Source organism: Glycine soja, chromosome 11 (assembly GCF_004193775.1).
Source record: "Glycine soja cultivar W05 chromosome 11, ASM419377v2, whole genome shotgun sequence".
Lineage (NCBI taxonomy): Eukaryota > Viridiplantae > Streptophyta > Magnoliopsida > Fabales > Fabaceae > Glycine > Glycine soja.
In genome coordinates, this window is record NC_041012.1 from 41,265,596 (window position 1) to 41,318,727 (window position 53,132).

At 32.9% G+C, this 53,132-nt stretch overlaps 7 protein-coding genes across 7 annotated transcripts; 4 read left to right on the forward strand and 3 right to left on the reverse strand.

Annotated features, from left to right (window-relative positions):
- Window positions 1-1,636: 1,636 nt before the first annotated feature.
- Window positions 1,637-3,164, reverse strand: LOC114375287 (oil body-associated protein 2B). The gene is made up of 4 exons (XM_028333066.1): window positions 2,845-3,164; window positions 2,664-2,746; window positions 2,438-2,552; window positions 1,637-2,082 (listed from the first exon to the last, which is right to left on the reverse strand). The coding sequence occupies exons 1-4, from the start codon at window positions 3,125-3,127 to the stop codon at window positions 1,826-1,828; spliced, it is 738 nt and encodes a 245-aa protein (XP_028188867.1). The 5' UTR covers window positions 3,128-3,164; the 3' UTR covers window positions 1,637-1,825.
- Window positions 3,165-4,178: 1,014 nt separating this feature from the next.
- Window positions 4,179-11,049, reverse strand: LOC114375862 (protein NRT1/ PTR FAMILY 4.6-like). The gene is made up of 6 exons (XM_028333728.1): window positions 10,932-11,049; window positions 10,715-10,847; window positions 10,062-10,279; window positions 8,300-8,743; window positions 5,552-5,679; window positions 4,179-5,204 (listed from the first exon to the last, which is right to left on the reverse strand). Exons 1-6 carry the CDS (start codon window positions 10,932-10,934, stop codon window positions 4,343-4,345), a joined length of 1,788 nt encoding a protein of 595 aa, XP_028189529.1. The 5' UTR covers window positions 10,935-11,049; the 3' UTR covers window positions 4,179-4,342.
- A 1,717-nt stretch (window positions 11,050-12,766) lies between these two features.
- LOC114376815 (MACPF domain-containing protein CAD1-like) lies at window positions 12,767-19,755 on the reverse strand. Its single transcript, XM_028335101.1, has 6 exons — window positions 19,310-19,755; window positions 18,006-18,244; window positions 16,287-16,482; window positions 15,877-16,060; window positions 14,344-14,498; window positions 12,767-13,662 (listed from the first exon to the last, which is right to left on the reverse strand). Exons 1-6 carry the CDS (start codon window positions 19,571-19,573, stop codon window positions 13,021-13,023), a joined length of 1,680 nt encoding a protein of 559 aa, XP_028190902.1. The 5' UTR covers window positions 19,574-19,755; the 3' UTR covers window positions 12,767-13,020.
- A 5,564-nt stretch (window positions 19,756-25,319) lies between these two features.
- Window positions 25,320-27,509, forward strand: LOC114376293 (heat shock 70 kDa protein-like). The gene has a single exon (XM_028334349.1). The coding sequence runs from the start codon at window positions 25,431-25,433 to the stop codon at window positions 27,234-27,236; it is 1,806 nt and encodes a 601-aa protein (XP_028190150.1). The 5' UTR covers window positions 25,320-25,430; the 3' UTR covers window positions 27,237-27,509.
- Window positions 27,510-31,008: 3,499 nt separating this feature from the next.
- On the forward strand, window positions 31,009-33,824 carry LOC114376160 (heat shock 70 kDa protein-like). Its single transcript, XM_028334128.1, has one exon. It carries the CDS (start codon window positions 31,292-31,294, stop codon window positions 33,671-33,673), a length of 2,382 nt encoding a protein of 793 aa, XP_028189929.1. The 5' UTR covers window positions 31,009-31,291; the 3' UTR covers window positions 33,674-33,824.
- Window positions 33,825-38,987: 5,163 nt separating this feature from the next.
- Window positions 38,988-41,407, forward strand: LOC114374927 (putative F-box protein At1g58310). Its single transcript, XM_028332652.1, has 7 exons — window positions 38,988-39,202; window positions 39,328-39,408; window positions 39,504-39,551; window positions 39,645-39,707; window positions 39,791-39,853; window positions 39,935-40,872; window positions 41,018-41,407. The coding sequence occupies exons 1-7, from the start codon at window positions 39,175-39,177 to the stop codon at window positions 41,201-41,203; spliced, it is 1,407 nt and encodes a 468-aa protein (XP_028188453.1). The 5' UTR covers window positions 38,988-39,174; the 3' UTR covers window positions 41,204-41,407.
- Window positions 41,408-47,687: 6,280 nt separating this feature from the next.
- Window positions 47,688-51,039, forward strand: LOC114373619 (dynamin-related protein 4C-like). The gene is made up of 2 exons (XM_028331121.1): window positions 47,688-48,199; window positions 49,009-51,039. The coding sequence occupies exons 1-2, from the start codon at window positions 47,982-47,984 to the stop codon at window positions 50,786-50,788; spliced, it is 1,998 nt and encodes a 665-aa protein (XP_028186922.1). The 5' UTR covers window positions 47,688-47,981; the 3' UTR covers window positions 50,789-51,039.
- The last annotated feature ends 2,093 nt before the right edge of the window (window positions 51,040-53,132 follow it).

The following is a 53,132-nucleotide window of genomic DNA, read 5'->3' on the forward strand; positions in this document are numbered from 1 at the left end:
TGGATAAATTATTAGAAATCGAGAACAAGACAACTACTGAATATGTTAAAATAATATTTGTAATATTGATTTTTAGAGTGGAAATGGAAATCATGTTAAATAAAGTATAATGCAAAATAATAACAATTTTGCATGTTGAACTTTCTCACGCTATCTCATATATAGTTTTTCTACTGTCATGTTTCAATCATATTTGTTCATTTGTATACAAAAAAGAAGAAGAAAAATGCAAATATGAACAATAACCAAGAGAATTAATAGAATGATTTTTGGATGACCATGTTATAGACACAAAATATATTAATTATTTTTTTGGATTATTGTTTTTGGAATTTTGGGAAGAAATCTAGTTGATAACCTTTAATAAAAAAAAATTCAATTATTTTTTTTATCAGATCATAACCCAAACATACTAGAAGGATTCAGAATCATTCCTTTTCAAAAATAACTTTTCTGGTAAATTTTCAAAATAACTATACGTACAGTGCGCATATGTCCTCCGAAAAGAAAGGCGCATAACCAGACATTAATTAGTTTAACATGTGCATAAGAAAAAAAAATGTGAGAAATAAAGAGAGAGAGAGAGAGAGAGAGAAACAAAATGAATCGTCCATTTAAGCACTCACACCGACTTTTTTTCTAATATAAATTGTTACTAGGATATGAGCTCAATCGATCGAACAAGAGAGGTACTCAAGGTCGGGTAAAAATTAAAGAGGGATTGTGCCCTTCAACTGGTTGAATTTGAGGAAGAGAAGTTTAATTTTTTGGAAGGTATCCACTTATTTTGTTGTGAGAAAGAACAAGTTGTAAAGCCCACTGGGCATCTCCCCGGAAATTCCAGCATTTTCTAACATTACAACACCCAAGAGAGTTTGGTTTCTGAGCCAGCTAGGAAACGTAGGGCCAATTGATTTTATCTCAAATCTAAAAACTGCAGACTTTGGTTGCTACAGCATGACAATTTCTCCAACAATTTGAGTTACAGATTCTGAAGCTTGCAGAGATTCCCTCTCCGAAGTACAGGAAGGGGACCTCTCAGAGACATAAAGATGTGTGAGGTTACTTAAATTGAACAGCCATGAAGGTATTGAGGAATTAATGGGATTCCCAGTGATGTGATATATTCAAATGGAATAGATGGAGGGAGAGTACGAAGATTGCAAAAATCTCACCCAAAGTGATGTAAGTACGCCAGAGATATCAGGATAATGCAAATTTGACAAATTCCCAATTTCATCATGGATCATTCCAGAAAAATTTGCATTGGATAGGTCAAGGTAATGTAACATATGGAGAGAACCTGTGAATTTTGGAATGGGGATTCCTTCAAAGTTATTGAAACGTAGGTCCAAGTGACTCAGATGTTTCAAGTCTGTCAATGAAGGATTTATCTCGCCGTCTATAATATTGCCCCATTTTGAAAGTGGTGTAAAATAAGTCAAAGTCATGAAGTGTTTGTAGGGTATTTCTTTACACGCTTTCTAACATTAAAATGCCATAACTAACATTAAACAAGCAACCCATGTAAACACTCTCATGAAAACATCCTCATTGAAATGGTCTAATGTGTTTGGAGTAAATGAAAAACCATTGGAGTATTGTATTGATTTTAATTAATACATAGTCGCAAATCTTAAGTACAGTTGAAAAACATTATCATTAATTAAAAACACTTAAATATAAGCCATTAACATTTTTATGTAAAGGCACACGGCCAAACATTTCATATATTTAATTTATTTAACTTATCCACTTAATTGCATACATATTTATATATAATTCTGATTTATTCACTCAAAATCAGACAAAGAGTTATATATATTCAAGGAAAAGGTGGCCTCAACTTCATCTCAGTCTCCTCGATGTCAATGACAAATCCTTTGCCATGTTGCTTCCAATAATCAGCCAAGGGGTTGATCATCTCTGGCTCAGGAATCTCCAATCTTGAGCTTTTCAGGCTCTTTGAGGAAAAATTGTACTTGGCATCCCTCTCAAGCACCAGTTCTGCCCTCACCAAACCAGGACTCGCTGCTTGTGGAGACATCATCAGGGCAGGTGCACCCATAGGAAGCCTATCCCCTGCATTTCCATTTTTCACAAATACTTTCCCTCTTGAGAACACATGTAATTCTGAATTTCAAGTAAATAAATTTAATACAGTTGTACGATAAACATATATATATATGAGGAAACATTTTTTTAAAAAAAATTAAATCTGAATCCTTAATGTATAATTATTCGGTCCAGATTTAATTATCATTATTTCACTCACTCTCATGCAAGAGATACATTCCTCTTAGTCTCATATGTCCTCTGGATGTATATATATATATATATATATATATAACAAATGTTGGATAAATCTTTTGCTACACGGGTTTAGCTCCAATAAATTTTAATTAAACGAGTGAGAGTGAGACACAGTTCAAGATACCTCTGTCAACCTGCCATGTACACCAGAATTTGCCGTAAGTTTGGGCAAGGTTTTCGAGCTCTGGCATGGCAACAACCTCAGGAACTCTAGGATTCACCAACAGGCCTGATTTAATCTGCAGCATCCAAATCATCCTTCAACACATTTTTCTTTAATAACTTCACAAAGAATTAAAAACACAAGCATGGCATAGATCATCACAGAATAATAATAATATATACGAAACCTCATAAGCATGAGAATGCCAAAGTTTCTGCTCCTCCGGAGGAAAGGCTTCAAAGACATCAGCAGGAACGATGTACTCCACCCCTATCACACACCCACAACACAACTAAAATAATATTTAGAAGCAAAACAATTGAGACTAGTGAAAGCAATTGAAACAGAAAGAGAGAAAAAAAGAAGACCGAGGAGACGAGCTTTGGATTCATCGGAATCATAGACAGCACATTGTATGAAGTTCTGGTGGAGTCTGGAGCAGTAGTGATGTGTCTCTATCTGGCGAGACATGTCATGGCTGTAGATAGCGAAGGAGCACACGTGCTGACTCATCTGCTTAATGGGGTCCAGCGACTGCACCATCATTGCACTCTTGTCGATCACGTGCTGACCAACACTCATCGGCTTCCCCGGAGTTGGATCCTGACCCTTCGCCGGCGTTGGGTCCGGTGACTTGTCGGTTGAAGCCATTGTTAATCGTTGCAAGATTGACTCAGTTATCTTCTCTGAAGCGTGTGAGTCATATATATAAGCCGAAGATGGAGAACGTGGGTTGAGGTTTTGGTTCCACGTAGACATGCATGGATGCTTACGTGGCTGATTGTAGAGAGACTGTGTTGTCATTTGGTAGGACTAGGTGTAAGTAGTTCGATCATAAACAACTAAGACATGCAGTAGAAGTCAACAGATTCAATCTGCTATTTTCCTCCAGAGGTCTGTTTAAGCTTTTGTGTGTGATTAAAGGAGGAGAGTGCCTATAAATAATGTTATTTTTATTAATTTATAATTTCACAACGTATACACTTGTATATCATTTTTTTTATCTTATAAATTACAGTATTTATTTTATCTCATATTTTTGTTTCTTCTTTTCTTATTATATAAAAAGTTATTATGAGGATTGTTATAAGAATAATTAATATTAGCCTTCTTTTTTTATTAAGAGAAGAAATATCTTAGATGAGATTTTTCAAATTGATAACATGATATATGATGCATATAATAAGACTAGTTAAAAAAATTACAAAAAATCTAGACCAGCCTTATTTAAAAGAAATCCCCTCTAATTAGTGTTCTTCTATTTCATTGGAGCTTGTCAAAGAGTCCTCTGTACAGCACAGAAATGTTAGATAAAAGAGTGACTTTTATTTATGACCTTAATGTATATTTTATAAGATATATAAACGGGTCTTTTTGATTATTTTTTTTGAAAAAAAATTGAGTCTTAAGGTTAATTAACATTTAATTTGCAGTAAATACTTGTTTGAGTGTTGTTAAACTATATTAATTATTTTGGATTAAGTAGTAGTATATTAATTTAATTCATGAAAAGATGCAAGGTATACTAAGATTTTTTTATGATTATGAATTTTTCCGTGTGGTATATGGGAACAATAATGCAGTTAGTCTCGTGTACCAAAAAACAGAAGCGTTTCTCATTCATATCATTTATAATTGTTATGGTGCCTAAAGGCAAAATAGGAAGGGTGAGCCATGAAAAGAAAAAGAAAAAAAGCAAAATAGGAATCAATGATGCCTAAAGGCATGGGAAAGATAATTTAGTACACATGGATTATGAATGTCTTTGTCTCTTTGAGACTATGTTCTCCAAATTAAATGAAGAAAATTAAGAAACGACCAGTTCTCTATTTTGTCTCTTTAGACTCTCTTTTTTCTTCCCCACATTCACTTCTTCGAATTGCCACCAGGTTGAGATCTGTACTTGTACCTCATTGAAACGATTAAATAGATAAAGAAGTTGATCAAGCTCACTATGGAAAGGAACAAGTAGAACAAATTGAGATGGTTTCTATTAATATTGTTCCCTGCTAACCAGCCACCACTACTAGTGATATGCTTGGTGGCTCCATTCACGCATTTTACCACTATGGTACTAGCAAAATACCCAAGTGCCATAGAGCTCCAAAGGAAGCAGGTTGATGTAGACTTAAGCCCTTTTGGTGCCTCTGAATAGAAAAACTGAAGCAGCCCCACATAGGTAAACATGTCAGCTATGCCAAATATGAAGTACTGAAAAGAAAGCCAAAATGTACTTATGGGCAATGGTGGCATAAGTATTGGCACCGCATCAAGCATGTTGTTGTCTCTGGCCACTCTTTTCCTTTTCACCTCTATAATTGAAGCCACAGCCATTGATATGCAAGAGAGTACTAGACCAACTCCTATGCGCTGCAAGTGTGTGACACCGGTTGGAATGCCGGTGATTTTGCGCATAACAGGCACAAAAATGAAATCATAGATGGGCATAATAATGATTAGGAAAGAAATTGGGATGATTGGGAGGGATGCGGGTGGGATGTGAAAATGCTTGGTGAAAGTGGTGTCCATGGTGTAGCCTTGTTGGATTGAAAAGGTTTGCAGCTGAGCTAGGCAAAGGGTCATTATAATTGTGCAGCAGAATATTGGGGTCATGCCAAGAACAATTTTGGCATTTTCTACTTGGGTGACCCTACAGAGTTTCCATGGGCTTGGTGGTTTCTCAGATTGCACACCTTGTTTTATTTGGATGGCTGCTCTGTCTAAGAACCTGTTAAAAAGGGAACTTCAGTTTAGAACTAAATACATTGGAATTCCAATGATATTTCATAAAATGATAGCAGAGTTACATTTTATATTTACAAAAGATCGACCTAAGACCTTTTAAACTATCCTTGTATCACTTTTACTACTGAGTTATGGACTTATGAGTTGTGATCCAGTGACATACAATTATGTGGGTGTTTAGTAACATGTTAGGGATCCACATTCAGTGTAAAATCGCGTTGAAGAAACACAAAAGCAATTATTTTTTACTTCAAGTATCCAAGATTGAGTGCAATTCAAATGGTTAATAAACACGCTGTGTGTTACTTAGACACAAGAGTGGAATTAAACCTTAAAGTGTCTCTATGAGGTAGGAACTCTATTTCCTCAGCAGCTTCCTTGTCCTGTTCAATCTCGTACAGTTCTATTGGATCTTCAGGAAGAGGAAGATTTCTATTGCGGATTGCAGCAACGTAGACCTGGAAAATGCATAGCAAAGACTAGAACAAACAGCTTGACCAAAGCAATATGATCCTCCAAAACCTTCCTACTTTAAACTTCAATTTACTTAATTCATTTCAAATTCAAATTGAAAATGTTGGGTGAATCTAGAGGTTTTGGACCTAGGGGTAAAGAATCGTGGTGGTGGAATGAAAATGTTCAGAGCAAAGTTAGAGTAAAAAATGAGTGTTTCAAGGAGTGGTCTAGGTGTAGAAATTCTGAAACTTGAGATAAGTATAAGATAGCTAGAAATGAAACCAAAAAGGCGGTGAGTGAGGCAAGAGCCCAAGCTTTTGACGGACTATACCAAGCTCTAGGAACCAGGGACGGAGAAAGATCTATATATAGGCTTGCTAAGGGTAGAGAGAGGAAGACTAGAGATTTGGATCAAGTAAAGTGTGTTAAGGATGAAGAAGGCAAAGTCTTAGTGCATGAAAAAGATATCAAGGAAAGGTGGAAGGCGTATTTCCACAACTTATTTAATGATGGATATGGATATGACTCTAGCAGTCTAGACACAAGAGAAGAGGACCAGAACTATAAGTACTATCGTCGGATTCAGAAACAGGAAGTAAAGGAAGCGTTGAAAAGAATGAGTAATGGTAAGGCGGTGGGGCCAGACAACATACCTATTGAAGTGTGGAAAACTCTTGGAGATAGAGGTCTTGAGTGGCTCACCGAACTCTTTAACGAAATTATGAGGTCAAAACGCATGCCGGAGGAATGGAGGAGAAGCACGTTAGTGCCAATCTATAAGAACAAGGGGGATATACAAAATTGTGCAAATTATAGGGGAATCAAGCTCATGAGTCATACCATGAAATTATGGGAAAGAGTGATCGAACGGAGATTAAGAAAGGAGACTCAAGTTACTGAGAATCAATTTGGTTTCATGCCGGGAAGGTCGACCATGGAAGCGATTTATTTATTACGGCGGGTGATGGAGCAATATCGCATGGCCCAACAAGACTTGCACTTGATTTTTATTGACTTGGAGAAAGCGTATGATAGAGTGCCTAGAGAGATTTTGTGGAAAGCTCTAGAGAAGAAAGGGGTTAGGGTTGCATATATTCGAGCTATCCAAGATATGTATGATAGGGTATCGACTAGTGTTAGGACACAGGGTGGAGAGTCAGACGATTTTCCCATCACAATTGGTTTACATCAAGGGTCAACCCTTAGCCCCTACCTTTTTACCTTAATTCTGAATGTCCTCACGGAACAAATCCAAGAGATAGCGCCGAGATGCATGCTTTTTGCAGATGACATAGTCCTCCTTGGAGAGTCGAGGGAGGAGTTGAATGAGAGGTTGGAAACTTGGAGACGAGCTCTAGAAACACATGGCTTTCGCCTAAGCAGAAGCAAATCGGAGTATATGGAATGTAAGTTCAACAAAAGAAGGAGGGTTTCTAACTCAGAGGTGAAAATAGGAGACCATATTATCCCTCAAGTCACACGGTTTAAATATCTTGGGTCTGTAATACAGGATGATGGGGAAATTGAAGGGGATGTGAATCATCGCATTCAAGCAGGATGGATGAAATGGAGAAAAGCATCGGGGGTGTTATGTGATGCAAAGGTACCGATCAAGCTAAAGGGAAAGTTTTATCGGACTGCGGTAAGACCGGCGATTTTGTACGGAACAGAATGTTGGGCGGTCAAGAGCCAACATGAGAATAAAGTAGGTGTAGCGGAGATGAGGATGTTGCGGTGGATGTGTGGTAAGACTCGACAGGATAAAATTTGAAACGAAGCTATTAGAGAGAGGGTTGGAGTAGCGCCTATTGTAAAGAAGATGGTGGAAAATAGACTTAGGTGGTTTGGGCATGTAGAGAGAAGACCGGTAGACTCTGTAGTGAGGAGAGTAGACCAGATGGAGAGAAGACAAACAATTCGAGACAGAGGAAGACCCAAAAAGACTATAAGAGAGGTTATCAAAAAGGATCTCGAAATTAATGGTTTGGATCGAAGTATGGTACTTGATAGAACATTATGGCGGAAGTTGATCCATGTAGCCGACCCCACCTAGTGGGATAAGGCGTTGTTGTTGTTGTTGTATTTCAAATTCAAATTGAAACACGTCCTGTTGTTCTTCCCGATTATAAAAATTAAAAAGATGTTGAATCCATCTAGAAGTTGTTTCCATTATAAGTCTGTATTATTCAAAGATTTTAATGGCACTAACACCATATTGAAATGTGATGTGAAGGGTAGGCCCAATATATAGAAAAGTGTGGACTGAGTTGTATCATAATCAAACATGGGAGATATATGGTCCAAAAGATTCGAACCAATAAATCTCAATCCCTCTGTGTTTACATACACTTTTGCTTGCTTTTAGTGCCTTGTCATGGTGATAAGAAATGGTTGTATAAGCACTAGAATTTATTTTATGAAAAAAACAGCCTATCGAGTATCGAGTATAAGCCCAAGAGCTTCTTATTGTTTTTATACGTAGTTGTGTTGAATATTCAGAATGAGAGTTTTTCGCATATAATAGTCTTATTTAGTTCGAATAAGATTGTCTCCACTAATGAATACACAAAAAGAATGTTTTTTATATTCAGAATAAACAACGGGTTTTATAAAGGCATATACCTGAATGATCTCAATGAAAGCATTTGTTCCTTGACCAACACGAAATCTATATAGTGGCAATCCAGCTGCAAAGAGAACAATACCTAAAAATATAGCAATGGTGCCAATACCAAAGCCCCAATCCCATCCCTTGTTGATTTGTATCCACACAATGAACGTTAAGCTGAATGCACCACCCAAGCAAATGGCCAACAAGAGGGTGTTGAAGAAGGTGGACATTAGCCTCGCTTCTCGAGGGTCCTTTTCATCAAACTGATCTGCACCATGTGATGGTAGTGCAGCTTTCACTCCTGCACTGCCAAAAGCCAACAGGTATAGCCCAATGAACAGAAGAGCTTCTTGGCCACCACTAGGTGTTTCACAGTGAGCAGTTATATCATAAATGTTGCAAAGGGGTGGCTTGAGGCTGGGATAGTGTGCTTGTGCTGTAAGCAATGCAAGTCCCTACAACATCATCAACCACTATGTTTGTTCAAATTTTCATAATAAAATTTCCAAACATACATTTTGAATATTATTCCATGTAAAATTTTGTATAAACATTTGATAAGATTTGATGTTATATCACATCATTCTATTCATCATTACGATGTGATCAGTAAGTAAATTTTTATTGAATGTTAGTGTAACACACTATTATTTTTAATTCATTTTGTAAAATATGAGTATAATTATTCTGATTAAAACACATAATATATTGTTGGTATAAGATTTTTATGTGTTAATTACGTAATAAGAAAGTATTTTAGAGATGATTTTTAAAATTATTATTTCAAAAGTTAACAATTTTATGATGCTGATAGATATAAAGTTAACTTGGTGGAAAAGAGAAAAAGAAAGGAAGAAGATGTGTTTTTTAAGTTTATTATTTTAAAAGTTAATAATCTTATAATAATTTAAAATTAAATGATAATTAAAAAATATTTACCCAGTTAGTTAGTGTATTTAAATTAGATTCTTTCTTTAATTACTCGTCAAAATAAAAACAAACAATTATTCTTGCCTATGACAATGTATTTATATTTATTTATTTTTTTGTCCTAGTACGATTAGGTTAATCCTTGAGCTAAAACTTAAAATAATTTGAAAGTTATTTTATTAAAATGACGTAATAAAAGATTAATCCTTATGCATAACTAATTTTCATTGGCTATTATATTTGGGTGATCTGCTCGATGGACTCGACTTAAACATCTATAGCCGAGAGCGTTATGATCCCCATTAAAATTGTCAATATTCTTTTCTGTAAGCAAACGATTGTCTATGTTTAAAAAAAATTATCATTCAAGGATATGTTATTTAAGGATTACTTAAAATTATATTATTAGAACAAAGTATGTATAAGTTGCTTAATTATAATGTAGTATTGTAAAACTCATTAATAGAACATAAATAGCTCAATGAATTACTTAAATTACATCCATTATAATTAATGTAATATTGTAAAACTCATTAATAGAATATAAATAACTCAAAAATGAATTACTTAAATTACATCCATTTTGATTCATTTCAGTATTAAAAATGTTATTTATGGCTGATTCAATAGGATGTACATGGGTCACTTAGATATGATTTTAGAGAAAATAAAGTTGAACCAATTAAAATCAAAGTTTAAGCTGGATTTTTTATTAAAAAAAAAAAATCCATAAATCACAAACGAGGACCTATGCAGTCGGTTTTGATTTGAGTGTTGTCGTGAATAGGACTAGTTGGATGTTGAACATAATTAGGAGGGAATTAGTTGAAGTTTGGAGCTTACCAAAAACTCGAATACCCCAGAAATTAAAACAGATCTGTATCTGCCAATCCATGTGTCAGCAAGAACAGCCACTGGAATGGCGAGTATGTAACCGGTTCCCATGTAGTTGGTGAGCATGTTAGCTGCATCTGGTATACTATAATGCATTATCCCACTGAAGTATGGCACCGAGTTCACAGCTAGTGAAAATGTTCCCAAATTCTCAAAACCAATCATAGCTGCATACAAATTCAAATTAGTAAATGCATCTCACTGCACCATTCACCATCAAAAAATCTGCTAAGAGAATCTTAATACAAAATCGAGTAGTACACAGTAAAAAAAAAAATGATACTTTCTGTATATATATGTTAGAAGTCATCATCAAAAGGTTGATGCCTTTTCTAGGAATCTTCAATTCAAGGGTATGGTGTCTCTGGATTAGTTTCCATGAATAAACAAATAACCCCCCAACTTCAAAACTATTAACTCCTGAAAGAAATATACAAGAGAATGTAGAAGAAAACATTTTTGTTGCTTTTGAGTTGTAAAATAACACAAACCACCTTAATTTTATTTTGGTTAGTGACCCTTCTTGACAATAAAAAGGAAAAATGTTCATAATCTAAGCAGTACCGGATTAATTAGTCAATGTCATTATTGTTGATCTTTACCTAGTATGAGCACAGAAGCAGACATCCCCCCATATTTGAATTTAAGAGCTTGTCTTCCTTTCCAATCCACTTTATTTTCATCAACCAGCTCAATCTCTGCTTCCTCTTTCACATCAACAACCTCAGACTTCTCCTGCATGATCAAAAATGAAAAAACATATAACGAGAGAGCCGAATGGATAGTAGTAAGTGTATGAAAAACAGAAAAAATAAATACCATGGCTATATATGCAGAGCACTTTTTAGTAGCCGATTCAAAAGAAAGAGCAGAACTGGCGAAATTACAATGGCAGTAGGGAAGACCAACTCTGTCTATATATACATTCAATTCTACTATTCGAGACTTATTACTCCAAATAAAACAAAACAAAAACTTTGTCAATGTATAAAAGTTAAATGAAAATATGCTACTTGACACCTATACACTTATTAGATAAATAAAGAAAAGAAAAAGATTTTTGGATACTTTTTAGATGTCTATATCATTTTTAGTTAACAAAAAAAAATAAGTGATTGATATGATTAGTGATAATAGATAATAAAGATATATGATTTTAAATGTGTCGTTGATTGTTACATTTCATTTAACAATGAAAAGTATTAGTAAGAGATATAAAAAATGATTTTTATATTCTTTTAGTAATCCTATTATGTTTTTTTATTTTTTACAATTTGAAGATATGTAGAAAAAGAGAAATACAGTATAACATAAGACGTGTGATAAAAGGCAGAAAAGGTTTAAAGAGAATATCCGAGAAATATGTTATAAAAGAAAATAACTCTTAAAAAAATATTTTAAGAAAATGTGATGAAAATGGATGGCTGATAAAGGGATTTATAGACAGAATCCTATGTATGCCTTTGGTTGATAGCAAAATGCTTTGGACAACATTCGCCGATTTTAGAAGCGGAAAATCCCAAGTGTATCTGTCAACAAAGAATCATAATGGCGGGTCGTCCTACGTTGTTATCTCCGAAAAATATCCAATATCGTATTATAGTTGAGAAATAACTCGCACATCCTAATACATAGTTTTAATGCTATGTCTATCTCGTTTAGATGGTTTCTAAAAATTTGTAGTGGAAATAATCCACAGCCTCTTTGGCATATGTCCATACATATATAATATAACTAGTAATCAGTAATTACCCAACCACACATCAAATAAGCATCTTCATTGTTACTCCGTTTCCTATGTGTTCATTTTTTTTTTATTCCTCCACAAGGTAAATCTGAGAGATGGATGCAGAAGGTCCAAGGGAGTATTAATTAGCATTTGAAGAGTTTTTCCACTTCGGTGAATATATGTTTACATTTTACAAACTAGTATTCGTAATATATGACTAGTATAATTAAAAGGTGTCTGACGTGTACCTCCATGCATCTCATCTGCTATTCTGAATGAAAGTACCAAAGTTTCTGATTGTAAAAAAACAAACCTAAACTGCATCAACGCCACACTTTATTCGCTTTGAATCTTAATGATGCCAACAAATTTTAATCTTTTTCTTTTTTTTAAATTCAAAATAACCAACATGAAAATCACTTTTTTCCGTAGCTAGAGTTTTGACTGACTTTTACATAATTTGCCCGCTGTTTTTAACGTACAATTCCATTCATTTATTTAAAACAAGAGATTGGAAAAGGACACAGTCTATTGTGATGCAATAACTTCTAGTGAGAAGCATAGCTACATTTTGAGATGAAAAATATACATCCTGTTTGGAGATCATTGAGATGTAACAATACTTAAAGCACAACTATAAATCCATTACTGTACTGTTATTATTGTCACAGAAAAGAGCATTGTGTTGCCACGTTTTTTTATAAAATCTAAGAGATGACAACTGATATAGACATGCCAAGCGCTCACGATAGACCATACTAATAGAATCAAACAAAGTTGCATGATTGGTGATTATTTTGTTTGGGGAAAGGAAGGGTGAGTGAAGAGCCTCACGTGTTGTTTCTACTACTATTTCAACTAGCTCACCAAATATCTCCAATCAATTAAAAATTTCAAATGTGAGCTATCTTCAAGCGAAATGGTATAGTATAAAAAAAGGTCATTATCTGTCTGTCTACTAAAGTCATTATATTCATTGTCCAGTAGATAAACAAAATTGAATTTAAAATTGTAGAAATGTAATCAACATCTAAATGACCATTAACTAAATAACTAAAGCAAAATCTACAACACAAAAAACTCCGAGATTCCCTGTGCAAAGAATGCTTGACTACTGTTTCTAATATGAAGGGGAAAAAATAACAAATAACAAATAGAGAAAAAGAAGAAGAATATCAATCAATAGTTAAGCAAAGAGTATTTTATCCGCAGCACAATTTTTCCTTTTTCAACTCCAAGCTTAGCCCCGGTAACCAACCAATGACCAGGAATATCTTGGGGGCCTTTGGACATTTCTGTCATGTCCACAATTTTTGCCAGTTTTCCAATGTGGATTGAACTATCTTCCTTTTTATCTTCGGAGGTTTTCTTCATCAATGATGATGAAGCACCATCTGGTCTCTGAGCAACAGGAGCGGAGGGATTGTGATCCCACACGGACCGCCGTATTGTACATCCCGGTACCTTAGAGAAAAGGAGCTTGAGGTGTAACACATTTTTGGCACCAAAGTCCCAAACACCAAGCTGGGCACCTGTGACAATGTGAACACCGGACAGGTCCCCAATGCTAGTTTCGGTGTACTCAATTGGTGCAGTGCTTACATGGGAGAAGTTCTTCCACTTGATTGGTTCAAACCAACGGCTGTCTTGCTCCTCGGGACCATGCCACTTGGGAGCACCTATGGCCATGTGTGTGTCCCAGTGAGGTTGAAGGTTCTTCGGGAGGGAGACTAAATGCTGCAAATGAATAGCAAGTCGATTCTGTTTGCTGCCCTCTAGGCTAAGCCTAAGTCCAGTGACAGGCTTGCGTCCAACTGTTACCTGCAACACCAAGTCATGGTGTTACTTGGCTAGGGAGGAAATTTCAAACATGCTTGTAGAGTTACAGGCTTACAAATGAAAATACATGATGTATTTTCAAAAACTCAAGAAACCACGAGTGATAATTGTGGAATCATGAACTTGCTCCACAAATTTTATAATCAAGTTATAATAAATGAAGGATTAATGCTTGACCTCTATCCAGATGGACACAAATAAGCCAGTTAGCAAACCAAAACATGTCCCTATCAAAGAGGACAACTTTTGGTTTCTTATTGCAACATGAATATCATAATCCATGTCATAAAGATTCAACAAAGTTTTACCTTTGTTGTTGATGACCTGAAAACAACCCTCGTCTTCTATCAAGACTTGGGACCAACTATTTAATTATTTTCAGCAATAACAACATAGGTAGAACTCTTGTTGAAATTCAAATAAACCTTGCATTTCTCACTTTTACAGGTTACCTGGCTTTGTTTTACTCTCTCAAAGTTAACAGTAAATTGACGGAGAAAGTATCTGAAACATCTTGATAGTTATCTTCAATTCAATCAAATAGGTGATATAATAATGATAGTTTTAGCACTCATTTTATGTTCTGGGTTGTGAATTGTCCTTTTTTATTTGGCATAATATGATGATGCCCTATTCAGTCAAGTAGAATATAGTAAAGATTACCTGATCTGGACTGACAAAAAGCTTAGGTCCCATCAAGCTGAACTGAAGAGACTGACAGACAGGTTCCTTTCTTTGTAGATTATTTTGCTCTGGTGCCCAAACTTGAGTTATTTGGAAATCCAAGAAATACTGTAGGTCTTCGATAGGTGGTTTGTCTGGTAAATATAACAGATAGGTAAATTCTAGGTTATATATTATATAAATCTACAGTATCAGTTGTCATACTTATCTAGAAGTCATCATGTCTAGGGTTAATGTCCCAGCTTTCTACCTCAATTTCCTTTAATTTTGGTAATTTCATAGTTAGTTTTCTGGCTCACCAAAAGGGCTTGCTTAGTGGAGTCTGCAGAGGGTAAATATACGCAACTTACCCCCACAAGCAGAGAGACTGTTTTCAGGATTTTAACCCATAACCTTCAAGTCACAAGGCAACAACCTTACCATTGCGCCAAGACTTGCCCTCAGTTTTCTGGTTCATTGAGCCTCAAAAAAAAAAAACTTCAAATTTATACTGTCACTAGGAACACCAGCATCTATGCACTCAAAAAAGTAAACTAACAGAAAAAACAGATATTCTTCAAATCTCCAACAAATCCCAGGGGCAGACATGTATACAGGCAAAAGAAGAAACCACCAAAAAATTATTGTGGTGTCAAGCTCTCTCTTCTTGCAGCTACATAGACACATAATCTGAATAGATTAATGCAATTTAAATCAAGAAAATTTGTTACAAAGTTAACTACAAAAAGTAAGAACACATAACAATGCACAGGGTCGTAAACCAAAGGAGTTACTACCTACACTCATTACATGTATCAAACAAATCATATCAATTCTTACAACTTTCACAAAATCCTTTCCATGCAAATCAGCATTTTCCATCCGAATATCACAAAATTGTCACCATGATCCTGTGCTGATTTGGGTAAGTGCATGTTTGATTAAAGTTTACAAACATAAGTTTGGGTTAAACTTGAGTTTACAAAGCATCCCAGGTCTTGCTTCTCTAAAACTGAATTTTCAGACAAAATTTTACTCTCAAACCTACTTTTGGAGATAACCAAACATGACCGAGACTAATTTTACTCCCAAACATACTTTTGGAGCACCTCCTACCAGAAATTCAAACATACCCTAAAATAATTTTCCAAGAAAGACAGATTTGAATGACTTTAATAAATATCTATAAGGAAGCAGACCACTATTAAGCACTGTATTCATCAAACTTTCCAAAAACCTTTTTCTTTTATTTATCTTATTTATTATTCTTTTACGTTTCTATTTGGGTTGAGTTTCGAAGTATTTTAATTTTATTTAGTTTATGCAGCTAAAAATTTATTGTTAAGAAAGTCTCATTGTAAATCCACAAGACTCAAACTGTTTTCAAAACCATCTTGACTGATATTGGAATTTATATTCTGAGAATGTTTATCACTCATGGGATGGAACTCATTTAGTTCATTAACCTTTAATAATTATCATAAGCAACAACAAAATTTAGATTCACAGCATTAAAATTGGATTAGAACTCACACTGCAGATATAGATCAATAGCACGAGCCAAATGTTTTATGCCAGGCACTCCTTCAAGAAGAGAAACAATGGGTGTAAAGTTCATGTTAATGACATCAGGTGCCAATTTTACAGTTTCCACCCATTTAGTATGACTTTGCTCAAGATCATCCCCTCCTCTCCTCCTAAATATGACAGTAACATCCTACAGCAACAAAATGAAAGGACTACTGAGATTTCAAGAATCTGTATTGAATCAGTGACTAAATTGTTTTCAATGAGATAGAGTGCAATAGCAACAAACAAATGAACAAGGCTAAACAAGAATAATATATTTTCATAAAATAAAGGAAGTTGCACAAATAATATGTAGTAGAAAAAGTTGTATGTTTACTAGTAATAGTGGGGTAAAGGCATTTGTTAATACTGACCTTCTCCTTATACTTTAAAGGACCAGGACCCGAAAAGTGTTTAACGTTGTGAAACCTATCATCTCCAATGTCCTTTACATAGGTCTCAATGTCTGAAGCAGACAAAGAAGATGATTGGTGCTGCCTGATGTACACTACGTCTCTTCCACCAACAGTTGCAGATGTAACAATATGGGTACCATAATTCTCAATAAAACTGAAAAGAAGAAAGTGAAGAAGTTTCCAATTAGAACTTGACTTTGTCCATCTCATCCAGCTAATGCAAATATAATTATTTCTTTATTAAAGATATAATTTAGTCCCTATACATGTCATAGATTCTCAATTTGGGCTCTATACCTAAAAACTTGTCAAATCGGTTCCTATACATGCAAACATTACCAATTTGGGCATTCCTAATTTGGTCCCTATACATTTAGCACATTCTTATTTGTTACATGGACCAAATTAAGAATGCACTACACGTATAAGGACCTAATTAAGAATACACTAGATGTATAGGGACCAAATTAAGAATGCATAAGGGACTTAAGAATGGAAGGGACCAAACCAGTAATGTTTACATGTATAATACTGATTTAATAAGTTTTTATGTATATCAAATTGAGAATTCATGAAACGTATAGGGACTAAATTATATGTTTAACTTATCTCTTTTTGGATTTTGAGTGGAAAGGGGGAAAGTTTTGGGACAAATCAACTTAAGTCAAACTATAAATATGCCTTGTGCAATCTTTACTGTCTAGTACAACTACGACAACAAAGATAAATTTCATTGTCTTCTACGACTTCATAACTATGGGGCAAAGGCACCACATTTGACACATGGCATAGTGAAATGTCCCATGTAGAAGTGCGCAGTTATCATTCATGTCAGTGTACTCCATATGGTATATGAAAATTGAAGTTGCAACCAGTAATTTAAAATCATGTCTTAGACAAGTCATCAGAAGACATATTAGATTCTAATATCACCCATCAATCTTAGCTTCACATGATTTCCATAAACGCCTAAGAGTAAAGGAATAAATACACATAAATATGTCATAACACTCAACAAGAGAATGAGAGATGTGTGAACAACATGCGGATTTTGTAAATTTTAGTTTTTTGTTTCGCAAAAATATATTAGTAACAGAAGTTGCTATGGACAAACATTAATAAATACTGAAATTACTTAACTCCAGGCAAAAAAACTTTGTTTATCTTCTCTTTAATAACAAAATTGAAGCTAGGAATCGTATACGTGTCAATTTTGAAGTAGAGTCTGTGTGTAAAGCATAAAACCTAACAATTACAAAATTTCTTCCATGTTCCTAGACTTCAAGCCAAAACCATTTTCTACAGAAAGAGCTAATTAAATACTCTCTCCAGTCCTTTATATAAGAAACAAATGAGTTCATCTTTTCATCCCAATTATTATAAGAAACATGGACCCACTTTCAGATACATTAATTGCTAATTCTCTTTAACACCCTTAATTTATTGTGAAATCTATTAATGAGATGTTCACTCATTCTTCATGCAAGTGGGTGCATTTGTTAGCCTATCAATATAATTCACATTAATTGGTGGAAAAAAATTATCTATTGAATTATGTGTAGTGTCATTAAATATTACCATTACTTAAATCATTTAAGGTTATCTTTTGAATAAAATTTAAATTTCTGACATTATTAATTAAAATTATTTATAGAAAACAGCAAAAGCATAGTGTACCTAGCCAAGGATGTTGGATCCCAAGAGTAAGGAACAGCATGCTTTACTTCATCAGTCAAGACCAAATTTAGTTTGTTTAGTTTAACTTCAACCAGAGGAATGAAATATCCAACCATGGCAAGGGATTTGGTGGCTGCTGCATCAGCCATCCAGCACCCAGTAAAATTGAACATGGAATTGAAGCTTCCCAGTGGAATATGTCCTGTTATGCCTGACCTCTCATTGAAATATTTCGCCATCTGAAAAATTCAGTCATCAAATAAGGTCACCAAAAACAACATTTGCAAAAACTTTGAAGAAAAACATAGAGAAAATTGCACTATTCCCATTCAAAATCATTTTTACAAGTCCAATTTTTTTGCTAACACCAGCACTATAACTATAGCCAAATAGTATATACTGGTAATCATCAATTCCATAACAAGATAAGAACAGAAATGGAGTAGGATACTCGAAGGAACTGTAGAATTACAAAACAGTGCACTTTTTTATATCGTAAGTGATCCATTATTCTGAAAGAAGCTAAATTTGCAATAATGCTCAAAGAAAATGTCTTGAAGTAGCTTCAACAAGATATAATACCAATCTCTCTCCACTACTTTATCATTCTCATATTTTTGAAGAATTCGCTGCATCACTCTTCAGAGTTCAGATTATTATCTATTTAAAAATAAATCCAAGTTTTATATCCTTTATAAAGAAATTGATCCTAAGCTCCAAACACGTCACTACTTCCTTTAGAGATGAGATACTTGTTTTAAAAAAATACTAACAATAAACAAACAATAACAAGTAGAAATTTTGCAGAAGTTACAAGATAAAATATATGTTCTGCATTCAGAGCTTAAGTCATGTAAAGTGTGCTTTAAGTGAACTCCCTGAATATGTTCTGCTTGACAAAAAAAACTAATTTGTGCCTTTTGTAGACATAAAAGAGTTCATTGGAACTATCCAATTCCTAGCAACTAATGATGCATTTACGCATTCCTAGCAAAACCACGGACGTGGCATATTAATCCAGAAGCCAAATGAAGCAAGGAACAGAATTCCCCCTATATTAAGTTAGCCAATGCAGTTAGAAAATACACAATCAAAGTCCAACACATTGAAATCACAAGCCAAACTCACCAGCAAATGAAAACCACAACAACATAATGAAACAAAAACAAATAAAAATGAAAATTTTTCCTGCCCCAGATACTTTTTCATCCATTTCCTTGTATTTCCTCAAAAAATCAAGCCAAGAAAAAAAATCTAGAAACAAAAGGGGTGGATGAAAAGGGAATGAAGAGAATCATCATCACCTCGTGGAAACTATACACAGGGGTCGTCTCTATACCATCCTTCCCAGGTGACCAATCAACATCCATAGAGACATTGGGAATAACGAGGTCATGCGAAAGAAGAAGGTTCTTGGTGTGATCCTCATCAACGTGAACAAGCCTTGAGCCAGGAGCACCCTTGCAGTATAGAAGCCTAATATCCGATGTGACATCAAAGCCACGACCCAGAGCTTGGATTGAGTTGCCAAGAGTGGCAGAGAGAGAATCTGAAGTTGGGTTTTCCATAAATTGACGAACAATAGCAATAGCAATAGCAATTGTTAAAGGTGCAGTTTTTTTTGGAAAGTGGTGCTACAGAGAAGAGAAGGTTGGACCTCGTTGTCGTTGGAGGGCTTCTACGCTGTTGTTCTCTTTCTTTCTCTTGTTCTCAAGTCTCAACTCAACAAAGGTAAGCTACTCCAGTTTGACTGTGACAACATCAACAATCAACAATAATAAATAATGTATTGTCTGAAAACGCGTTATTTTGCAATCTGTAGGGACCATTGTGTCCATACACATGCATCAGAGGAGGCTTTTCTTTTATTTTCTGTTTTTTTGTTTTTGTTTAATTAATTAATCTTTTTATGTGTGCAAACTTTTTATGTTTTAATCAATTTTTCGTTTTAGTTTTTGTGTTTTAAAAAAATTATATGTGCAACTTTTTATGTTTTAATTATATGTCTCTATGTTGTGAGTTGTGACGAATTTACACTTATCTACAAATTAACAGAAAGTTAAACATTAAAAAATTCATATGAAAACTAAAATGTAAAGTTTTTAAAAATAAAGATTAAACAAAAAGCTAATATGGATACAGGGGAAAATTCAATTATTTTTAATTTTTGTGAAGATTTGAAGCTGGACTGGGTTTTTTCTTTTTTTTATGTAAGTGCTTATGTTTTTTTTTTTTTTCTAAATTACGTTACAGGAGATAATATCGATTTCATCCATGATACCTCTACTAATTTGAGTAGGATTCCTTCCATAAAAAACATTTGTAGTTTATATTTTTATATTACATAAAGTTATTAATATTGGTTGAGCCTTGGAGAATTATTATAGGCGACAAATTATTTTTTATGTATAAATTTTCTCTTTTGACTATGTAACATAACTGTTTATCTTATTTGATATGTTACTTTTAATCTTAAAATGATTTATTTAGTAACTCTTTTGGTATCAGAATAACATAATAATATTATTTAATATAATATATTAATATTTTTTGTGATTATATTTCTGTACAAACTAGAAAAGTAATTACTTTGACCAGAGGATTTCAAAAGACTAATAAATACATCATCAACTTTTAATGCAATCCCTGTATTGGCATCAAAAGATTATTTTCACGTTGTGCACTAACTATATATAAAAAAAAATTAAAAAAAAACTTATATACGCTTTTATGATTTACAGTATTTTTCCATTGATATCTCCATTCCTGCGAGTTCCAAGATGCGTCGAATTGAGCCAGCGTACCTGCTTAGAGTTATGTAATAAAAAAATATGATTTAAATATGTTTTTTCTTATAATTTAGTGTTTTCTATTTTTAGTTTTTTAAAATAAATTAATAGTTATAAGTTGTTAATATAAAATAATTTTAAATTAACATCTAATCATAAATTATTATTAATGTGATTTTTATAATGTTATTATAAAAATTAACAAACATTTAATACATGATAGTGTTTGTAATTCAGCGATGTACAACTATTTTAATTTTGTTTTCCAAAAAAATTATTATAAGTTTTTAATTTTCCCAAACATTTTATTTTTTATCTTTTACCGTTAAAGCTCATTATAAAAAAATATCACATGTATGTTATAATGTAACAATGTAATCAAAGTCAACAATTCCACATCATCATAATGTCAAAAGAACTAAAATGAAATAAAAAAAAATACATGAAATTGAAATAAAATAAAATAAAATACAAGGGCTAAAAGTTAAATATGTGTGTTGGACTAAAAAAATAATATATTTTACACAAAATATTTAAGTCTTACAAATGTATAAATATAATTTAAAATTAATATAAAATAGAGATCTTAAATAACAAGAAAAAATCAATCAATAATATAATATATCACTTAATTATAATTTTTGTTTCCATTAAAAAAACTCATTTTTGTCTGATCAAATGTCTTACATGTTAACCCAAACTTTTATTAGAACTTATTAGTGAGGTTATCAATCAACAATGCATGAAAATAAAATTAAAAATGTCTTTCTATCATTATGTCATAAAAAAAACTATAGCTTTAGATACCTAACAAAAACAAAATTCATCACCTTTAACCTATTCATGAATTATGATGCTCAGAAATCAAGCAAATGAAATATCCATAACGTAATGAGAACAATCATGGTTATAGAATGTTGCATTAGTGTATATTGGTTCTACATGATGAACTTGCTAGTAACAACAACCCAATGTTTCTAGGTTATAACAATGACTTAAAAATAAGTTGGACTAGATTAGGCTTTGATAGACTTAAGTCTAACTTTGATTAAAAATACAAAGTTCAACTTTACAATTTTACTTGCTATAGGTATATTTTTTATAGGCATGACCTAACTTGCTTAAGAGTATGGCTTGACTTGCATCAACATGCCAACTCCAAATTTGTAAGTGGCATATGTCAACACAAATCATTTAGTAAACATCGATATTGATCATAGACTAAATATGGCTTCGTTAGGACATATGTATGTGAGTAATTGCCACTATGACATATGAGGATTGCAAAATTCTTAATCCCGTATGTATTGTTATGCCCAAATATCCTCAAGTCATATTTGAGCAACCTCTATTGGCCTCCCCACACTACTAGTCCCTAACTTGGTGCACACTCATAACAAAATGCAACTTAATGTTGATAAATGCATGATTTTACCATCGTATACATTGTGAGCATATAATTAATTCCACATCAATACTTGAACCTTTTAATGGAGAAACAACAACATTACATACGAGTCTTAAAACACCAAACTATGACCTAACAATGACCATCAAGAGTCCTAACAAGTCTACTATGTGATGTGTAACCCTCTAAGTTCTAAGCACATAAACACCTTAAAGTGACAAAACATAACTTTAAAATTTCAGTCTTAAATAGATCTAAAAATAATATTAAAAGCATCTAAATATAACCTTAAGGTGTGTACTTCCCTTTTCATTTACATCTATAGTGCATTTTGGGTCCATTTATGATTTGATATGATTTATAGTAAATTTTTAATTTAATGTGTTTAAGTTTTATATACTAAATTTTATATAAATATTTTTATCCAACAAAGCAGAGTTTCATTGAAATAAAAATGGTACAAGTTGTACTCTTCAAACAACAAAGTAGCCCTACAGGCGAGCCATCATCTACATATACCTTTAGACGTGCCACAAAATTTGGAGAATTGTTTTGCGCATCAATCAAATTGCTTTACACTCAACATATGATGGACAATTCTAATATTGTCCTTTCATAAAATTGATACGGATTGCGAATTTGTAAGTCTATTACGGCTTGTGAATCCATAAGTTTATTACGGATTGACAATCCGTATGTCATACGGATGGACAAATCTGTATATTATGAATTTCTTTACATATATAAATTTTTATAAAATCTATGATTTTTATTTAAAATTTATATATGTAAAAAAATACATTATTAGATCAAAATTAATTGTAATAAGGTCAAAAAATATATTATTAGATTTGTGTTAATAATGTATTTATATATATATATATATAAATTTGTATCAAACTTATGATTTTTATTTACAATTTATATATGTAAACAAATTAATTATTAGATCAAAATTAATTATCACAATGTAAATTTATATGTGTATTAAATATATATTAAAAATTATAGATTAATTATTTTATAACATAATTGATTTATTAATTTAGTTATTTAAAATATTTTACAATAAAACAATATTAAAATTTTCCATCTTATAGTTTAGGTGTACCAACAAGTGATGCACTGATGCGGAAAGTAATTTCCCATAATTTGATGCTCAACATTTTACATACTTTGGACCCAAAAAGTAACCACAAGGACGTCCCTACCTACTAAGTAAAAAATCCAATTCAACCTGGCATTCAACATTTCGAATTTTTATAGATTCTAAAATCTCAATAGAAAACCATCAACCTAGGCACAAAGCGGGATGGATGGACCATTCATAAAACAATGATATATATATATATATATATATATATATATATATATATATATATATATATATATATATATATATATATATCATCCTTAAGCATGTAGATTATTCTATCCGTGAAATTTGAGTACATTTTGCTATTCCTAAATATGTTGATTGACTTATTGATGAAAAATTATCTCTTAAATTACAATCAGTGTTATTAAATATAACAACTACTTAATTTGTTTGAGTAAAAACTAATTTTTTTTTTAAGGAAACAACTACTCAAATAATCTAATTTTATGATTATTAAAATAAATTTAAATTTATGATATTATTAATTAACATTAGTTAATTTAATTATTTATATTGATCTTGATAAATTTGTGGCATTATACAGTTGTAGTATATTTCAAATTAAATTAAATTATTTATTTAATTATTAACTTTAATATGATTCTTTCCCCACTTATAACCTAATATGGCTAAAGTACCCAATCAAATGAACCCCTTGGCCAAGAAGGAGTCGTATGGGCCAGGAGGGCAGAACTAATAATGGTGGTACCATGGTAGTGCGCAAGGGAATATGCATTTCCCTTTCCAACATCTTATCTATTTACCAGTGAAGTGAATCTTTTTTAGTGACGTATTACTATAAACTTAAGACTTTATTAATATTGCTCGTATAACTTTTTGTATTTTCTTGTAATATTATATTATCTATTATATTTATGTTTTTGTCTTTTTCTTTTTGCAATCACTCTAATCAAGACCTTTACCTTTTCAGTAAAATTTTCTATTCTCTTGAAGAAGGATAGGCTAGGTTAATTTGTTTTTAGGTTTCCATAGAATTTTTTTTATAAAAAAATCATGATTAGAATTGTCGATCTCTTTTCGCTAGGAAGTCTCTATTCACCCTTATAATTTATTAAACGAAATTACAAAAGATAAATTTATTATTTAATTAATTAAATCAAACGACTAGATTATTGTAATTCTTTTCACAATTGAAAACGATCTTATTTTTGGTCAATAAGAAAAAGATGATCTTAATTTCGAAACGAAATAGGATTTCATGTAGTTTCTCTCTCATTCTAACACTTTATAAAAATTACAAATAAAATAATATTTTTATATTTTAACCTTATTTTAATTTATTTATTTATAAAAAATTATCACAATTTGGCCTTTTTTTTAACTTGATCCTTTTTACTAATTTATCAATTTTAACATTATTTAAAACTATCATAATTAATATAAAAAACTCACAATTGACAAAAAAATATTATAATATCTGATAATTAAATATTTATACTATTCCATTTCATTTTATAATTAAATTTATTAACATTATACTTAGTTTATAAATAAATTAATTTTATAATTAATTATTCTGACGATAAAGAAAAAAAGGTACTCGTAAGAAATAGTAATATGAAAAAAGTAAATCTATATTTATAGTAACCCTCTCTAATTTCTTTTTTAAATTGAGAATGTAACAATTTTATTTATTTTTTGTGTGTGAAAGGAGGAAAAAGAATGTAACAATTCACTATGTATTGAAATCACAAATTCCAAAATTTAGAAATTTGGAAAAATATGTCTCTTCAATGAGCCAGTAACAATTAACAAGAAGTCTAGATAACTTTCTTCCCACTTTACTATGGATTAATCAAGGACCTCCCTTCCTCGTAAATTACCAAATCAACGTCTCCAATTTTCTCCATGGTTCTTTCCACTCACATTCCCCTCAAGTACGGGAAAAAGTGTTTCTCCTACGCCCTGTTTCTTTTCCACGCCTTTAAATAGACACAGAGTGAGTGTCTCACTTCTCATTCATCAACCACATACACATTTGCACTACCCACTTTTCCTCTGTTTATTCTACTCCCCTTTTTTTCTCTCAAGTTCTAAGTTGTTCTCCCATGGCACCCGGAAATGTCAAAGCTATAGGCATTGACTTGGGAACAACCTATAGCTGCGTGGCAGTGTGGCAACACAACCACGTCGAGGTCATTCCCAATGACCAAGGCAACCGCACAACCCCTTCCTACGTTGCCTTCACCGACACTCAAAGGTTGTTGGGTGACGCTGCCATCAACCAGCGATCCATGAACCCACAAAACACCGTCTTTGACGCCAAACGTTTGATAGGTCGCAGATTCTCCGACCAATCCGTCCAGCAAGACATGAAGCTCTGGCCTTTTAAGGTTGTCCCTGGAAACAGAGACAAGCCCATGATTTCTGTCACATACAAAGACGAAGAGAAACTCCTTGCAGCCGAAGAGATATCTTCCATGGTGCTGTTTAAGATGAAGGAGGTTGCTGAAGCCCATTTGGGTCATTTCATAAAAGATGCGGTGATCACTGTCCCTGCTTACTTCAGCAACGCGCAGAGACAAGCCACCAAGGATGCCGGGAAAATCGCGGGTTTGAACGTGTTGAGGATCATCAACGAGCCAACCGCAGCTGCTATTGCTTATGGTTTGAACAAGAAAGGGTGGAGAGAAGGTGAGCAGAACGTGCTTGTGTTTGACCTCGGTGGTGGTACTTTTGATGTTTCATTGGTTACAATTGATGAAGGAATGTTTAAGGTTAAGGCCACGGTGGGAGATACCCATTTGGGAGGTGTTGACTTTGATAACAAAATGGTTGACTATCTTGTGAGTATTTTCAAGAGGAGGTACAAGAAGGACATTGGTGAAAATCCCAAAGCTCTTGGAAGGTTGAGGTCAGCGTGTGAGAAAGCTAAGAGGATACTCTCTTCAAGTTCTCAAACCACTATTGAGCTTGATTCTTTATGTGGGGGGGTTGATTTACATGCAAATTTTTCAAGGGCCTTGTTCGAGGAATTGAACAAGGACTTGTTCATGAAGTGTATGGAGACGGTGGAGAAGTGCCTCAAGGAGGCAAGGATTGCTAAAAGTCAAGTTCATGAGTTTGTTCTTGTAGGAGGGTCTACTAGAATTCCAAAGGTGCAGCAACTTTTGAAGGACATGTTCAGTGTTAATGGTAACAAGGAGCTTTGCAAAAGCATCAACCCTGATGAGGCCGTGGCGTATGGTGCGGCGGTTCAGGCGGCGATTTTGAGTGGCGAAGGAGACAAGAAGGTGGAGGATTTGTTGCTGCTGGATGTGATGCCGCTTAGTCTTGGAATTGAGACTGATGGTGGTGAGATGTCAGTGTTGATTCCCAAGAACACCATGATCCCCACCAAGAGGGAGAGTGTTTTCTCCACGTTTTCTGATAATCAAACAAGCGTTTTGATCAAAGTTTTCGAAGGGGAGCGAGCGAAGACAGAGGATAACTTCCTTCTTGGGAAGTTTGAGCTTTCTGGTTTCACTCCATCGCCAAGGGGAGTTCCACAGATCAATGTTGGGTTTGATGTTGATGTTGATGGCATTGTGGAAGTCACTGCTAGAGATAGGAGCACGGGGCTGAAGAAGAAGATCACGATCAGCAACAAGCATGGGAGGTTGAGTCCTGAAGAGATGAGGAGAATGGTGAGAGATGCAGTGAGGTATAAGGCAGAGGATGAGGAGGTGAGGAACAAGGTGAGGATAAAAAACTTGCTTGAGAATTATGCTTTTGAAATGAGGGACAGAGTGAAGAACCTTGAGAAGGTTGTGGAGGAGACCATAGAATGGCTTGACAGAAACCAATTGGCTGAAACTGATGAGTTTGAGTACAAGAGGCAGGAGTTGGAAGAAAAGGTTTTGAAGTTTATGTAATGGTAATTCTTGGTAGAACAAGTTTAATGTTGAGTTGAGTCCGAAGCAATGTAAAATAGTTCCAGCTTCGTTACTCAATCTAGCAGTCTGAGTGTTATGACTGGTTTATGCTTATGCCTAAAATCAGTAAAATGTGAAAGTGCCTTGTATGGATGCAAGGAATGTTGTGTTTATTAATTATTACAGTACCTTTGTGATATGATGGTGCTTATGGAATGGACTACTCATATTTCATAAATCATAATCCATTACTGATTAGTTTTCTATGGACCACCAAGCTTCGTAAATTAAGATAACAGGGTTTTTCACTTTTTTGTTGAGCATTGGTTCCATATTTGGTCAAGGCATGTGATGTTGCTAAGCTAGGTTGTACTATTTTGCATGGCATAATTGGATTAGTAGTTAAGAAAATTTAAAAGTAATTATGGTTTCACACTCCAAAGAGGAGAGTTTTAGTTACACTCATTACTCATTTGTACAGAAAATGTGATAAAAAAAAAAAAAAGAGAATCAAAACTTTAGATAGAGATAGATGGGGGTGTGAAATAATAGGATTCTAAAATTTATTTTGTCTAAATATATTTGTTTTACTAGGCAGAACAGGAAAACCTAAGGTTCTGCTTAATCAAATAATCTATAACCCAAAATTAGCACCTAAGAACACTCCAAACACCATTGATCAAGGCAACTACTAAACGGTCCAATCAAAATTAGTTTATTTTTTCAACATATTTTAACAATTACTTTCGTTTTTTTTTTTTTGGAAGGAAAAAAAATCTTATTAATCAACACTCAGTTTTAGCACCAGAGGTGCCAATAATCAAGTTACAAAGTTCTTACTTCTTACAACAGAAAACAACAAAAGAGAGCAAAACATAACAAGCAAAGAACAAATGAAAAACCCAACTCTATTTCTAGGCAGAACTCCAAATAACATTTACTTTCGTAGAACAAATTCATTTAGAGCATCCTCTCATTGGCCTCGTTACATTCTATGATAGTATGAGTTTATGACTCGCAATTGCACAAGGATTAATTGTCCCTTTGCTGATACTAAATACGGATGTATATGAACGAATGTGCATGTTTATAGATTAAAGTAAATCCTCATATCAATACGGATGTATGCGAACGAATGTCAATTTGGCTAAAAATAATTTTAAAGGATTATTGATTTAAATATTAAATTAATTTCTAATTGCATATTAGATTATTAAATTGATGTTGTTTTAAAATGTAAAGAAACTAAATCAATGCTTAAATTTTTTTAAAAAATTAATGTGTATGTTTTTTTAATGTCTACTGTCATTTTTAGAAATTGAATCAGTGAGACTTATAACCGATGGTTCAAATAATTTAACTGATTGGATTTATAATTAAAAGGTAATTGAATCAAATAACATTCAAGCTAAAAAAAACTGATTTACAGTTTAACTGAATTTTAAAAAATAATTTAAACATTTACTCAAGATGTAACCAAGCATGTAAAAAAAAAACTCTCCTTTTTCTTAAAAATAAAAAATAATCAGAACCTGACGACCAAAAAGGCTATTAGAAGAAAACAAAATCCAATCAATGATACTTTTTATTTGTTGTTGTACATCCAATCAATGAATATCAACTCCTTAGCAAAGAAGTAGCCAAACGGAAAAGGAACCTAAGTTACCTAACCCGCTTTTTTTAGTATTATTGATAGACTTGCAGTTGACTCTAGCTCAAATTTTCCTGATAAGAAATATTTTAATTTGTAATTACACATTATTTTCTTTAAGTAGAATAAGATAGAAAAATAAGATAGAAATATTATTTTTTATTAAAGAAATAAAAATAGAGATTTTTTGGATTTTTTTTAAAGATACTTTGATAATTACATTTTATATGTTAGATAAACTAAATTACATTTTATATGAATGGATGAATTATCAACATATGAATTCTTTTATCTCTCTCAATCAAAATAACCTAACTACTTGCATAAATTTCCAGTAATTATTCTCTTTCTTTTCATTATTTTTTTATTAGCAAAAATCAACGATAATACCAAATAATTTATACATTATTTAACTAATTGAATTAGATTCTATTCATTTTCTCTTTTCACTATATAATAATAACAAATCATTTTTGTTAGAAAAATAAAATATAAAGAGGTATTGACTTACTCTAAGAGTAACTTTAGAGTTATTTTCCTTCTTTATCATTCATTTTTCTTATATCTAGTGATTGTAATAAATAATTAATGTTAATCCTTAGATTTTAACAAAATGAATGATGGTAATAAAGAAAAGAATTAAAATAAGTGAATCTCTCTTTATAAAAGATAATATAAAGTGATCGAGAAATATTTATTCGATAACCTTATATTATATTATATTATGACAAATGTTTGGCAATTTCCTTAGGACATTAATTAAGAAAGTTTTTATTGAAAGACAGAAAATTGTGTTATTCATATTTTTTTTTCACATTCTTCTATATTAAATATTTTATTCTTTTAGTTCTTTAACTAATATTCTAACTTTTAAGAAGCATTTGATGGGAGATAAGTTTTTTCATTAACAAAAATCATAATTGATGAGAATCATGAATCCTAAGAATGATATTTCTTGAGAATAAATAAAATATGTTTGATTGATTATTGTGAATATTTAGATAAATTTTATAGGAATAAAAGAGTTACGTTATATTTTTACTGGTTATCTTGATTTAATACGATTAATATGATACTTTTTATTATATTAAAAGAAAAATTAAATTGAAAAGGTAAGATTTTCACCTTCCTTTATGGGAAAGTTTGTGTGCTAGTTAAAATATATTATAGGAAAATATCATATTTCCCAATAAATGTTATTATTTAAAAATAAATACCAAACATGAAAAGTTGGGATTCTTAACCTATTTTTTTCCCCTATCAATGAAACACTTCCTTAGTACACCCGTTGGCAAAATCATTAGATTATTACTCATTTTTTGTTTAGGAGAGCAAAATAAATAAAATAAAATAAAATATTTAATTAATATAGTGTAATAAAGACATGAAATGTATTATTCATTCATGGTGTGAAGGATAATATAAAATAAAAAATATTGAACTAGACAAATATTCAATAACTTATAATTAACTAAATCTTGTATAACTTTTTATCTGTGTCTAGTAAAAATATAATATTATTTCTATTTTTGATTTTTCATTATTTTACACCTTATCCTACACCTTTTCTCTTTTTTTAATATGAACCTTATTCTTTAAACTTTCATCTCCAAATGTCATACCTACCGCACCTACCACTGTTGCTGATGATGAGATTCAAGTAAGTGATACGTTTTTATTTTCCTTCCACAATGTGATTAATGTCCCTTTTATTTTCCTTCCACAATGTGATTAATGTCCCGTCACAATGTTACGGCTTTTTAACTTTTTATTTACTTCTTATACCTTTTTTATTTCTTGTTAAAATAAAAGTATAAAATAATACTTTAAAATATATCACAATATTAATAAATTCTAAATATTAGAAAAATATAATAATAAAATTTATGTTAAATAATAAAATAATTTCAAAATCTGATTCTATATTTTTTTAATACAAATCAAACATTACACTATATAAAAAATATTATATTAAAATTTACATTATTTTATTCTTTAAATAACCACGTCAAATAAAATACAATATAAAATTTTTATACCTTCTATTATCGAAACGTATAACACAAAAAGTTACTATTCTATCTGCTTTTTCTTTTTTATGTCTGTCTTTTTTTTTTTTAACACCCTAAATTCCATCTCTCTCCTTGGGAAACCTCCGACTCCCAAAACCAAGTGTTCTCTTTTCCAATATTTTGCAATGCCCCCAATTTTCTCCCCTTTGCTTTCCAAGCAGTTTCCCCCAAATTCTGAAATCAAAGGGTTTCTGAATTTCTGATAATCACACTCTCATACATATATAATAGCAGACCCATCTTACTCATCTCTCACCAATCACACAACCAAAGACCCTTTTCTCTCAGTTCCCCTGTGACTCACTCTCTTCCTTCACTGCTAAACTCTTCCAATGGCAACAAAAAAAGTCAAAGCCATAGGCATTGACTTGGGCACGACCTACAGCTGCGTTGCAGTGTGGCAACACAACCGCGTCGAGGTCATTTCCAACGACCAAGGCAATCGCACCACCCCTTCCTACGTTGCCTTCTCCGACACCCAAAGGTTGTTGGGTGACTCCGCCATGAACCAGCGATCCATGAATCCGAAAAACACCGTCTTTGACGCCAAACGTTTGATTGGTCGCCGATTCTCCGACCAAACCGTTCAGCAAGACATGAAGATGTGGCCTTTTAAGGTTGTCCCTGGAAACAAAGACAAGCCCATGATCGCGGTCACTTACAAAGGCGAAGAGAAACTCCTTGCCCCAGAAGAGATATCTTCCATGGTTTTGTATAAGATGAAGGAAGTTGCCGAAGGGTACTTGGGTCATTTCATAAAAGATGCGGTTATCACTGTCCCCGCTTACTTCAGCAACGCGCAGAGACAGGCCACGAAGGATGCGGGGAAAATCGCGGGTATGAACGTGTTGAGGATCATCAACGAGCCAACCGCTGCTGCTATTGCTTATGGGTTGGACAAGAAAGGATTGAGAGTTGGTGAGCAGAACGTGCTTGTGTTTGATCTCGGTGGGGGTACTTTTGATGTTTCCTTGGTTACTATTTATGAAGGCATGTTTAAGGTTAAGGCCAGTGTTGGAGACACTCATTTGGGTGGTGTGGATTTTGATAACAGATTGGTGAACCATCTTGTGAATGTGTTTAGAGAGAAGCACAAGAAGGATATTAGTGGGAATGCGAAAGCTTTGGCGAGGTTAAGGTCGGAGTGCGAGAAAGCAAAGAGGATTCTGTCTTCGACTTCTCAGACAACGATTGAGCTTGATTGTTTATACGAAGGGCTTGATCTGTATGCCCCTGTTACAAGGGCCTTGTTCAACGAACTGAACAAGGACTTGTTCATGAAGTGTATGGATACAGTGGAAAAGTGTCTCCTTGAGGCAAGGATTGATAAGATCCAAGTTCATGAGATTATTCTTGTTGGTGGGTCCACTAGAATTCCAAAGGTACAACAACTTCTGAAGGACATGTTCAGTGTCAATGGTAACACCAAAGAGCTTTGCAAAGGCATCAACCCTGATGAAGCTGTGGCGTACGGTGCTGCAGTTCAAGCAGCGATTTTGAGCGGTGAAGGAGATAAAAAAGTGGAGGAATTGTTGTTGCTGGATGTGATGCCACTTAGTCTTGGATTTGAGGGTGCTGGTGGTGTTATGTCAGTGTTGATCCCCAAGAACACCATGATCCCCACCAAGAAGGAGAGGATTTGTTCTACCTTCTATGACAATCAGAAATCTTTTAATGTCAAAGTGTTCGAGGGAGAACGAGTTAAGACAAAGGATAACTTCTTTCTCGGCAAGTTTGTCCTCAAAGGGTTCGATCCATTACCAAAGGGAGTGCCACAAATCAACGTTATCTTTGATGTGGATGCTGATGGCATTGTGGAGGTCACCGCAGAAGATAAAGCCACAGGAATAGAAAAGAAGATCACAATCAACAACAAGCACGGAAGGCTGAATCCGGAAGAGATAAGAAGAATGGTGAGAGACTCAAAGAAGTACAAGGCAGAGGATGAGTTGGCAAAGAAGAAGGTGAAGGCGAAGAACGCACTAGAGAATTACGCTTATGAGATGAGGGAGAGAGCAAAGAAGATTGAAGAGGCAGTGGAGGAAACCATAGAGTGGCTAGAGTGTAACCAATTGGCAGAGATAGGGGAGTTTGATTACAAGAAGCAGGAGCTAGGAAGGTACCTAAGAGATGATCCAAATTATAGTAACACCTCAAATTCTGGTGTTAAGGTTCCTATATGGTGTACATGGAGGTGTCCACCTAATGGGTGGGTTTGTCTCAACACAGATGGTTCGGTGTTTGAGAACCATAGAAACGGGTGTAGTGGGAGTGCTTGTGGGGGTCTAGTTCGTGATTCCTCGGGATGTTACCTAGGTGGTTTCACTGTTAACTTAGGCAACACATCGGTTACTTTAGCGGAGCTATGGGGTGTTGTTCACGGTCTGAAGTTGGCGTGGGATCTTGGTTGCAAGAAGGTGAAGGTGGACATTGATTCTGGTAATGCTCTTGGTCTTGTTAGGCATGGCCCTGTGGCTAACGACCCTGCTTTCGCGTTGGTTTCGGAGATCAACGAGCTTGTTCGGAAAGAGTGGTTGGTAGAGTTCTCGCACGTGTTTAGAGAATCTAACCGTGCGGCTGATAAGTTAGCTCACTTGGGACACTCGCACTCTCTGGAATCGGGTGCGAAGCGATTCTCGGACCCACCCTCTGCCCTTGTTGCTATTCTTCAAGATGACTTGGCAGGGCTTGCCAAGCAACGTGGTGTTAATTAAGTGTAAGAGACTGTTGACCAAGCAATGTAAATTAGTTAGAGCTTGCATTCTCGATCATCAAAGTATTTTGACTTTGACTGAGTGTGTACATAAAGTTTATCTGATCTAGATTATGATTTATAATCCAATGCTTTCTTTTTAATCATCCCAAGATTATGAGCTTCTCAATTACGTTTTCAAGTTTTTTTCCTTATTGCTTCTTAAGAAAGAAGCAGGTATCTCAATACCAATAACACTATGACAGTACTGCTAGCTTTATGTATATGCGTATACCAAGAAAAAGTAGTTATGTATATTTAAAACTTTTCATATATATCTAGACAAAGTTTCTTAAAGACTGAGGCCATAACCTCACCAGCTACCAACCCCTCTCTCTTTCACTATTTGGCTGTATTCTATTAGTCAAAACTACTATTGTTGATATGAAATGGAAAATTGTATTGAGCTAATGCGCAATATTGCAACAGAAGACATATTATTATTATCGTCATCAGGGGCAAAAGGGCATTTCATCACACAAATTCACCTTCCAAAACAAAAGGATAAAGTTCTTTTAAATTGTGCTTATTTGGAAAGTGCAAAAGCAATTCGTCTTAATGTACGTAGTAATATGAACTCGTTAAAATTTAATTTGATTTATTTTTTTAATTTGATCTTCTAATTTATAAAATTGATTATTTTTTAAAAAATATATATATATATTTTGGGACGGTTTTGAATCATTACAAAACTTAATTTTTATGATTTAAACCAAAAGATCAAATTCAATTTATTTAAGAAATTAAATAATAAAATTGAACTAAAAAAATTAAAAAATTAAAAAATTAAATTAAATTTAAAAAATAAAAAACTAATTTAACTATTGAATTATCATATGATAAGATAAAACATAAAGATTAGCCTCTCAAAGTCCCAACTCATGCCCACATTTTAGAAAACATTCAAAGTGCATATTATTATTCGATTTCAATCACAATATTAGTATCAATGTGTCAAACAAAACATTCTTAAAATTTTCTAAAATTAACAATGGTAGAAGACTGGACTTGTGGTTCCAAAGCTTTGTAATTCACATTTTAACTTCGGAAAATAAAATAGCAATTCAATCATTTCAGTCCTAATCGATACAAATCAAAATCACATGGTTGTCATGTGATACCATCTATCTCGACATATATATATTTATATAATATCATGCATAAAAATGCATAATTAATTAAAATAATTTTATTCAATAAACATAAAAGAGTTCATATGGGTAAAAGATTCACATTTGCGTTCATCACCAAATTAAAAACATATCAAATAAGGGTATGAAACCTCTGGCCCAAAACAAGGTCATCCAATTTTTTACAAAAGAAACAAGTTAAACAACAAAATAACATAAACTAGCATGTTCAAAATATTATGCAAATAATACGGAAATACATGTCCTAATGTCACATCTTATAAGAGCATCGTGTTCCCGCGTCCATTAGCATGAGGTTCTCCATAACCATCCACCTAACCATCTGATCCCATGAACACAAAATTCAAGATCATTACAGAACCCAATCACAAATAACACACAGGAAGTGAACTATCACATTCCTAACTAAAATACGGATAAACAAATACATTATAAAAATATTTATCACATAATTCAACTTAATATAATCCACGCCACTTCACCACTTTATTATTTAAAACTCATTTTTTAATCACTAATCACATTACATATGAATCACACACTCAGTTTAAGACGTAACAACACTCACCAATTTCATAATAAACAATTCACAAACATTATGCAACAATTATACTAAGACTTAAGCCTGTATACAATATGATACCTTGTTAGTGAAAAACAACACGAGAATGCTTAAGAGTACAGAACAAGACACGTCACACAATGAGTATGGTAGGTCACTCTCACTAAGTAAAATCATAAGGTGACTAGTTAGAGTCACTCTGTTTTGCAAGAATGCTCCAATCATATGGGATCAAAATAGACTTAAAGGAATACTCAAACTGAGTGTATTTACCCCCAAGGCCTAGACTCTGAAAAATCCGTTAGGGCCTCACCTTCCTAATTAGGTTCAACCCCTAAAATAACTTTTGCACGCATACACTACTCATGAATTATATAATACCCAAGACCTCACACTTATTTTTAAATATATTTAACACAATGAGCTATAATTTAACGCATCGGGTTCCTAACTTATAATCCTACACTTTTCTCTTAACACCTCATCCATAAACATTTTTCTCATTGTAAACACCAATCAGGTTATTGTATAATTCATAATTCACAATACAAGTAATATCACCTCAAGTATTAACTACACACTTATTCACAACCAAATTTTATAGCCACAATTTTAATATATCACAACGTCACAATCCACCATCACATGTTTACGTGTATCTCACAAATAAACACATATTCAATTTATCCATTACACATAATTTCAATCACAATTTTCTGATCCCAATATAATAATTTATCACACTAATATAGTAAATCTTGTCCAAAATACAAACAAATTATACGAAAATGCTTCTCATACACATGGGAGTAAAATCCCTCAAACAATTTCACATAATCATATATGAAGAATTATAATACAATAAACATCTCAAAATAAACCTTAGTTTGATCCTCGAAAGATCCCTACATATGTTTATTCTAACACCAATTGTGATAAATTTATCCTTTACCTCTAAGCGGGCTCATGTGTGTAGTTCGATATTCATAGCATAATCTCTAGCAGTTTTTTAAGATTCCCCAAACTTTTCCTCTATTTGCTTTCCTAGGGTTTCCAAACACTAGAGAGAAAGAGAAAGGATTAGAGCCTTCATTGCACTGTTTGCGTGCGATGAACATTTCTCCCTTTACAAATATTATTTTACAAATCTCAATGGTGAAGATGTGTAAAAATTAATTTCAAACCTAGTGTTCAAATTTTATGATGATTCAATAGTTAATGAGTCTGAGATTGTATTTTTACTAGGATGGATTTTGAGTGTATGCAACAAAAATGAGAGCTACGTGCGAGGGACATTTATCTCACCATAGGTATTATTTCACAAATCTCAACAATGGGATGTGCAAAAATGAGTTTCGAACATGGTGTTCAAATTTCACAAAGATCCAACGATTAACGAGTTCAGGTTCGTAGTTTTATCGGGACAGTTTGAATGTATATGAGAAAAAGAGACGATTTTGGAAGAGGGAGGAGAGAATATAAATTTGAGAGGAAAAATAGGATAGAGATGTTTGGTAAATGTAAAAACTGACTTAATATGTTTATTTAGGGTACTCTCAGTTTATTAAAATTTCACAAAGATCCAACGGTTAACGAGTCCAAATTCGTAATTTTATCGGGACAATTTGAATGAATGTAAGAGAAAAAGAAATGATTTTAGGAGAGGGAGGAGAGAATACAAATTTGAGAGGAAAAAAGAGGGTAGAGATGTTTGGTAAATATAAATATAAAAACTGGCTTAATATTTCTATTTATAATTTGGGTACTTTTAATTTATTATTCATTCTATTTTTATTTTATTTTATTATTTTATAAATATAAACTCTATTTTACCCTATCAAATGAATAAATAAAATATTTTTTAATTTTCCTTTGTATCATTATTTTTACTAATTAAATTATTTTTCCTTATTTATTTAATTATAAAAACATCAATATTATTTTAAAACTTTATTTATTTTAAATAAAATATTTTTAATTTATTTTATAAAAAATAGGCTCTACATGCCACAAATTCAATGTTTTAAATGTGTTCATGGTATCAGGGAGGGTCATATCTCTAATATTGCTATTGGCTTGATTCCAAAGGATGACTTGGTTATTGGTACAATTCGATATAGCCAGCAAAGGAATTGATCAAAATTCAAAACAGCATGCACCGATATCAGTCTCTCATCCTCTTTCTCTAAACCATGCCTATATTCAATAGTATCAAAAGACAACAACAGCCATATCAAATGGAGAATACCTTAAATTTAAGACTTTTGTGTTATCTTTTTAAAAGATATATTTCATTTTTTTTCCACATATTACTTAATCTATTTATTTATAGTGTAAAAATATTTCATAAAAATATTTTATAAAATTTATGCAGACTAGGGGAAACATCATCTCACTTGAGTGTCCATATTTTTATTTTGTTATTGTGTTTCTTTATATTAATATTTGTTTTTTAATTTTCTTTTCTTGAAAGATGGGAATTTTTAAAATAATAATTTTTATTTTAAAAAATAAATAATTTTATTTTTCTTATTGTTGATTTTGAAATTATAAAAAGCCATTTTTAAAAATAGGTTTATAATTATGCGGCGTTTCCATAGTTTTTTCTGCTTTTATATTTCTAAGATTTATTAATTTTTTTAAAACAAATTATTAATTTTTTATATTTTCAATCAAGTAGTCTTTTAAACCAATAAAAAAAAAGAAACTAAGATAAGATTGGTAGTGATTCATAAGACATGCATATGGAAAATACATATACTATGTTTGTTAAGATATGGAAAATACATATACCATGTTAAGACATGGAGATGAGGTGAGGATAAAGAAAGAGTCAGAGCATTACAGGTTATTGGTTTTCTAAATCTTATTAATATTTGAAAACTAAATCTTATTTTATTAATCGGTTTTCTAATGTGTTCAACTATCCATACAAGAGTAATTAATTACTTAATTTTGCCTAATTTAAATTAAGACTTATTTGTACTATTTCAGTCAATTTAATTATTATCTTTTTCTTATTTAAATTAATTGATTAATTTCCAATCAAAATAATACCAATCTATCTCTCTCATTTATTAAATTGTTTTATTTCCAATAATATTTTCCCTCAAAAGAATATTTTTTCCTATCTATGAGAAAAATAAAATAATATTAAATTTTCATAATTATATTTATGGATTTTTTATTCATAATTATATATATTTTATTGAGATAAGTTATCCTATCTTATCATGTTGAATTCAAAATTACTAAACAGATTACTATCGAAAAAATAACAAATTGCTAAACAGATTCCCTTTTAATTCTTTTCAAACAATTTTTCCAAATTTGTTCTACAAAACTGATTGACGAGAGTAACACGTCAATTAAATATGGGAAATTTACCCATTTTTTTTATATAACGAGCCTAACCTCTCTTCGTTATTTTTATTTTTTATTTTTAAAATATTGAAAACAATTACCTAAAATATTCGGAGGACTCTTCTGATCAAACAAATATATGTCAGTAAAGTTGTTTTTTTTTTTTTCAAATCCAAAAAAATTCTTATTCATTTATACATAGGTAATCCATTAAGCATTGCACAGAAGGGAGGATTAAATTAACCTGTTTTTCAATTTGTTGTCAAGCCATTTCATCCACATGAGTGTTCTATATCAAAAAAAATTTAAAATTTTTATCGAAACCATTTCATTAGGCCTTTGAAAACTGATTTCACCCACTCATAAGGGCTGTCGTATTCCAGTTCCATGGAGTGGATCACGCACCAACTACAAGGTATTTCAAATGCTCACTTTTCTTTTCCTTTCCTTTTTCTTTTTTTTTTTTTTTGAAAAATATTATTATGTTGCAAAAATTATTAAGAGGAAAATGCTTGCGCAACATTTTGGGTTCATGTACAGAAAGGAGGATGAGACGACGTATGAGGATAAGAAAAACTAGACAAGCTTATGGTAAAAATGAAGACAACGAGGACTGGATCAGTGAGTTTATTTCTTTCTCTATTTTTTTTTTGAAGAATAATATGTTGGGAAGTTTTATTAAGAGAAAAAGCTTGACTTTTTGTGTTCATGCATAGGTGAGAGAGAAGTTGATGGTGAAACTGAGGACGATGGGGACATGATCAGTGAGTTTTTTTTGTTTTGTTTTGTTTTTTGAAAAATAATATGTTGGAAAAATTTATTAAGAGGAAAAGCTTGAATTTTTGGGTTCTGTATAGGTGAGAGGAAAAGAAACATTAGAGAAGTTGATGCTGAAAATGAAGACAACGGAGATAGGATCGGTGAGTTTTTTTTTTCTTTTGAAAAAATAATGTTTGAAAAACCATTAAAGAGGAAAAGCTTGACTTTTTGTCTTCATGCATAGGTAAAAGGAAAAGAAACATTAGAGAAGTTGATGCTGAAAATGAACACAATGGAGACAGAATCAGTGAGTTTTTTTCTTTTTGAAAAATAACATGTTGGAAAAACTATTTAGAGGAAAAACTTGACTTTTTGTGTTCATGCATAGGTGAGAGGAAAAAAAACATCGCTAGAGAAGTTGATGGTGAAAATGAAGACCACAGGCCAGACAGGATCAGTGCCTTGCCTGATAGCCTTCTGTTCCACATGATAAATTTTATGGACACAAAATCTGCTGTTCAAACTTGTGTCCTGTCTAAAAGATGGAACGACCTTTCCAAATGTCTCACTAATCTCACATTTAATTCTGATCTCCCAAGCGAAAGCCTGGATAGAAGTTTTAAGAAATTTGAGTCTTGGGTTTTGTCTAGTCGCGATGACTCATATCCCCTACTTAATCTTACCATTGAGAGTTGGATCGATGCTGATGTTCAAGATAGGGTCATAAAATATGCTCTGTTGCACAATGTCCAGAAGTTGAAAATGAATATAAATTCAACAACCTATAGACCCAATTTTAAGTCCCTCCCTTTAATCTTTCGCAGTCAGTCTTTGACATCTCTTGAGCTTTCCAATAAGTTGAGCCCTTCTAGGTTAAAACTTCCAAAATCTCTATGCTTGCCTGCATTGAAAAGCTTGCATCTTGCATATGTTACATTCACCGCAAGTGACAAAGACCGTGTTGAGCCCTTCTCAAACTGTCATGTGTTGAATACTTTGGTCCTGAGAAATTTTTCTTTGAGTGCACAAGTCCTCAGCATATCTAATTCTACCCTTTCCAGTTTGACAATATTTGAAGGACAAGCTTGTTCAATTGTGCTTTCTACTCCAAATCTTAGTTCTTTTTCCATCACGGGTTCGGTTGGTCATCAACTCTCCTCCACATCCGATCTTTCTTTTCTTGGAGAAGTAAATATAAATATTTACATGCCTTGGAGTGAGACGAGTTTGGATGGAAAAAGTTCAATCATCATAAAATGGCTGGGAGTGCTTGCAAATGTAAAGATATTGACAATTGGTTTGTGTGCCATTCAAACAATACTACATGTAAGTTAAAATATAGTATGCTTTTGCCTCTTTTATTTATGTGCTTACATGTCTGCATTCATGTGACAAAAGGTTCTGCCGGTACCCAATATTGCATTTCAAAACATTCATTTAAAAATGTCTCTAATTCACTTTATTTGTGTAGGATCTCTTAAATCCCACTTCTATCAGAACTCAACCTCCGAAGTTTGTTAGATTGGAGTCGTTGAAAGTGAAGGTGGGCAACCCTTTATCTACCAAAAACACATCTGATGAGAAAGTAACCCGAGCAGTGGAGTACTTGCTTCAAAACTCTCCAATGCCCAGATTTGATATAATAAGAAGTGCTTAAATGATATCCCTGCTTAACTCTTTAGGTAGAGTTTTACGCAGTATCCAATTTTTGTCTATTTTATGCTTCCTTTCTTTTTGTCTTAAATACTTTTTTTACAGCTACTTGTAGGTTGCTGCTATATTCTAAGTGCCTGGTTTATAACGGATGTTATAGATTTATTTTATTTGACTTTGACAAATGGAAAATTTTAAACTTAAGAAACTTATGCTCTCCAAAAATAAATTATATTTTATTCTTGTAACTGCATAATGGTAAACTGTGCTTAGTTTTAAAATCAATATATACACATTAAACCTATGTATAAAATTATTGTTCATATATATACTTATGTAAACAAAGCTCTTTAAAGGTTGAGACCATATTCCCACCAGCCACCAACCCTCTATTAGTCAAAACTATTGTTGATATGAAATAGAAAATGTATTGAGTTGATGAGCAATATTGCAACTGCAGGCATATCATTATTATTATCATATGGGGGGAAAAGGCATTTCATCACACGGGGATATCTATATTATTACTACTACAATCCATTTCTTAAGATTAATAGAACCAACCCATATGTTTGTGTCTATCAATCACTTCATAGCATCAATAATATCAGCAATTTCTACCACTTTTTTTTTTTTTTTTATGCACAGCATTTTCTACTTCAGTGCTGTATCAGATTGCTTACCACATTGCAGAAGCAACTGACCCTTTTAAATTCACAGAAACACGAAAACTTCCATAAAATAATGTTGTACACAAGGTATATTCCTTTTTTTTTTGTGTGTGTGAACACAAGGTATATTCCCTACCATTTATAATTTTAAACAACCACATACCAATTTATAACATTTCAGCCTTCCGATTCTACTTCTACTTTGCTTAACTACTGACAGGTAACAATGTTTTCAAATAATCTCGCAATTGGATTATCATATGATACTTGTGATAAGACAAAGCATAAAGATATAGGCAGTCACAGCATGCCCACATTTTAGAAATAATTCAAACTGCATATTACCATTCGATTTGAATCACAATATTAGTATCAATGTGTCAATATACATTCTTAAAATTTTCTGAAATAACAATGGTGGACTTGGGGTTCCAAAGCTTTGCATTTCACATTTTTATTTCAGAAAATAAAATAGCAATCCAATCATTTTATTCTCAGAAATAAAAGTAGTCGATACAAATCAAAATTATATGCTTGCCACAAATGTCAGTCTCACAGACACAGTTCAATGCTTTACATGTGTTCATGGTCTCCGGGAGTGTCAGATCTCTATTGCTATTGGCTTGGTTCCAAAGGACGAATTGGTTATTGATACAATTCGATATAGCTAGCCAGCTAAGGAATTGATCAAAACAGCATGCACCCATATCAATCTCTCTTATTCTCTTTCTCTGAACCATATGCCTAAACTCAATAGTATCAAAAGACAACAACAGCCATAGTAGAACGCATCACATGGAGAAAGCCTTAAATTTAAGATATTGCTTAGAAGCATGTTATTAAAAAACTGATATGTGAGATCCTTATGAGGAAAACCATTGCATTAGTTTTATTTTATATGTTAAGATCAGAGATCATATACTCCTTCAACACTAGGGAATGTTGACTCCTTAGCTAAGAAGTAGTCACGAGTCACAACGCGTCACTAGAGATAGAATCCAAATTTATGTCCCAGTTCACATTGGTACCTCTCCGCATACTTTATATTATTCACTTATTTTCTCTTCTATTTTATTCTCATTTTTTATTTTTATTAGATTATTTATTATATCTACCATTTATTTATTTTCTCTCTATCTCTATCTTTTTTTCTACCCATACGTGTAACATTCCATTTTTCATAAATTAATTTAAAAATAATTGTTATTTGTAAATAAATAGAGTTTTAGAAAAATGATGAGATTTTTATAATTAAATAAATAAGGAAAAATAAACATATTAAAATGATGGTTTAAGAGAAAATAAAAAAGATATTTTATTTATTCATTTGATAGGAAAGAAAATATAGTTTCTTTTTATAAAATAATAAAAATAAATGAATGAAGTAAATAATAGGCTTTGAATACCCCTATCTATAAATAGAGACATCTTAGGCCAAATTTTGAGACTTTCATCTCAATTTTGTTTTCCACTCTCTTCTCCTAAAATCCTCTTTTTTTCGCATACCATCAAATCTGTCTCATAAAAATAACGATCTCAAACTCATTCACCGTTAGATCATCGTGAAATTTGAGCACCAAGTTCGAAAATCATTTTCAAACATTCTCACCATTGGGAATTACGAAAAGATATCGGAGTTGAGAGAAATACCCTTTTTCGTCATAGTTTTTTCTTTTCCTATAGAAACCCAAAGTTGTCTCAGTAAAACTACAATCCCAAACTTGTTAACCGTTGGATTGTCGTGAAATTTTGATATGTGGTTTGAGATTAATTTCCAAACATTTTCACTGTTGGGGTTTGCAAAATAATGTTTGTGGATGGAGAAATACTCATTACATGTAGACAGTGGAATGAAGGTTTCAATCCCTTCTCATCTCTCTAACGCTTGGAAACCTTATCAGAGCAATCAAAGGAAAAACTTGAGGAATCTCAAAAAATTGTTAGAGATGTTGCTATCGCTATCAGAATATACACGTGAGCCCGCTTAGAAGTAAGAGATGAGTTTATCGCAACTGGGGTTAGAATGAACATGTGTAGGGATCCTTAGAGGATTAAATTGAGGTTTATTTTGGGATTTTTATTAAATTATAATTTTTCCTTTACGATTATAAATACAATATTGTTGTGTGTTATGTATCAATTGATGTTCTGATGAGAATTAATTGATAAATTTGAGTGCTCTTGATGTTTTTGTGTTTTGACCCATGATTTTGATATAATTGTATGAAATTATTTGATGGATTTTACTCCCCATGTTAGGATAAACCTTTTGTATAAATTGTTATTTTGAGATTATGAAATGGTGATTCAAATTGTGAGTATGTGATAAATTGAACCTGTGAATAATGGTGAAATACATGTGTATTGAGATGAGATGTGTGTATTGAGTTGTGAGCTATGAATTGTGCAATCACACAATTGTAAGATCCTTTAAAAACGATGAGTATTGTGATGGGATCCACTGTGGGAACCCAACGAGCTTAATCACAAGCGTGACAAGTTAAAATGATTTTAAAAATAATTGAGTAGTTGCGTGTATTGCATAGTTCATAGGTAAAGGGTGTATGATTCATGAGTTGTGATAACATGCTATTTTGGGATTATACCATTGTGATTGAGATCGATTATATGTGATAAATTGAGTATGTATTGACTCGTAATATATTAGTGCATTAAGATGTTGTGTGCATTGAGTTGTGAGCTATGAATTATACAATCACACGACTATAAGATCCTTTAAGGGCGACGAGTTAATGCTAAAACCCTTTAAGGGCGACGAGTTAATGCTAAAACCCTTTAAGGGCGACAAGTTAATGCGCGACGAGTATTGTGATGGGAATCACTGTGGGGGGCCCGATGAGTTTAATCACAAGTGCGACGAGATAAAACTATTTTGAGAACAATTGAGGAGTCGTGTGTTTTGTACAGTTCATAGATAGAGTCTGTATGCTAAAATGTTTTCTGGGTTGGACCTGAATCAGGAGGGAGAGGCCTTGACGGACTCTTCGGAGTGTAGGCCTTGGGGTAAATACACCCGGTTTGAGTGCTCCTTTAAGTCTATGTTGATCCCATATGGTTGAAGCATTCTCGCAAAACAGCATGACCCTGACTGGTCTCCCTATAATTACATAGTGAGAGTGACCTGACTTATTAGTGTGTGGTTTATCTTGTCATGTACTCCTAGGCGCCCGACGAGATTTTTCACTGACATGATACCACATTGCATATAGGATTGAGTCTTAGTGTATCTGTTGCATAACGTTTGTGTATTGATCGATATTGATTGATTTAGTGATATTGTGTTTTAATCGTTGAGTATGTGAATGTTGTGAAAACGAATGAGACATGTGATGTTATGATGTGATGTTGCGCGATAAAGTGATGAAATAACGTGAGCTATGCTTAAGTAAGCTGTATTTTATTTATATGATATTTATACCTACATGTTGTCTTGTTTCTATCCATTAGTTAGGAATGTGATAACTCACTTCCCGTGTGTTGTTTGTGTTTGGATCCTGTGATGATCTCAAACCTTATGTTTGTGGAAGTAGATGAATAAGTAAATGACTATGAAGAACCTCATGATAAAGGACACGGGAACACAATGCTATGATAGGATGTGACATTAGAGTATAAGTTTCTATATTAATTGCATGAAATCTTGGATAACCTTGTTTTGAGTTGAGATTATTTATTATTTATTTGGATAAGTTTTATTATGATGTTAGAAAAATGAACGTGAGCCTTTTACCATTTTGAAAGGCTTGTATTTAAATGTGTTTTAAATTTTTTTAATTAAATTTGATTTCTTATTTTTCATTATTAGTACATATATGTGAGGGTACATATATGTGAGGGAAGAAAGTGTCATAATAGGCTCCATTTTTTTAGTGTACCTTGTTTATTTTTCTTTCCCAACTTTTTTGGGTAGCTTTAGACAACAAAGAAACATGTAATTCAAAACTCAAGTTTTCAAGACTTAGAAATAATGATGAAGTATTATTTACAAAATATTTAATATTATTTTAGACTACAATGTGAAGCATTATTGAAAGTTTAAATACTCCTTTTTTTTATAAAAATATTTACATTCCTAATATATAAAATTATTGAGAGTTAATATACGGTTAATACTTGAAGGTTGAGTCATGTATTACTTTAATTTCTAAGAGTTTTCTATTATATAAATTAGTCTTTTCTTCGAAGAATTAAAATGTGTATTAACTCAATAACTGATTATATTTGCGTATTTGCCATAAAATTGATGAGTTTAATTAAATAAAAAATGATTTTTATTATGTGCTCACAATTATATAAGAATATAAGAATTAAATACATGTTATTATATATTGAAATTACTTATATATATATATATATTCATTTTTTATCTATCTATTTTTTAAAGAAAACTTAATTATTTCTTTTGTTTTTTAGAGTTTAATCATTGACTTGTTGAGTCGCTGTAGGTCTTCCGTACATGGATACCAAATCAGCATTCCGTACAATAAATGCTTTTGCACGCGTAAGCATTCTACACGTCAAAAGAGACCGTTTATTCGTGGAAGGTGATGGATAGTTCATGCGTATCAATGATGAATTAGTGATTCGGTTAGTGTTTATTTTGTAAATTATTTAATTGTATAAAAATAATTGGATTTAAAATTTAAATTTAAGTCATTTACAAAACTTGATATAATAATTAATAGATAATTTAATATTTTAAATATACTAACTAGATTCCAAATTATGTATGAAATTTTTTTATTTGATCGAGATAAAATTAATTTCAATAAGTTTACTCTTTTTACAGAAGACTATTTTTTAATTGTGAGTTGGAAAATATCCACTCTATGTAAAGAATTAATTTTAAATCAAATAAATTTTATTTTTCAAAAATATGTTTAAAATTTGATAAGAGATATATTAATTTTTTAACTAAAAGAATTTTTAGGCAGTCAAACGTGCTTTTGAAAATAAATTTATTTATCACAACCTAATTAACATGCATAAAAAAATAATTGCATAAGAAAACTGAACCTTCTTCTATCGGAACATGAATTAAATAGTTAGAGATTACTTTTAAACTTTTTTTTAAAACGCACTAGGACTTGTCTCAAAGTTATTAACTTATTCATTATCATAATCCATATTAATATTTAAAGCATTGCGTATAAATTACTAAGAAAGTATTAACGAAAAAAAATGCACATATACTAATTTGCAAGATTTTTTGGAATTAAACTTTTTGTCACCATTTTTTTATGATGTAATAAAAAAATTTCTTCTTGAGAATATGGGTGTTTCCAGCCCACTTTGTTCGCTCGCTTAAGATGTAGTGCGTGATTATTATTGATCTAATTTTTTTTTTTACATATAATAAGAATTAAAAATAAGAATTAAATAGAGATTTTTCTGTTAAATAAATTATTTTCAGTTATGTGTAATTCTTTGAGTTATTCTGATACAATTAATAAATTTTTATATATTTACTTTAAATTTTAAAAATACATTAATGATCAATAGTTTTTTTTTACAATTTAATGATCAACAATTAATAGAATATTATAAGTTGTTTTCAATTACACTTAATAGCCAACAAAAGAAGTTAAATAATAATAAAAGAAATAATATTTTGTAGACACCAAAAGTTAGCCAACATCATAAAAAAGAGACACAAAAGACCAGATATTGTAATAATATAATAAATTATATAAATAAAATAAATAGAGGGAAATGAAAAATATTAAATAAGTGTCTATATACTTAGTTAAGGTATCACGTCTTATGATTATAGTAATAGTAAAAAAAAAAAAAAAGACTTTACTAACGAACGATGGGACACCAGCAAAAAGAAAGAACCGACGACCGAAAAGAATGGCCGGTAACTTCCTTAACAAAGGGGTAACTTAGCACTGAAGAAGTCAAGAGAGTGTTTCTGTTTTTCTCATTTGCTGCTCCCAGGCTCTTTCCCTAGCAATGTCTATAAATATTACTCAATTCTCATGAAAACAGCATTCTTACTCGATCACTCCTCACCTTAACTTTTACACTGTCTTTTGCTTTCAATTCCTTCAAAGTTCTTTCTGTTGTGTCACATAACCTCACTAGAAAATGGGAGAAGGAACCTTTCGCTTTGGCCTTGATCATGCCACTCCAAAACCCGAGCCAAACGAGGCCAAACATGTTGCACCCATTGTGTCCTCTTACAACGAGCGCATACGTCCTGTTCTTGATGCTGTCGAGAACCTGAGGCGCCTCAACATCACCAAAGAAGGGATACAGCTTCCAACCATAGTTGTTGTTGGTGACCAGTCTTCTGGCAAATCCAGGTAACATTTTGTTTGATTTTTTTACTTGTTATGCAAATGCAGTAATACATATAAGTATGCAGTGGTGTAAAATTATTTTCCAATATAAACTAATCACAAATCATGATATGTACGGCTTTTAAGTAGGTTTTTTTACAAGTCGATGAATTTTTTATGTATAAAAAAGATGAATTTTTTATGTATAAAAAAATTTAATGATAATGTAAAAAATTTCTTGCTCTGGTTTCAATTACTCCCTTCAATCTCAATGATAAACAAACAAAATATATATTTCACAGTTTTGAAAAAGAGTAGTGAATTTATTATGTATAAATTTTTTTAATGATAATGTAAAAAATTTTCTTGCTATGGTTTCAAATATAAATAATAAAAATCTCAAATTTTTTATTTTAAATATAAAAAAATTACTTATATCTTATTTATTGAGACTCTTCAAAATACTTTTCATTTAATAAGATGAAAAGCTTTTTTATACTTAATATCAAATTTTAATAAGAAATAACTTAGAAAAAATATTTATTTTTTAATTGAAAATAACACACTTGAAATTAATTACTTTTTTTCAAAACTGTGAAATATATATTTTGTTTGCTTATAATTGAGATTGAAGGGAGTAATTGCATATTTTTTTTTTCTTAACACTATATGACACTTAATCCTCTATGACTATGAGACAAGATTCTTGTAAAATACTAGTGTGTGAATCTAAAAGACCTATACCTCAAAATAAATTAATTAAATAGTGAATCAAAGTTAATTAAATAATCCACTAAACTTCATTGATGTAATTGTTTCATTTTCCAAAATAGTGTCCTAGAATCTCTGGCTGGAATCAGCTTACCCCGTGGACAAGGTATCTGCACAAGGGTTCCCTTGATCATGAGGCTCCAAAACCACTCACTTCCCAAACCCGAGTTGGTGCTAGAGTATAATGCCAAAATCGTGTCCACAGATGAGGCTCAAGTCTCTGATGCTATCCGAGTTGCCACGGATGAGCTTGCAGGGGGTGGGAAAGGAATTTCCAACACCCCATTAACTCTTGTGGTGAAGAAGGACGGTGTTCCTGATCTCACTATGGTTGATCTTCCAGGCATCACTCGCGTGCCAGTTCATGGTCAACCTGAGGATATATATGACCAGATTAAGGATATAATTATGGAGTATATAAGGCCTGAAGAGAGCATCATTCTCAATGTTTTATCTGCCACTGTTGATTTCTCTACTTGTGAGTCCATTAGGATGTCACAAGGTGTTGACAAAACCGGTGAGAGGACTCTTGCTGTGGTCACAAAAGCTGATAAGGCTCCTGAGGGCTTGCATGAGAAGGTAACTGCTGATGATGTCAACATTGGACTTGGCTATGTTTGTGTCAGAAATCGCATTGGGGATGAGTCCTATGAAGATGCTCGAGCAGAAGAAGTCAACCTATTCAGGACTCATACACTTTTGTCCAAAATAGACAAGTCCATTGTGGGGGTTCCAGTTTTGGCACAAAAGCTGGTTCAACTTCAAGCGGCTAGTATTTCCAAAATACTGCCTGAAATTGTTAAGAAGATCAACGACAAGCTCGGTTCTCAGCTTTCTGAGCTGGACAAATTCCCCAGGAAACTTACTTCTGTGCCTAATGCAATGTCTGCTTTCATGCATATCATTGGGTTGGCAAAAGAGTCACTGAGGAAGATTCTTCTCAGAGGAGAATTTGATGAGTACCCTGATGACAAGCACATGCATTGCACTGCTCGCCTTGTTGATATGCTGGATCAGTACTCAAATGATCTTTACAAGGGTCCTGAAAGTGATGCTGGTGAGAAGTTTTTGATGGAAGAAATTAAGGTTCTAGAAGAAGCCAAGTGGATTGGGCTCCCAAACTTCATGCCACGCAGTGCTTTTCTTACCCTCTTACAGAATAAAGTGAGAGCAATTTCAAGCATGCCAATTGAGTTCACAGTCAAGGTGTGGGACTATCTTGAGGAAGTGGTGGTTGCTGTTCTGAAGCGTCACTCAGAACACTACCACCAACTTCAGACAAGTACAAAACGAGCAGGGAAGAACCTCATTGCTAAGATGAAGGAGAATTCTATGAAATATGTGATGGAGGTTGTGGAAATGGAAAAGCTAACTGATTACACTAGTAATCCTGAATACATGAGTGAGTATAACGAGCTAATGGCCAACCAGGATGAATTCGTGGAGAAAGTTAATACAGGCAACTATCATGAAGTTGCCCTCGATGGTTTTGAGCAGGCGATTAAGGTTGGTCATCTGAGTCAGTACTCAACTTTACTTCCGCAGGCATTTGACTTGAAAATGAGACTGAGAGCATACTGGAAGATTGTGCTTCGGAGGCTGATCGACGGCACTGCCCTGCATCTGCAACTCAGCATTTTCAACCTTGTTGACAAGGATCTGGGAGATGAGATTGTGAAGGATATGATGTCTCCATATGCAGGTGGAATTGAGAAGTTGTTGGAGGAAGCTCCTTCAGTTTCAATGAAGCGTGACAAACTCAATAGGAGCATTAAAGTTCTGAGAGAAAGCAAAGAAGTCGTGGCTAACATAATGGACAAAATTTCTAGCTATGATGATTAGAGCTCAGAATCTACCTTTTTTTTTCTCTTCATGTTTCTGTGATTTTGCTAATTATGCTGCAGCTATCTAAGGTTAAGCTAGTGGGTGTTATATATAAATATATATGGTACTAGACTACTAGTCCTCTAATATCATCATAGGTGGTTTTAAGGCCCGGTCCGCTGCCTTGTCCATTCTCAGTTTTCTGTTTTCTGTTTTCTGTTTTAGAATGTATTTTGGAAATGAAATATGTTCCACAAAAATTCCTGTTTTCTGTTGTGCCACCGCTCTCCCTCTGTCTTGTGCGTTGCCGACATGCCTCTCCCTCTCGGCACTGTCCTTGTTCCTCTCGTACGGTGCTCTCATAGGTCCAAACCTAATTCTCTCTCTAATCCCGTTCTCCCTCCATCAATCTGCTTCTCCCTCTGCCGCGCCGCCGCTCCCGATCTCCATCTGGTTCGCTGGTCTGCCCCTACCTTTGCCAACTTATAAGTTATAACAGCTTCTAAAATTTTGAAACTGATACTCAACACTTAAAACTGAAACTGAGTTTAGTTTTGAATAATTTCGAAACTGGAAACAGAAAACCACTCCGAACTTGTTGAAGTATATGTTCTGGTTGTATAACTTTTACTGTATTCAATTTGTGTTTTTGTGGACTCCAAAGATCAAGGCACTTGAGGTTTACAATAAATAATGTGTTGAAGTTTTATCCTTGTTCTTTGAAAAACTCTAGTGGATTCCTGCAAAATGACTTAATTGAACTCCTAAATATTGTATTGCTTGTTTCCTTCTGTTTATTTTCCAACAATGTTCCCTCCGTGAGACATTGGAGGCATGAGTTATAAGGATATCTTATGTAAAAGAAGGCACATTGAGAACCATTTCTGCTTCTATTTTTCCAACAACTTTCTGGTTTCATGCAGTTGATTTTGATGGGAAAATATAGAAGGGAACCTCCAACAAGTGCACTAAAACCTACTACAAACCGTCAAATTAAAACAAACCGAGTTGTTACAATAGGACAAAATGATAAAACCCAAAATATAGAACAGATAATGCGAAACACTTATTTTTTCGATATTTTTATCCGATCCAACCGAACAATTTGGAGTAAAAGAGTCCAAGCTATTCAGGACTCACACTTTTGTCCAAAATTGACAAGTTCATTGTGGGGATTCCAGTTTTGGCACAGAAGCTGGTTCAACTTCAAGCGGTTAGTATTTCTAAATACGGCCTGAAATTGTTAAGAAGATCAATGACAAGCTTAGAACTCTGATGTCCGAGGTGGACAAATTGCCCAAGAACCTTGCTTCTGTGACTGATGCCATGTCTACATTCATGCATATCATTGGGTTGGGTTGGCACAAGAGTCACCGAGTAAGATTCTCGTGAGAGGAGAATTCGATGAGTATCCTGATGACAAGCACATGCATTTACTGCTCGTTCGTGGATATGCTTGATCACTACTCAAATGATCTTCATGAGGGTCCTCAAAGTGATGCTTCTGATAAGTTTTTGATGGAACAAATAGAGATACCAGAAGAAGGCAAGTTGATTGCACTCCCAAATTTCGTGAGAGGAGAATTCGATGAGTATCCTGATGACAAGCACATGCATTTTACTGCTCGCGTCGTGGATATACTGGATCACTACTCAAATGATCTTCATGAGGGTCCTCAAAGTGATGCTTCTGATAAGTTTTTGATGGAACAAATAGAGATACTAGAAGAAGGCAAGTTGATTGCACTCCCAAATTTCATGTCACGTACTATTCTCTTGCTCTCTTAAAGGAAAAGAATAAAGTGAAGGGAATATCAAACAGTTCACTGACCAGGTGCGGGACTATCTTGGGAAAGTGGTGGCTGCTGTTCTGAAGCGTCACTCAGAACACTATCACCGGTTGTGAAAATGGAGAAGTTAACTTATTACACATGCATGGCCAACCAGAATCAGTTTGTGGAGAGAGTTAAAGCCAAAAATCTTCTCACGTAGTTCTTGATGGTTTTGATGGTTTTGGAAACATTCAGGTTGGTTATCTGACTCACTGCTTAACTTGTGCAAGCATTTGACTTAAATGAGACCGACAGCACACTGGAAGATTGTGCTTCCGAGGCTGATTGACACCACTGCGATGCATCTGCAATTCTGCCATTTCAACCCTGTGGACAAGGATCTGGGAGATGAGATTGTGAGCGATAAGATGTCTCCCCATATGGAGGTGGAATTGAGAGATTGTTGGATGAAACTCCTTCTGTTGCCGCCAAGCATGACAAGCTCAATAGGAGAATTAAAATGCTCAGAGAAAGCAAGCAATTGGTGGCTAACATAATGGACAAAATTTCCAAATATGGTGATTAGAGCT

Bases quoted from the DNA above. Each gene is read 5' to 3' on its own strand.
- LOC114375287 (XM_028333066.1), bottom strand. From the start codon at position 3,127: ATGGCTTCAACCGACAAGTCACCGGACCCAACGCCGGCGAAGGGTCAG. The intron at 2,747-2,844 runs GTCTTCTTTTTT...GGTGTGTGATAG, and splicing joins ATCCAAAGCTCGTCTCCTCG to GGGTGGAGTACATCGTTCCT. The intron at 2,553-2,663 runs GTTTCGTATATA...TGGATGCTGCAG, and splicing joins GGCATTCTCATGCTTATGAG to ATTAAATCAGGCCTGTTGGT.
- LOC114375862 (XM_028333728.1), bottom strand. The intron at 8,744-10,061 runs GTAAGCTCCAAA...ATGATGTTGTAG, and splicing joins CTGGGGTATTCGAGTTTTTG to GGACTTGCATTGCTTACAGC. The intron at 5,205-5,551 runs GTTTAATTCCAC...CCTTTTTAACAG, and splicing joins CCTCATAGAGACACTTTAAG to GTTCTTAGACAGAGCAGCCA.
- LOC114376815 (XM_028335101.1), bottom strand. From the start codon at position 19,573: ATGGAAAACCCAACTTCAGATTCTCTCTCTGCCACTCTTGGCAACTCA. The intron at 18,245-19,309 runs GTGATGATGATT...TGAATTTTTCAG, and splicing joins CTGTGTATAGTTTCCACGAG to ATGGCGAAATATTTCAATGA. The intron at 16,061-16,286 runs GTCAGTATTAAC...TTGTTGCTGTAG, and splicing joins CTTTAAAGTATAAGGAGAAG to GATGTTACTGTCATATTTAG.
- LOC114376293 (XM_028334349.1), top strand. From the start codon at position 25,431: ATGGCACCCGGAAATGTCAAAGCTATAGGCATTGACTTGGGAACAACC.
- LOC114376160 (XM_028334128.1), top strand. From the start codon at position 31,292: ATGGCAACAAAAAAAGTCAAAGCCATAGGCATTGACTTGGGCACGACC.
- LOC114374927 (XM_028332652.1), top strand. From the start codon at position 39,175: ATGGAGTGGATCACGCACCAACTACAAG. The intron at 39,708-39,790 runs GTGAGTTTTTTT...CTTCATGCATAG, and splicing joins AGACAACGGAGATAGGATCG to GTAAAAGGAAAAGAAACATT. The intron at 40,873-41,017 runs GTAAGTTAAAAT...TTATTTGTGTAG, and splicing joins CCATTCAAACAATACTACAT to GATCTCTTAAATCCCACTTC.
- LOC114373619 (XM_028331121.1), top strand. From the start codon at position 47,982: ATGGGAGAAGGAACCTTTCGCTTTGGCCTTGATCATGCCACTCCAAAA. The intron at 48,200-49,008 runs GTAACATTTTGT...TTTCCAAAATAG, and splicing joins CAGTCTTCTGGCAAATCCAG to TGTCCTAGAATCTCTGGCTG.